This window comes from Solea solea, chromosome 6, assembly GCF_958295425.1.
Source record: "Solea solea chromosome 6, fSolSol10.1, whole genome shotgun sequence".
NCBI lineage: Eukaryota > Metazoa > Chordata > Actinopteri > Pleuronectiformes > Soleidae > Solea > Solea solea.
This window is the reverse complement of record NC_081139.1, coordinates 10,285,016-10,356,564: the sequence shown is the minus strand read 5'-3', so window position 1 is coordinate 10,356,564 and position 71,549 is coordinate 10,285,016. Positions and strand designations below refer to the sequence as shown.

The 71,549-nt window shown below is 40.3% G+C and overlaps 3 protein-coding genes across 16 annotated transcripts; all 3 read right to left on the bottom strand.

Moving 5' to 3' along the window:
- Positions 1-892: 892 nt before the first annotated feature.
- hp1bp3 (heterochromatin protein 1, binding protein 3) lies at positions 893-9,243 on the bottom strand. Of its 5 annotated transcripts, XM_058632114.1 has the most exons (14): positions 9,095-9,243; positions 8,544-8,611; positions 7,318-7,510; positions 6,643-6,705; positions 6,381-6,537; positions 6,136-6,279; positions 5,958-6,014; positions 5,349-5,488; positions 4,620-4,710; positions 3,586-3,742; positions 2,342-2,453; positions 2,154-2,253; positions 2,059-2,108; positions 893-1,929 (listed from the first exon to the last, which is right to left on the bottom strand). In XM_058632114.1, the coding sequence occupies exons 2-14, from the start codon at positions 8,605-8,607 to the stop codon at positions 1,413-1,415; spliced, it is 1,845 nt and encodes a 614-aa protein (XP_058488097.1). In that variant the 5' UTR covers positions 8,608-8,611; positions 9,095-9,243; the 3' UTR covers positions 893-1,412. The 5 variants fall into 5 exon arrangements, with proteins under 5 accessions (XP_058488097.1, XP_058488094.1, XP_058488095.1 ...); XM_058632111.1 differs by having other exon boundaries at positions 2,059-2,253; XM_058632112.1 differs by having other exon boundaries at positions 2,059-2,253; positions 5,349-5,476.
- A 1,618-nt stretch (positions 9,244-10,861) lies between these two features.
- Positions 10,862-53,781, bottom strand: eif4g3a (eukaryotic translation initiation factor 4 gamma, 3a). Of its 10 annotated transcripts, none has more exons than XM_058631053.1 (35): positions 53,182-53,781; positions 44,360-44,432; positions 41,667-41,834; positions 40,013-40,105; positions 39,050-39,082; positions 36,381-36,401; positions 34,322-34,501; positions 33,297-33,408; positions 32,949-33,109; positions 32,474-32,608; positions 30,873-31,140; positions 29,446-30,225; positions 28,528-28,616; positions 26,833-27,121; positions 26,588-26,712; positions 24,232-24,354; positions 23,581-23,736; positions 22,988-23,185; positions 21,348-21,494; positions 20,994-21,230; positions 20,120-20,224; positions 19,711-19,849; positions 19,270-19,391; positions 17,510-17,600; positions 16,308-16,425; positions 15,983-16,206; positions 15,666-15,778; positions 15,130-15,302; positions 14,201-14,326; positions 13,787-13,868; positions 13,566-13,664; positions 13,212-13,358; positions 12,988-13,069; positions 12,716-12,862; positions 10,862-11,885 (listed from the first exon to the last, which is right to left on the bottom strand). In XM_058631053.1, the coding sequence occupies exons 1-35, from the start codon at positions 53,343-53,345 to the stop codon at positions 11,704-11,706; spliced, it is 5,502 nt and encodes a 1,833-aa protein (XP_058487036.1). In that variant the 5' UTR covers positions 53,346-53,781; the 3' UTR covers positions 10,862-11,703. The 10 variants fall into 10 exon arrangements, with proteins under 10 accessions (XP_058487036.1, XP_058487038.1, XP_058487039.1 ...); XM_058631055.1 differs by having other exon boundaries at positions 30,873-31,137; XM_058631056.1 differs by having other exon boundaries at positions 32,474-32,599.
- Positions 53,782-54,312: 531 nt separating this feature from the next.
- Positions 54,313-69,784, bottom strand: ece1 (endothelin converting enzyme 1). The gene is made up of 18 exons (XM_058630790.1): positions 69,575-69,784; positions 67,555-67,693; positions 64,677-64,889; positions 64,420-64,544; positions 64,168-64,314; positions 63,637-63,702; positions 63,206-63,394; positions 62,729-62,871; positions 62,495-62,609; positions 59,727-59,837; positions 59,538-59,636; positions 57,805-57,882; positions 57,631-57,734; positions 57,213-57,323; positions 57,047-57,114; positions 56,763-56,953; positions 56,192-56,287; positions 54,313-55,228 (listed from the first exon to the last, which is right to left on the bottom strand). Exons 1-18 carry the CDS (start codon positions 69,701-69,703, stop codon positions 55,052-55,054), a joined length of 2,301 nt encoding a protein of 766 aa, XP_058486773.1. The 5' UTR covers positions 69,704-69,784; the 3' UTR covers positions 54,313-55,051.
- Positions 69,785-71,549: the final 1,765 nt, after the last annotated feature.

Below are 71,549 nucleotides of genomic sequence, written 5' to 3'. Positions count from 1 at the left end.
ATTTCAGCAGCTCTTTTAGCAGCAGACTGCTATGACTGCAGTGTAGAATGGATCTCTTCCACAGGTCATTTATCCACACTGGACACAAACAGCCAAAAATATATTATAGACTTTTGTTTGCCCTGTTACAGTTTATACATTCAAGCACTTATGTGTAATAGGTCTGTATAACTGCACTTTTTGTTAAAATGTGTTTTGAATGGTCACTTTTTCAAATACTTGCACATTCCTGTTCTATTTCTTTACCGTATTGATAATTCTATTATTTTTAGTGTTTATTTATTTTCTATTCTAGAATTGTTTGTACTTGTCACATGTCCACCTCAAAACCCTTCCGCTGCTGCAACGAGTACATTTCAATGAAGTCAAATCTAATCCAATTCATTCATATTAAATGTAATTTCAAGTATCCTGCCTCCTCACTCAATTCAACAATATAGTTAACAAAGCGTTTACAAATATAGCCATTTTATTAATGACTTGGAAAAAAGCTTAACAACACAAGGAATACATGCATGCAGGGTATGTACTGTATGAGCTATTATCCTCCTTTTTCTTATTCACAACACACATTTCTTACAGTTTGGTAGTGAATTACAGCTGTGAAGCAATAAAATCAATTTCTGTATAAGCTTGTTTTAACACACACACACACACACACACACGCACGCACAAAAGACTTACCCAATATGACTTGTTCTGAAATTAATACTATCCTATTGTTTTATTCTTTTTAACCATCAACCTGGCACCAGCAGGCTTGATCTTTTCTTGGGATATTTTTTTTTTGCTTCAAACAAATAAAAACACAATTTTAGAAGGTAAAATTAGAATACAATTCAAATTCTGGTGCAATGTTGCAAGGCCAAAAATGCATCCAGAACACAGGAAACAGCCTTAAAATGTGTTTTATAAAATATCAATATAAGCAACTGTTGTATTTGTTTCAACTTATATGATTGACTTAAAATTGACATTTTTCAACCCTCTAAAACACTCACATGTCACTTTATGTGATATTAGGAATGTGTGCTGCCAACACCTACAGAGTGGATGGGAATGAGATATTAAAAAAAAAAAAAACGGAAGTCACTACATGGCTCTAGTTACAGTATGTCGGATACTGCTATGGTTACCACAGCTGGCAGCTGCTCACAAGTCATTTTTGACAGCAACACTAACTGAGCTTCTACATAGGGGGATTAACAGGAAATTCAGAAACTCTCCATGTACAGTTAACTTAATGTTAAGATGACATAACATTCTTATTCTACAATAGAAATAAAAAACTACTGCCCCATTAAAAAAAATGGAGGAAACAAAAGGTATAAAGAGACAGAAAGAGAGAGAGAGAGCGCGCGCACTGGGCTGCATAAACAGAGCAGCTCAACTTGTGGAAGCTGTTCCTGGGCTCAGTTCTTCCCTCTCTTTGACTTCCGAGTGGACTGCTTGCTTCTCTTTGCTCCTCTTTTTACTACAGGCTTCTCTGGGGACGACTCTTCAGGCTCAGGATGCCTGGATCCACTTTTGGTCATCGGCTTTTTAGTTGCAGTTTCCTTGGGGGTTGACTCTTCAGGCTTGGATCGCTTGGACCTTGTTGTCTCCTTTGTGACTACAGCCTCTTCAGCTGATGACTCTGTGGACGCAGGTTGCTTGGCCGCCCGTTTGTTAAGCTTTTTAACGGCTGGTGTTTTGGGCCTTCTTGCAGGTGCTCCTCTTTTGACAGGTGTGGCTTTAGATGGCGGTGTGGATTCTTTCTTTGTGGCTGCTGGTTTCTTTCCCAACCTCTTGGCTGGGGACGCTGTAGCTTTCTTAGCCGGGGACTTCTTTGCAGGGGGACGTCCTCTAGCTTTCGATTGACTCGAGCTCCTGGATTTTTTGGCTGGCGGAGGACGGCGAGCCCGTGGTGGAGGCCTCTTTTGAGACTTCCTGAAAGCAAAGCAAAAAGACAACAGTTAGAAAACCAGCTGATACAAATGCATTTAAAACCAGAGACAAAAATCCTGTCCTTAAAACACTATGTACACTACTAGATTTCACAAGAAATTTTACACCAACCTCTTAGGGGGGGGAGGCTCATCTTCCTCTTCTGACGACTCCTCCTCCTCCTCCTCCTCCTCTTCCTCTTCTGACGACTCCTCCTCCTCCTCCTCTTCTTCATCAGAAGAGTCAAACGTCCGCTTCCGCTTCGTTGGAGGATGCGCGTTTTTATTCTGAAGGTCTTTGAACTTCTCTGGATACAGAACAGCAGGACTGAAGATAAAGAGAAAGTAAAAATAGAATAAATGTTATTGTGAATATGAAATGGCTATTTCGGAGAATACATCCGCTGCTATTATACCTTGGGTAGAAAGGGAACGAGAGCTGGTAGGTTCCCCTGAAGCCATGACCAGTGATCTGCTCCATCCATCCCAGTATTTTACACTTTTTCAAGGTCCTCCTCAGATTGGCCACTAAAGAGAAGAGTTCACATTCAAATTAGTGATCATTTAGGCCTCAAGAGCCTTTTTGCAGAGATGTTTAAACAATAAAAAAAACAAAACACACCACACTATTCGAAAGTTGTATCTAATTAACCTCAATCGATAATCTTGTTTTAATCATGAATAAAGCTGCAAACCGATTATCAAAATAGTTGCCGATTCATTTAGTAATCGATTAATTGTTTTAGCTCTACTATAAATATGTCATATGGCACAAAAAAAGGACTCATTTCTCGTCTCAAATGGTCTTTTGCGTTCCGTGACACAGTCAAAATTGATTATTTGATAAACATGGCCCATCCCTAACCTTTATCCTCTGCAGTGGTTACACTGTGTTACAGCAGACTCCATCATTGATGGTAAATAAAAAACATACATGGAAGCTTCTTGAATACTGTCGTAACATCATCCACTTCTCTGCAGTTTATTCTTTGTCATCAGTGGCCAAATGTGACCCTCCGTCCGGTTTGTTATTAAATGTGTGTGCATTTACAGGGCTTTCCTACTTCCTTCTTCTCTTTCAGTGGTGAGAACATGAGATCTGATGTTTCATTTAGAGAGGAAACACTGTCAAACTGTTGTCTCCCAGCCCCAATAGTTTTAACTGAAATTGTTTGTCTGGTTGAGTGAAAACACAGTATATACAAGGTTAGGTATTTAAGGTTTATAGATTGTATTGGAATTACATTTTCCCCCAATATCCGATTTAGTGCCGAAGTGTCGAAAAGAAAAGTCGGATCAGCACATACTACAAATAAGTATAACCCTGAGGATTGCAGGGGGCATGGGGCAGCCCTTGGGCAAGGAAACGGGTTTGTAACCAGAGAGTGGCTGGTTCAAATTCCAGGACAGGTTAAAGGCTGCAGTTCCCCTGGGTAATGCCCCCAATCGCTCCTTGGCGCAGATAAGTGCTGCCCACTGCTCCTGGCTCATGTGTTTTCACTACTGGTGTGTAAAAATTACTAGTTCAATGCATGTCAATGCATGTTCACTGTCACTAATTGTAAGATGTGTGTGCAAAAATAACTAATTGTAATATTGAGTAATATAGCATTCCTGCTACAGACAGTCATGCATCTGAGTCATGCAGATTGAGACTCACCTAAGTGGTATTCTTTCACGTCCTTGTTGGCATCTACGTAGTATCTGCGTAGAGTGGTGGTACTGCAGGTTTTGGGTTCATTCATGGCTGTGATGGCAGCTGTGATGGCATCGTCCATGGTGCTCTTTGGCGGGACCTGGTTCCAACTACGCTTCAACTGTGACAGTCAGATAAAACAAATTTTTTTTACTTGTAATAAAACTCTGCTGTAGGACAACTGATAAACTCAAGGCAAGTCAAGGCAAAAGGCCCAACATAATTTCTGGTATTATTTGCCAGAAACACCAGTCTTGTCAACCTGATTGGGATGGAGTGCGGCTGTCTTTTTATTGACAGTATTAGTCGTGGATGAAAACACAGACTCCAAGCATATGGATGTCCCTGGCACAGAGTTACAGTTATTTTGTGGACCCAATATCTCTCCACCAAAGCAGAGTGCAGAGTCTCCCTCATGTAGACTTTCATTTTTAAGATGCTGTGGCTGCTGCATATGGTAAGAAACCTTACATGTGCCCTCTACTGGTCTTTAAAGGGTACTACTTAAATAGGCACTTAGAGATGGCAGCATTTGAATTTCAAGCAGGTAATGACAGTCTGAACGTGAACTTTACATCCAATGTTTGAAATGATATAAAAAAATGTATAGTGTTTACTGCCACTTCGATTTCATGATTTACATGGAATATTACCTCACAACAATTTATATTATTGTGACAGTATAGTGAAACAACGACGATCAAGTTGGCAATGCTGGACAAAGCATTGCCCCCCCCCCCAAAAAAGGATTGTTGTGAGTTGGTTCGGTGTGGCTGCTTGTTATATTGCAAATTGACCTTACAAGTCATTATAGATAAGTGATAATGACGATGAAACTTATCTTATAACCCTTTACTTGTCAGGTAATGGATTACTTTTAACACACAAACAAGTTACATAAATACATCTTCATGTGTTTAAGACTGTAAGTGACAATTGTCATTTTTTACTGCATATCTCACACAGTTTAGAGGAAGAATTAAATGCAACAGTTTTACCTGGAAGGTCCCTTTGGCTCCCGTCCCAGTGATTTGCTCCAGTTGTCCCTTTTCTACTGCCTTCACTAAAGCATTCTTCAGAACATTTGGCCTGAGGAGGAACCAGTCAAGAATTCACTAACTTTGTCAGTAACCAGCTAACAACAAAACAAAAACATCGAACACTGAAGATCTATGGTTTAGGATGTGGAGCTACTGGTGAACCTGCAAAGTTGCTGTCTCAACAACTAAACCTTTATCACATTTTCGCAGTTTTTGACCCAAATGTTTTTGTTGCCATTTTTAATACATGCCTGTAGCTTAAAACTTAAAATACTAAAAGGATTAATTCATTTTCTTTCATTAAGGGGAATATCAAGGCCCAGTGTGTAACATTTTGGATGATTTATTGGCAAACATTTAACATAACGTCCATAAATAGGTTGATGTTAGTGTATAAATGTATTAATATAAAATGATTTTAGAATTGTACATGTATTTCAGACAAAGCCCTTGCTTTTCTGAAGCACTCGTTCTTGCAAATTATAACCTTTCTGGCAAGCGAATGCTTACGTAGTTCCCTGACTTGCTGAAGAAAGGGAGGGGGGTGAACAGAAGAGCCCTCTATTTCAAACTGCAGCCTCAACTTTATAGGTCACTAATTTCTTACACATTGGACCTTTTTAACTTTAGCAGGTTAAAGCTTCACAAACGGAACTTACACGAACAGTAATGTTAATGCAACTGTACCTCTTCTCAATGTTGAAGCTGGGGAAATGCTGCTCCAGATACTTCTTGATCAGAGTGTACGAGGCCTCTTTGGGCTCACAGAGCCGAGTGATGATGAGATGAAGAGCGTCTCCCAGGTTGTTTGCCTTCTGAACAGATTTCTAAAACATCATGCATTTGTAGGGATGACGATAACAAGCAAACACATCCAAGTCTTGCAAGGGCGAGGCAGAAAAGAGCTGCTTCACGCATGCACTGAAATCATGAAACTGTCTGAATGGGCTGTATATGATGATGTTCTGGATGTTATATAGTTTGGAAATTGTCTTAAGGATGAGAATAGATGAAACATTAAATTCTGTGTGATCACAACCTCTGCTGCATCAATTGAGCTGGAGATTTGCAAAATCACAAAGAGTTTAATTTTTAGTGCATCACCTTCTCACCAACCACTCACTCCTCTGAAAGGCTTGATGACTATACACCCACATTTTATAGTATAGAGGACTGTAACCTCAGTATATGGGACAAATTCCTATAAGTGGTCTCATGTGCCCAGATTTATTTCCGATTGAAAAATTCTAATAACATGTACTTGTAACTTCACGTTCTTCCTCTGCTGTGACATACCTTAGAAGGGGGCTGCTTTCCAATGGCAAAGGTTCCTGAAAGGCCTTTACCCCTGAGCTGTGAAGGAGAAAGAGACAACACCATGTTTAAGAGATGGCAGTGACAAAGTGTGCCACTATCTCCAGATATCAGATTATTCTCCAACAAATAAGAAAAAAAGAAAAGAAAAATACTTAACCTGTTTGATGGTGCCCTTCTCCAAGTGTTTCTTCATTGCTTTCTTTATGAGAAACTTCTTCCTATCAAGCTCCATGTCCGGGTATTTTTTCAAAATATATTTCATGACAGACTGGTACGAAAGCCCGGATTTGTCTTTACAAGACTGAAAAGAAAATGGGACCAGGAGTCAGGTGAAAAGGGAACAATAATAAAAGGCACACGACTGACTGTGCTGAGACATGGATTCACAAAGTTTGTACACACCGCAACAGCTTCAACGAGGATGTTATCCACTTTGTACTGAGTGCCTGCAAAGTTGGCTACAGGACGCTTTTTGCTGCCAGTGACACTAGCCCACACAGGAATCGTCCGCTTCACTTTCTTGACTTTGGATTTCCCATACTTGTAGCCATCCTTTAACCTGTTGCCAAAAGGAGCAAGAATCAAGTTCAGTGAAGGAGCTCGACTGTTTGGAAGCGATATTTCACTGTGATTGTTTTCACTCTTATCTTTATCACATCCTCACCTTAGTAGGAGAACATAGCAGTGTGTTGCACACTGTCCAGCCGCGCAGTCCTTGCATTTGTCACTTTGTCCATTTGTCACCGACAGGAGAGACAAAATTAAGTTTCAGAACATCCGACCACAATAATAATTTGATCCTGATTGAATTTCTATGCTAGGGACCGGTGCACAAAAAAGTGAATCTTTGCTTTGAAGAGGTCTGGGAAAAGAAAGGGAGGAGAAATTACCAAAACTACAAGCAAGATAAAGCTTTCCTGCTTTACCAGGGATGCCATATATATATTTTGGACAACTGGTCGAATAGAAATTGTTGACAGGATCCCGCGTCAAAATAAATAAAAATTAGACTTTCTACAAGTCGGAAAACATTATTCTCAAGTTTATTTTCAAACAAGTGGGGAAACCATATACTATCCGAGCGTTATTCTAAAATGTACATGAGATTGCATATCAACGTCCTTTCCTCCTGAACTCCTCCAAAGCTGCAGACTATGTAAAGAGGGGATGAAGTTGGCTGTGACAGGTCACATTGTTTTGAAATGCAACACTGCAACCATGAGCGGAGCAGTCTGCTGTTATCCAGAAGAGGTAAGGATAATATAAACAGATAAAAGTGCTATCAAAGTGAAATATCGCAGTGTTCCGAGATGCACACTAGTTCTCTGGTGAAACTCACTCTTTCTTCTCGGTCTCCTTGCTTTCTTTCTCTGCCTCAGCTTCTTCTTCTTCCTCTACATCAGCCTTCTCTCCATTCTCGGCTGGCTCCGTCTCACCCGTAGCCTCGCTCTCCTCCACATCTGCCACTGCAGCTGAAGATGCTGCCTGCTCCTCCTTAGCAGAGGGTGAGTCTTCTGGGGAGGCCTCAGGCTCTGGGAGGAGACAGTCAATAAGATGAATGTAGAAAACCAAATAAAACATATTCCCAGCATTTTACGAATGCCAATACATCTAAAATATCCCACTTTGTCCTTAGTTTTTTTTATTCAAGCACCCTCAACTGAAAAAAAGAGCACATTACTGTAACGCAAGCACATTATGCGAAAATGATGTGGGTGTTTGATACGGCTCGGTTTGGAATGGTAAAGCCCTTGGTCAGGCTTGCATTTCAACGGAGAACAGTAGTCTTACTTTAAGAACTGAATGGTTGGGCCTGGTTATTTTGGTACTATACCTAAAGGAAACATGTCAAACCGAACCGTTTTACTTGGTGAAACTTGGCTTAATTGAGTAATGTGCTAAACTGAACCACTTGGTGGACACAAGACTTAAATGGTGGTCCCAGGTACTGTCCCATCTGGACTATAGTGAGTGAGGCACAATTTTGGTGGAGGATAAAGCGGTAGAAGATTTTGAATCTGGAAAGACTCTATAATTACCAAGAAAAATGTTTAACTTAATTTCATAAAATTTGTAGTTCTACTTTCAGTTGCTCATTTTAAAAAGTGCACATAAAATGAGGTGTTTTTATTACAATATTAATTGTAATTCCTCCAGTTCAAAATGAACACTGACTTTTTAAATTGATTTATTTACAATATTTGTATAATATGTATATTAATGAGTTGACTACACACAGACACTGATGGATAATATTTAAAAAACAAAAACAAACACTTAACTTCTAATCAGACATGATGTTATGGACCTTTGGATGAGCATTTTCCATATAAATCTAAAGCATCTGGTTGAATAACTTGGGAAACTCCATACCAATGCTATATGTGATTGTGACACCACGTATCCGCTTTAATAGAACTTGTTTATAAGGGTTATGAGCGGACTGCACCTCCCTCTCCAGACTAAATAATAACAGTACATGTCTACAGGAGGTCGGGATGAGGTGAGAGACGGTGATGCGTTCAGGGGTTTGGAGCTCAGGTAATGGACGACCCCCGGCCTCACCTTTCTCTGCAGCCGAGGGGGCCTTCTCCTGGGTGGGAGTCGCTGCTGCTCGTCGTATCGGCATCACACTGGATTAGTCAGAACGGAGAAAAACAAATGTAACTGAGATGAGACAAACACACGAGGACAACACTGTGCCGAGGCCCGCACTGTGCAGTAATGCGTGTGCGCGCGGCGAAGAACGGCGAGACCACTAGACCCAATTTTCATTCATTGAGGCCCATTATGCTGAAAATGAAGGAAAAGCTGCGCTTATGTTTGAGAAACGCAGGCCATCTATACGACGCGAACTCGAGTCCGGCTCCACTGCGAGCGTCTGCCAACAAACAGCCATCATCTGCACTGGAGCCAAAAGATGAAGCGCGAGAAATGTTCGACAATTTCGCCATTTTGTCCGTCGGATTTAACACAGTGATGGCGTCGCACAGGAAGATAAAATTCATTTCAGTTGCGTGGAGTAAAAAGGCCACTGGGCTGTGGGATTTTCCAGCAACATATTAATGCAAGTGCACGTTTAGGTAATAATAAGTCGCAGAGTCGATGAAACTTACCTTTTAAGAGTCGAAAAAAGTGAAATACTTTCTGGTAAATTTCTGCACGATCCTTTATTTAGATTTCTGTTTACGAGCCCCGCCCCATTACGACCGTTGGTTACGTCGCAGCGTCACAGACACACATACGGCACGTCGATTCATGGCCGAACGGCTCCGAACCTTTTTGTTTTCTCATTATTCAAACCACGACGTGACACCAAACGACACAACTGGGACTCCGTTAGCATCATCGCTGTGATGTCACGTAGCGTTAGCAGGTAGTGGACGAGGTCCACCGTCTTTCCCAAAAATAAATAAATAAAAAAGCTGAAGACGATACTGTGGAGTTTTCCTTTTCCACATATTACAATATTTTCACATTTCCCTCGGATGTTTTCCAACGGTAAACGATATGACTAAGCAAACCAGCCCTTAGTTAAAACAAAACATGTCATGGTACGGTTAGTACAGCTAACCTATGGGAGTTGTAGTTTTTCAATAGAAACCTTTGTTTAAAATTGAGACCCGGGCCTGTGACAAGCAGTGTAAATATTTAAAAGTGTGTATTAGACGATTTCATTTTCAGAAATCCAGTGAATCTTCCTATCCATAATTATCAAGATAACTTTAACTGTAATCAGGATTTTTTTTTTTTTATCTGGAATTATGGGTTAGGTGCAAATATAAAGTTATCTTTAGTGACAAACCTCAAAAACATACATAGAAAAAGTGACACAGAGGAATTAAGTTGTTGACATCTGACATACCAATTGTATGAATATCATCATGAATTAAATGTTAAAACATATTGTCATGAACATAAACAACGAATGGAAGAGATGCTAGCTAAATTAGCTGTGGGTTTCTACCCCGATTACATAATCAAAGGTGAAGTTTTTCCACAGCCTGCACAAAAACCAATCACTAATCCAGAGCAGAATGATTGGGTGATTAACTGATTGACAGACAGTTGTGATTAAAGACCCTTTGTTATTTTTTCTTTGACCTTAAACTCAATGAGTTAGTTCTTTGACAGACAGCTTTAACAAGTTAATAGCTAATTAACGACATACATTCTTCAGTATTTTAAACTCAAACAATTATAATATTTCTGACCTATTGATTCCATTTGATGAACCAACTCCACAAAAATATAAACAGCTAAACATAGATTTTAAAAACAAAGTAAAACCACATGATCAAGTATGAAGAACCGAACATAGGCTGTATTGTTACAGTGGAGATTCCAAACAAATTATCCCATGAATAAAATTAAAAAAATACGAGCCACAGAGTAAACTGTATCCATTTTGATGGCCATTGGGCAGCTGCCTTATTGGTGATAGAACAAACTAGAGGGACTCTATAAAACTGTATGCTTAATCACCCCTAAAAGACAGTGTCAAAGACAAAGCAGGGATTATTTGTCAGTGCTCTGATGAAAGGATTGAGTGGATCCCACGTTGTGAATCCTGGACCAGGTGTAAACTGCTTCCTTGGTTGCTCCTCCTTGTCAGACCGAACAGCTCCTCTGAAGATGTTAAAATGTCACCATCCAAAACAAGAACACTGAAACACACCGTGCACACACCTTTCTATCGCTGCACGGAAACTCATTGAAAAAGCATTCTCTATGTTTGAACAGACCAAATGTCGTCACAGTAATGGTTTTGGCACAATATGAGCTGACTTCTGTAGGAAGTCTGAAACACACACTCTCCAAGCTGTTTTGTCTATTAACACATCCAAAAACCAAGCATCAAAAACACAAATCATGAACATCAGCATTTTTAAACACCTTTTTTGTCTTTAATGTATTTACAAGCACTGATTCTGCTCTGTAGGTCTGAAGTACAACAAGCATGTCTTGTTCAGCGAACCTGGCCATTTGCTTTTTAAAGTTGCATTTTTGCTTATTTCAGTTGAATGTATGTGGTTTGTTCATCTGCGATTGTTTTGACAGTTCTGTGACTGTCACTGACTTGCATTGGTTCTTGAATGCATACCTCTACCTCTCATGAGGTGTATGTACATATCAATGCAAAACAAGTCACGGCTTATTGGGTTTTAGGATACAACCCTTGACCTCAAACGTCATACACGAAAAACGTTGACAGTTCATCTGCATCCACTCTGCTTCTTAATGACCGCTTCCCCTTCATCCCAAAATGATTTTGTTTAACCCTGTTTTAAACCAAACAGTGTGGAGTCCAGGGAGGGTACTCATTTCACAATTATTATTTTGTTATTATAATTAATTATATTGTTATTTCTGTTCTGTTGTTGTGAGCATCTGCAAATGTTAAATAACTTTCATATTTGCAGTCCTTAAAAAAATAATAAATTAAAGAGTCCAGAACCATGGTATCTTTTAAGTCTCTTCTTATAAAGTAACAAAAGGAAAGTAAGTTAAACTTTAAAACAAAAATATTTTCTATGTATAATACAGGTATTTAGTGCTTCCGCCATTGAAATCCAAACTCAAAATGGCGGCATGTTTCAGAACCGTACCGCAGAAAAAAAATTCCAGCCGTAAACATGTCGTCCTGCCCACGCAACCATTTTGAACGTTTGTTCTGCTTTAAGGATGTAGTTCTACTACGTCATGTCCCTGGATGTCTCCCTTGTCAATTATCTTCCGACTCCTCCTCTGCCTCCCGCAGCCAAGTGAAGAAGGCTGTAACAGACTTGAGGGCCACGCCCTTACCCTGCTGCTCGGCGGGGTCTTTGCTCGTCTCCCACATGTAGAAAGCGTCCTCAGAAATGACGTCCTCATCATACAGACAGTCAAAGAACATCCGGAGAAGGTCTGAAGACACAGTGAAGAAACAGTGAAGACACAGGTGTTAATACCCAAAAAAAAAAGGGTTTCTTTTCGAAACCATATTTATCTGCGAGGTGAAAAATCACATATATAGGGGTCGATATCTTTAAATGGTTTTCTACTGTAAAAAAGGGGTTGTGGTTTTATATTACAACATTTTAGTAATGCAATAAAAAGGAACACATAGCAGCTTTCCTGTAAATATCAACAACGCTTACATTACTGTTCAGGCTTCTGTGGGGTTTACAAAATTAAAATTACATATGCTTTAATACTAGTATGATGACAGTTCTTTAAAGTACTTCTCCACAGTTTTTTGACAGTAATTCCTACATATCTGATAAATTTAATGGGATTAAATCAGTCTCAAGAAAGTAAAGAAAATGGATGGAAACTGACAAGATTAGCGGATCATTAGATTAGTCAATCAGTTATTGTTTTCAGTTATTTTGCAGAACAAAAGTGTGAAATACTATATTCTGTAGAAGGAGCTGCAGTGTAGTTTGTTTCAGGAAGATGATTGATTGATTGATTAAATGATTAAATAACCAAATCAATTAAATGTTAAAGAGTTCACTGTTCATTCATGGAAATTTCTACTTTTGTTCAACCAAATTGTATAAAATGTCCACAAAGTAAATGTAAACATCTACACTTGAATGATAACAACATTAAATTAATCTGCTGATGAAAGTCGTAAAACAGCTAAAATAGGCTAAACATTACAAGTTGGACTTGCAATCACAATTTGATTTTAAGAAATGAAGAAAAAGAAAACCATTTTCATGAGAGGTAAATACTGATGCAGAACTTACTCGGAGGCTGATCCAGGGCGACGATCAGCGCCTGAAGTGCATAAAGTGCTTGCAGCTGTCGCTCAGTGTCTGAGTTAAGGTACTTGAGTAATACAGGCAATCTCATCTGAATGATGGCCGTGTCCACTCGACAGTTGGTGTTATCATCTGTGTAGTAAAGCAGGAGGCAGAATAAATGCATGCCAGGTCTCCTGGCCTACAGTTCAGCCAAGTGTAAATGTTGAAACAAGTGGTGTGATTTTAGTAGGATAGAAGAGTGGTGATGTGTTTACCCTTCACTGCTGCCTTACACACAGCTGTCATCAAAGCCCTCAGGAAGGGAGACGAGCTCATCTGAGATTCATCTAGGTTTTCCTGAGGAATGCAACACAGTGGACGACAACATAGATCATTTATCAAAACCCATAAACGTCCTTCTGGGATTTTAGCCATTAGACTGATGAGTCAATTTGATGACGGATGGATGCATAAACGTGTCACTTTTTCGTCGACCTACCTCCACCCAGTCGAAGATCTGCTCGTCACTGGCCATGTCCTCCAGGAGGAGTCTCTCTAGCTGGCGTCTCAGCTCCTCTGGAGACAAAGTCTTTTTAGACATAACTGCCTCAGAGCTGGAGCTGTCTGACTGAAGAAACGGGAGTTTCTGTTTGAGTCAAGAGGAGGAGACATTTATTTTTATGAGGAAATAAAAAAAGGGAAATAAGAAAAGGCAGTTAGAAAATCATGGAAGAACAACTGAAATATCCATCTTTGTTTCAATAGTTTAATAACTTATATATGATAGTTGTGGTTGTTTTCCCATGATGAAATATCTTGACTCTTGATTTGAGGGAAGACCTTTATTACCAACCTGTTGTGAGATGAAGGCCTGGACATCCTCTTCCTCGGGTAGAACGTCAGCCCAACTGAGACCAGATTCCCTCCACAAAGAGGCCACAGCCTTGTGGCTCTGTGGAGACGAGACCAAACATCACACACTTTCTTGCAGTGAGATACAGTTTATAATCTGTGCATGCTTCATAATGGCAAAATGTAATAGATTATGCAGAACAAAGTTTAAAAACAGCTTACCATGTGTTTGCATAGTATGTGCAGTACTTCAGAAATTAAGATCCCAGCTCTTCCCACAGGAAGCAAAGGTTTGCTTAATTCACTGTGAACAAACACATGACAGAAATTAAAATGAGTTTTTTTTTTTTTTACCTTCATACACAAATACAAAACACTGAATGTTAAAACCAAATTATATTCTCTGAGTGTTATTGTTGTTCTCCTTTATAGGACAGATGAATAGTGTGGTGCTTAATTCAGGGGGTGAAATTTTAAATGAGCAGTTGTATTAGTTGTATAAGGGACTAAAGCTTATACTGTATGCACAAGTATATGCATGCACAAGGTGGCCTCTTTTCCTAGATTTTACTTGACTTTTCCATATATTGGCTCCTTAAGTGTGAATGAATGACTCATGTGTGGACGTCTCAGCACCTAAAGAGCTCTCTCATAGAGAAGCCCCCTTCCCTCAGCACAGGGCCAAGCAGCTCAGCCAGGTACAGCCAGATGTGGGGAATGTCGATGGCCATGTCGTCTGCTTGCTCCAGCGTTTCTGCAAACCTGAGAAAACACAGAGGTGCAATATGTTCAAGACAAAATACTTCATGCAGTATTTTTCCATTCAGAGCAAGAAAATGTTTGTTTGACAAAAACTCATCTGCAAAATCCTTGGTAATTTACTTGGTCATCTCAAGCTCAAGAGATGCTTGATGAATACATTTAGTATTTAGAATACATTAAGTATTTCAAGATGGGAGAGTGCAGTGAAAACTGACAAGGTAAAAATTCTACTTTGTGGGCAATTAAACTAAAAGAGAAAAACAACCCTTTGAAAGGATAATATGATTCAGACATTTTTTTTTTTTTTTTTAAACCTTACAAGTTGCATTTTCTCATTTACCATATGTATTTGTTCTCATAAATGTCTAGGTTTTAAAAATATGCAATTATAAATTTAAATGAAAACAAATGGCAATAGGATTTCAACAGTTTTCATGGAGCACTGAAAAATAGATTTATGGCACAAAAGAACTACATCATTTCATATCCAAAACAATGAGAGAATAGTGTTCACCCAGTATGTTGTGTTTTTCCACACAGAAATGTGAACGAATTATTGAGTTACTTCGGCTACAACCAGATATATATGTAATTTAAAATTTAAAATTTATGTAAACATGTTAGTCTGACTTCGATAAATTTGATTAGTATATTGTCAGTCGGACTAAAACACCGAGATAATGCGATTGGGAGTCGAGCTACTACTGCATGTGTAGCAGGCCGTGACAGAATCAACACTAACTATTTTTCCAATGCAATGTATCATTCAAACCATTCACTAAGCACAAAGTGAGGCAACTGACCCTTTGTAGAACTGCAGTTTGGGCAGGATTCCCTTCTGTACGAGCTGGAAGAAGAGCTGGCCCATGTGGTCACGTGTGATCTGACTGCGCTCCAGAGTTGACTCCACCCCGACACTTACAAAGATGTGCAGTTGAATACCCAAATCAAGTTCGTCCACACACTGGACAGCCTCCTGCAAGAAAACAAAGGAATAGGATCAAGACTGAGTCAACTGGGGTCGCATGTATGTAAGTGCTGACACTACATTATGATTATGTACAATATTTTCATTGTGACTACAGTGTAATGAGAGTAATTAACATCAGAGGAAACAGACTGTATATGAAATACATCTAAAAAACAAAAAGGTAAAACTATGAAATGTACAATATTTTCATTGTGACTACAGTGTAATGAGAGTAATTAACATCAGAGGAAACAGACTGTATATGAAATGCATCTAAAAAACAAAAAGGTAAAACTATGAAATTCATGTTTAAATCTGACAAAATCACTCAAAAACTTAAAAGGCTCCACATGTACTAATTCTGAGCACCTTGTAATCGTTAATGTGCAGGAACTCGTCGATGATGGACTTGGACTTCCTCTCAATCTCCTCTTCAGACAGGACTGGTTTGTCTGGGTTCTGGACCACAGGCTCAGGTTTCACTGACAAAGCAAAAAAAACAAAAGTCACAACAGTATCTGTCTGTGGTAAGAGCCACGTTCAGACATTTATTAAATTAATTATAGGATTCTCTATTCTGAATGTACATAACTGTGGAACAATGGCTCATATAATGGCTTTTCTCATTTACAGTAGTTAATGTATACATATTGCTTTGATGTACAGCATGTCCAGTGTTGTCTCACCAGGCTCTTTGACTCTGATGCGCTCTGGCTCAGTTTTTTCCTCTGTGACACTCGGCCTCCGGGGCTCAGCTCCCTCTCGCTCCCGGTCTCTGCGTGGCTCCTCTGGAGTTTGGCTCTCTAGCAGCTCTTTTGCACTGCTTCCCCTGATGAAGGGGTCAGGCCGCGACAGTGGTGGGGCAGAGATCAGCGGCTTGTCGTTGCGCTCTCTGCCTGTACTGCTACGGCTGAAGGAAGAGGGGGAAGGGCAAACATATAATAGGAGTCAGTGGAGACGCCAGAGCAAATGAACTCAGAGTCAGGAGAAACATCTCGTTTCGTCTTTTACCTTCCAAGACTCCTCCTGGCGTCAAAGTCTTGGTTCTGTGGAGGTGTGGTGGAGGCTTGAGATGAAGGCGTGGACTGCAGCGCAGAAAAACGATTGAGGCCAGCTGTGCGTGACAGTTCTGTTATAGAGATGAAAAAAGGTGTAAAACACATGAGTAACAAATGAGAGCAAGTCATGGGTAATGACTTTGGATTATTATATTATTATTATTATTACTTTTATTGTTATGAGCCACTTCATTTGACTCACTACAGAGCATTATTAAATATATAATAAAAAAAAGCTTGTCTTCAGGCCAAAACCAAAACATCTATGCTTGTGAAATAGACAAACAAGAATTTAGAAGGAGAGTTCAAACATTCAAACAATAACTGTTCAATAGAGGCAGACCAAATAATCAGCCAGAAATTTGCCATGGTTTTAATCATTGGCCATTTATTATTAATCAATCAGCCAGTTAATACAAATTGAACATTGACAATTTGATACTTTTTTGATGACCTGTTTCATGTATTTAGTATTCAGTTTATACATGATTCTATTCTATTATACTGTGTATAATTGCACTGCAGTGCAGGCATAAAATGTAGATTAGAGACACAGACACAGTTGTTCAATACCTGGTTACCAAAGTTAAGCAATCTTTTTGTATTATCTTTTAGGATTTATTATATTTCATCAGATGGATGAAAGCCATCGCCTGCCCTGCATTTTAAAAATCTGCATTGGCCATGAAAAAACTCAAATCTGTTGACCTACTTTTCTAACTTGTCAAATGATCTGATGCCCCCAGTTTTATACAGATATGTATTGTGTGGAGTGGAAGGCACGTAGGGCCTGAGCTTCCTTCAGCAGAGTTTGCATTGCAATACAATTTTTTCAGAGGTTTTTTGACTTTCGAGAATTTTTATTTTTTTCCTGCTCCTATACATATGGCTTTTTAAAAACATTTCAGCTGAATAAGACAATATATCACACTCTATTTCAAGCATAAAGACTCCATTCCTGTTCATTACACAGGTGATATTGTGTTAAGAGTTAGTTATTTTATCTTTAATCATCTACAGTCATCAATTCTCAACAAGTTATTTTAAAGATGTAAAAATGAGCGTTTGAGACAAAAGATACTTGGCTGTGTGATGGTGCAGTTTCTACTTAGTTCTGTGTTTTATCTTCAGCCTGGTGTACTGGTGCCATTTTACCTGACTCGCTGGCCTTGGCTCCTCCACTGCTGCCCTTCACCCATGTGACTTGAGCCCGTGGGCCCAACTGGATCTTCTCATCCATTTGAGGCTGCAGAAACAGGATAAACCAAGAAAAACTGAGTGGCTCAGGTAGTGAGTTCTCTGGCTCTCTCTCTGCTCTGACCACACTGAAACATGACCAAAATCAACCAGCAGGTGGAGCTCCAAAAAAACAGCTTTACTCTGCAGTACCTCATACATCATTTGCACTACATGTAAACCACAATAATGTAAATCAGATGAGATGCGTGCTGGTTTGTGTATATAGTTCAGTTGTGATGACTCCCTGGATTCATCGAAGTTCTGCGTAAACATTTATTCGCTGTATGCAGAAACTTTCTACCCAAAGAAACAGACAGCAGCTGTGAGGGGAACCTGGTGACTAACCCTGAAAAAACATTTAATGAACCTAAGACAAACGTGTCGCAACATGAACAACAACCTCAATAGTTTATCTTAATTACAATGCTGACAATGATGAACCAGGACTGAGCGTTAAAAACAACCTGCAGATTCATTCCAGTCCATTAGACAGTGAAAATACCCAACCTGTGACTCAAGTTTCTTTGCGGTCATTGCTGGAATCACAACAACCCTGCTGTATGTTCAACATCTGTTGCTTTCATTGAATTAACTCTTGCACATCACTGAACTGAATGGCTCTTAGGATATTATATTTTAGTGTAGTGTGTCTGTCTGCAGGAATTGTAAAAAACTACTGAACCCATTCTCTTGAAACTCAGCGGAGAGGTGGGTATAATCCAAGGAAGAATCTATTAACTTTGACAGTGAATCTAATGAAAGTGGTTATATAAATTGCTTCAAATATTTTGGGATGAATATTTCAAAAAGTAGTGCAGAAATCTTTAAAATCTTATCTATGAACAAATAAAATGTGCTGATTTGGATAATGATCCAGATTTTGGACTTGGCAGAGGTATGAGCTCTCAGAGCGAGAGCTTTCTAGTTTAAGGGTGAAACTGTGGGTGTGAGGAGGCAGCAAACTGTGCCCATGCTGAAAACATCCGTCCCTCCATCTGACTAACGGTTTTGGCTTCAGAGGATGTGGCAACACACACGTGCCTTGTCTTGGTAATGAGTCTTAACCCAGCTTTCAGATCATACATGATTTGCAACACAAATATCTGGCTGCTCATCCTTGCCATAATGTAAATTATGAGTAAATGAACTGTGCGTGACAAAAATGGCAGCCAGCAGTGTGCCGTCTCAAGCAGTGCTGGTATACTGCTCCCTGCAGGAGGTATACTGAAATGAGAGTAATGGCACTTTTCCACTATACAGCTGAAGCGCGGCTCGGCATGGCCTGACTCTACACAGTTTTGGTTGTTTTCCATTACAATAGTGCCGCTCAACGTGGGCATCATACCACGGCTGCATGAAAATGCCGTGACATTGTTTTATACAAGACACAAACATACAATCTAGTGATGAGCAAAGCAGACTCTTCCAGTGTTGACACTCTCTGCCAATCAGTGGCCGGCAGTCTGTCGATGTCACACTTAGTATCGGCTCAGCTCACTTCGAACCTCACCAGAGCAAGTAATAAAAAAGGTATCAGGTATTATCGCTAATGGAAAAGCAAAAACCCCCAAAAACTAGTGGTTGACCTGTGCTACAACTGTATAGTGGGAAAGCGCCATAAGTCACTGATTCAGAACCTAAAAAGACCCCCAAATGCTTTTTACGGCTTGTCTCACCTTGGAGATCTTTGGGATCTTGTTAGGGTCGATGGTCCTGCTGTTCTTTGTCATTGGCACAGTGTTCCAGGTCTCCTCTCTCTGGACGCGCTGATCTCTTTGCTCTCGTTGCTCTCTTGGATCTATGAAGACGCACGTCCACACAGAAACAGGGAAATGCTGATTCACAATGAAGTCAATCAAAGTAAAATGGAGTTAAATAATGTAACAGAGGGACATTTCCCACTTTCTCTATGGCATGCTGCTAAACAAGATGAAATATTATAGGTCAGCTAACAGATGGGGGGGGGGGGGGGCTTCCTGTCTGCTGTTGAGCACAATAGCATCTCTGCAGGCTATAGGGACAGGAAGTCTGCCCACATGGTAGCAGGCTTCCTGAGCCACTATAGCTGTGCCAATGTAACTCTAAGCCTTAAAGAGGATTTAGACTGCAGGTCTGACCTGGCCGCCTCTTGCTGTCCTTGGAAAGCAACTGCTGGTGCACTTTTCTCTGCTCTTCTTGCTCTTCAATCTTGGCTTCCTTGTGGATCTGCTCGATGGTTTTCGGGCCCTGGTCAGCTCTTCTGGACACCCAGTTGTGCTGAAAAAAAAACAACCACCCTCAAACCTGAATCAAACTGTGATGTTGACTCACTGAAGCTCGCATTACTTTTGTTGCCTTTATTAAAACACCATGAGTTATGAGCAGTGAGAGGGGATCATAACTTCACTCATCAAGCATCTAGAGATATTGTATGTAGCTCTGTTCCCCATCAGTGTGGCTGAAACGATGGTACATGTCTTCAGGAAAATACATTAAGAACAACAGTTACTTTAAAGAATTCAAAAAATATGCCGAAAAAACACTCACCAATCTTAGGTCTATAACATCCTGTAACATAAACCGTATCCGAGACGATGTCTTCCTCTCTTTGATGATTTTTTCCATCTGATGGAAATACTGATCCATTCGAGGCTAGCAAGACAAAAAGAGAGAAACGATCTGTTAAGAGACATCGAGGTTGTATACTTTGTGTTTCTGTTAAAGTTTCCCCACTTCATTTCATCAATATGACTTATTATCCAGTATATTACTTGCAGCAGTGGAGCTGTCCTGACCACACAAGATTCAACTGAAACATTTCGGAAGTCAGCAGCACAAAAATTGTATAAGCCCCAAAAGAAGGTATGCAATCACCAACATTAATCCTTCTAAATTCAAGAAATTACTACATATAACAGGATGAAACTTTATTCCCATTATCTAGTGTTTCATATACAGAAATCTTTTTTTAGTTTAGTTTTTTTAGAGTTGCCCTGCTCAGAGGTAGATGATGAGGGTGAAACCACACATCACAGTACAGCAGTTAAGGAGAGCAGAAAGGCCCTCTGGTCAGTTATGTCTCCCTGAGCATCTGAGGACTCTGGCTATGTGTGGTTAGACAGTGGGTAATTTACCCATCAGCTTCTGGTAACCAGTGGATTGAATTCTAATCAAAATTGTATTGCTGTGAATTAAAACCACCTTTTAAACTTATTTGACCATGTAAATCAGCATGTGCACTTTTATCATGATATCAGGTTAGCTATTTAGCTGTAAACATGTAAGTATGTATGCAAGCTACAAAACTACTCAATGCTTTATTTCGAAAAGATTGAAAACCAAGTTCTACATTTAGACTAAATTTAAATTTCAAAAAATGAGTGAACTACTTCTTTCAGCAGTGTGATTCTGAGTTTCTCACCTTGGCCTTCTCAAAATCGAGGTCCTTGCCAATGGTGGTAAGCAGCCTGCACAGACACTCTAAAGACTCCTGATCGTGGTTCTTCAGTAGCTTGACCACACAGTCATGCATGATGGCCTCAGTTAACATCTTGAGCTTGAAGAGTTCGCCAATGAACTTGATGTTGCCAATGGAGCGCCGCCGGGCCTTGTCTTTGGCTTCCTGCAGCTCTTCCTGAAGACGGTCACGCTCCGTTGTCTAACGGAACAAGGACACTCTCAATGAATATTACTTTCAAAACCACATAACACATACCATTTCACTCATGCATAATAAAATGTTTTGGAAAAGCAGGAAATCGGGTGTCTCACATACCGATGCAGCAGAGTCGAGTTCCTTCTGCTTCCTCTCAAACACCACATCATCCACCTTGTCTTTCTCAAACTCCTTCTGACAGCGGTTAAGCAGCAGCTTGCGAAAGTTCACCGTGTTGTTGGGTTTGTCTGTGGTGGGCACTCTGAGCTAAACAGCAGACAAAGTGGATACAGTAGAGTTGAACTCAAGCCTTAAAACACATTTGATATTGTACAATGAAATAGATGCGAGGACTTTTTTGACACAGTATTTTCCAAAAAAAAGTATTATGCATGCATTATGTTTAGTCCCTGTAAAGTGATCCCTGATGCAGCCGTGCTCTGCTGTTGTCTCTGCTGCACCATGCTGAAATTTAAACACGCTTTTCATTTTAGGTCGTGTTGAATTCCTAAGGGCTAACTACTAAAACAGCTACTAAATGACAAAGCAAAAGTTTATATCTATATCCATCTATATCTGACATTTTTATTGCTAACATTACCTTAAAAAGTTCAACTTTTACCCTTAATGACAACTGACATTTTAGTGGAAGTTCTAAGTGATGCTCTGTGCTTACAGTCCATTTACAAAGGTAGGCCCCTATCATGCCCACATGGAAATGGGGCTCTTACTTAGATCCGATAGCCCAATCGCAGGCAGTGTAGGAAAAATGTAACATGGAATTTGGAATGAAGAGAGGGAGAGTCAGTTGTGTGTGTTGTGTAGGACGAGAAGCTGGGGACTGGGCAGGGTTAGCGTAAGCTGAGACAAGGACGCCTCTAATGTGATATGTTCTATGCCTGTTGGAAGAAATAAATGCCCAGACTCCTCCCGATCGAGCAGAGTATGTTAATCAGCTGCTTGTAAAAGTAAGTTTCAGCCCAAAGCAGCAGCTACAGCTTCTGTCCTGGAGGAAATATCTCCATTGTGCTTTCCAACCACAGCCTTTAAGCTAAGCAGGAAAGCTAACACAAGCAAAAGTCTTGTAGCACTTGAGGCAGTGACTATTATCAGCATCAGTTCTGGTGAAACAACCAGACTGTTGAATGATTAACTTTATCCACTGTGACTCAGTCGAAGCAGATCTGTGTCTCAGTGTGAAGCTCCTGCTGCCTCTGCGCTTGTGCTTGTGTATGTGACAGACAGGCACTAGCCCCGCCCCCTGCACCAAAAGAACAGTGTTAGCAGCACTGCTAACGTCAGTGCTTAACGATACTCCAGTAATTCAAAATGTAGCACCAAGGCCCGCTTACTATGTGGTTTTGGTAATCATCCCTAGACACAAGTGAGTGATATTCATGCAGTCTGGAGTCTTATATCTATATATTATATAGATATATTAACTTTTTCCAGGTTTGGAAAATAATTTTTCTAATTTAATTTCATGACCGTGGGAACCCTGAATATAATATATTAAAATATCCTGAAAAGACATACAGATATTTTTTTGCATTGCAACTTATTTATTGTGCTAAAAATACCATTATCTCATATAAGCATCTGGTGAATGTTCCACAGTTGAAACAGGAGCATTAACCACACACTTCTCTTACTGAGAGCTCCTGGACAAATCCAATTCTTCAAACAATTGACCTTAAAAAACGAGACACTCTTATCCCAGAGCCTCTTCGCATCTTTAGTGAACTCAGGGATCAGCTTACCGTAGCGAGACAGCGACACATGTTTCCATAGGCCACAGAGAAGCTGGGTTCATCGATGGCCTTCTCAAAAACCAGGTCAATGACACCTTTGAGCCTCTCTTCTGTGTCGATGGTCAGGTCTGTCACCTGCTTCATCAGCTGGTTGAACTTCTGAGGCGTAAGCTTGTTCAGGATGCTGCGGACCTTCTTGAAGAGATCCTGAAGGGAAACGCAATCAATGGAAATTATGTAACATTATTAATGGGCTGCAACCTCCATATGAAAACAGGTTCTGTCAAGCAATAGCATCAGATCTGACTAATGGAGCGTTTATGTGTATATACAGCAGCAATGCAGGGGTGGGTAGGGACGAGAGGCATTTATCTTGTTTTTTTTGAGCAGTAGAATTCACTTGTGAAAATGTATGTAGTCTTTTCAGTCAAACCCCAACCTGTTTGCAGTCATCTCACTGGATTAGCACAATGTTAATGTCGCCTCGTCTGTCTTGACAATAGATTTTAAGAACCAATTTTATCATGTACATGATTTTAATATTCCCCAGCTCTGTTGTGCATTTCTCATGCATGTCTGTGACAGTGTACGTCAAGGCCTACCTTTGTCCGAAGCATCTCGGGATCATCTATGGGGCCCTCCCTCTTCAGGCCTGGTTTCCAGGCATTTTCTGATTTGTTCAGCTGAACATCATCGTGCACTGACAAGTTCATGATGATCTTTCTTGGTGGAGGCCGTCGAGCTCCAATGTTCATGAGCTAATCAAGCAGCGAACAGAAAAAAAGAAGTGTCAATAATCCTTACCACCATGAACAGCTTAGCCTTTTCTCATTAAAAACAGCCAACATAACGATGAGGGGAAGTGAGTCACTTTTCTAAGGAAAAGCTAAATTTGACAAACAAACAGTGTGTCTTATCTTTGCAACATTTATCTCACAACATATTGATTTTACTTGACAATAAACAAGATTTTTAGCCTGACAAAATAAAAATGATGTCTCGCTTTTCTGTGAGTTAACCATCAGCCAAAACCTGTGTTCCTCAAAAGATCATAAAACTCCCAATACAATTTTATGAGCGTAAACACAGAAAGTGTGTTTGAACCACTTCAAACTAACACCTACTAAAAAGCCGCTTGTTTTCTATTTTAAGAGCTCAAGAGACACAGAGGGTAGAACGTAGGGGATTGTGTGTGTGTGTTCAATTTCATGAATGATCTCACACTTGTGTGTATGTGTTAATGTGTGACTTACTGCAGCGCCTCGTCCTCCAGTCATCTGTCTGCCAAAATCTGCCAAAAAGGCAGGTGTGAAATCAGGTCCTCTGGAAATCACCCTTGAATCCACTACTCGAGATGGCAACTTGTTTTGGTTCATCTGTAAGACACAAAAGATAAAAAATCTATCATCACACACACAGACACAGTGGTGAACAGCAGGGGGAGCAGTGATCCCCAACAATACCAGCAATAGGGCAAAAAAGAGAGAGAGAGAGAGAGAGAGAGAGAGAGAGAAGAAATTGTGTGTGTGTGTGTGTGAAAAGGTGACCCTTTGTAAATGGCAGCTATACCACCACATTACCAGCTTGTGGGTTTATGTATTTTTATTGTATTTACTGGTGGTAAATTAAGCTTGCTGGGTTCTGTGGGCCGTTCAGCAACAGAAGTCAGAACCAGATGTGGAAGGCAGGGAGGAAGGGAAGGAGGGAAGGAACGCAGGAGAGGGTGAGATAGTTGTGGGGGAGGAGAGATGAACAAATCCAGCTCTTTGTCTTTCAGCTGTCCTTAACTTCCTCTCAATTCCATACCGAGTGAGATCTCACTGTCTCCCACAGAGAATACAAGAGTATGGGATCGTACCAATCAAATGTTTGCCCGTCTGGTTGTTCTTTTTGGAGAGATTGGGGGAGGGGGATTGGACTCTTAACACTGCCAAGTGTGACATAATAGCAATGTGATTTTAATCAAAACAGCATTTCAGTGGACCATATGCTCCACCCATACATATGTGGGGATCAGGGGAATGAACCTAACTCTCTGTGGTGCATCTTTGATTCAGTGCACACAATCAAACAAAGCAAAGCAAGTCTTAAAACACAGCCTGCTGCTTTTAGCCTGTAACAAAAAACTATGTTTTTTATGGCGCTGTTTGATATTCAACATTAGGGAAGCAACCAGCCATTGTTTTAATGATTTATCTATCCCGATTATTATTTAATAGTCAATTGCTCTGTTTGTAATCTTAAAAAAATGAATGCCAATCCCTTTACAATTTTCCAGAGCCTAACTTTTTTTTACACAAATAGCTCACTTAACAGTCCAAAATGTCTCTATATTTACTGTGATATAAATGGACTCGCATAAAGTTTCACATTTTTGCTTGATGGCTTATGTACTAATTGTTGCAACCTCAATAAAAGCAAAAATCTTCATAATAATTAGGGTATTAGGACAGTTTTTTAATCACATAAGTCAAAAGACAGTGTGGCCAAAATGAACAAAAGCAGACTGCAAAAATATTGATATTTCAGTTATGCTATCTGTCTGTCTGTCTGTCTGACCCACTCTGGCCAGCATGGAGAGGAGAGGGTATTTAGAGAAGTAATGCCTCCAGATGGGACGGAGGGAGAGAAAAAGCTGGTGGAGAGTCACTCATAGTTAATTTGTAATGGTGCCTTCTTTGCTGTCTTTTACCAACCCACCCTAACACATGCACCCTGCGGACTAGACCGTGGGTCCCACGCATTACTAACAGTTGAGGTTTTAACTAATGGTCAGAAAAACAAACAACTTTAACAGATTTGGAAGACAGAAGAGTGTTTGGTCACTCATACATTTACCCCATTTATTGAGAGAATTCTCATCAGATAAAATGAAAAATTTGACGTGGGGGGAAAAAATTCCCATGCCACTTTCCATTCTTAGACTGGGGCCATGTTGACATTCGTACAGCGTGTGAATGAATTGATTTATTCTATTCAGTTGCGTGCCAAAAGAAAAGCAAGATGTTTCTCGACGTATACAGATCAGTATACAGTGTGGCACGGCCTTAGAGCCACTAATAGAGAGAGGTCTCTAGGGGCAGTTTGTCATCTGGTAAGGAAACAAACTGTACAGATAGATAGATTTATCTACACTGATGGAGGTTTAATCATGGTCAATCCTTTTTGTCTAACGACCTATGAAAGATCTGTCTGTAATGCCATGCTTCCATCATGGTACCGTTCTGTTTGGTAGAGAACACTATGGTTTGGAATGGTAATGCCCTGGTCAGGCTTGCGTTTCAACTGAGAACAGTACACTAACATGTAAGCCGAGTTTGAGCTGTGTCCATTGACCGGGTCAGCGAGATATGTAGCGTGACATAGCAATACTGCTGTGGCGACCACAAACGCGACACTGCACAACAATGGAGGACATCCAGCAGCTTTTTTTACCTGCTCAGCTTGTGGCTGTTTGTCTCAATGACACATCAAGCTATGTATGAGAATAGATTGGGGGTCGCAATGGAGTGTTTGTTCGGTTGCCCAATCAGCTGACCGGCATGGGTGGATCCGGTGGAGCTACAGATCTCAGCTACGGTGTCTTGATGGAAACACGGCTCGACTTACCTTGTCCAGCACCACATCACTGATTGGCGGGAGTCCCTCAGGCTTCTGTACGCAGGCAGGCATGAACTGGAAACCCAACAGGAAGTCCCGGTTATACTGACGCTTTCCACTGGGGTCAGACAGGTCTGGACCACCAGGTAGGGTTTAAGAGAAAGGAAAGACAAAGAGTAAATAAACAGCTATCAAAACATACAAACAAAAAACATTGTGATTCTACATATAAAACTTAATAAGGTCTGTCTCACCTTCTATATCTTGCGCAGCCCCTGTGGAGTTTTCCTTGTCTCCAGGGGCGGCTCCACTGTCACTGCTTTCTGTCTCTGAGGTGTGGCCGGCTCCGTTCCTCATGGGCTCCATCTCAGTTTCCCCATTCTCCTCTGGGGTTACAGACTTTCTGTCAGCCTCCAGGCTGCTGGCAGAAGCTGCAGCAGGGGTGGAAGCGAAGACTGATGGCAGGGGCACTGGGCTGTTTCTCAGTGGAGCAGACTGCAGGGCCTGGTCTCCTGCAGGAGGATCCACTGACATCGGCTCATCCTGTAAGGATGTGAGGATATTCAGTTTTCAGGTTCCCTATATTTGTCAGCAAACATTTATCATGCATTGCAATAGGGTTGTGCAAAAGAGCTGCCTGAGAACGAAATAAAGAGTCAATCCCAATGAAAAACTACCAGCAACACTATTTATTATAAATCACACCGTCTATAATTATTGGTTATCAGGTGACAAGTGAGTCATCTGCAGTGTGTGAAATACATGGACACATAAGGAGGGTGTAAAACACAGGAAACTGAGGGATGGATGAATCGAAATGTCTGTGTAGGCATGGATGAGTGGAAGATGATGAAGGTCAGAATGGGACAGGATGAGCTGAGGATGTTGTAAAGGATCAGACGCTGCACAATGAACAGAAGAGGGAGAACAATAGGAGAACAATCGACTTGTTCAAGTGAAAGGCCCTAATTTATTCTTGGCTGACAAAACAATCAATTACAGCAAAGTGACAATTATTGTAAGTAGTTAAGCCATTTTCAGTGTATCATCAAATAGAATTAAATGTAATAAAAGAAAAATGCATCACAAATCAAAAGCTGATCTTGCAAGTCTTAGCTATTGTGGCTTGCAAATTTTATTATATTTCTACCATATCTAAAAATGTTTGAGAAACTGTGTGTTTCTGCATATAGTAGTCAAATGTTAGTGTAACGCCTAATATCGCAATTGACTGAAACCTACTAATTATTTTCTCTATTAACGTTTGTCTGTCTGTTTTGGACCAACAGTCCATAATTCATTTATATGACATATAAGTGACAAATACTCACATTAGAGAACCTGATCTCTTAATACTCTAATTATATCAACTGCCAAAAAAAAATTCTGATCCATTTTTTTAACAGTCAAACTCACTAACTTATTGTGGGTGCTCCCATGACGCACTATATTTTCATAGGTGGGTGTTGAGTGTGTTCTAAAAACACCCGTTAACCATCTCGGAAACAGGTAGTAGGTGCATTAAATTTATCCCTCAGTTACAAGCCCGGAACAAAACAATAAAGGAAAGGAAACAAGCACAGGACAAAGCTGATTTGATATCCAGTGGGCTGTGTAAGCAATGAAGATGATGGATAACTCCTGGATAGTAACAACACCCAAAGTCATTTATGTCTGCTTCCCTAAACACACGTGGAAACATTTTTCACTTGAACTAATGCCCACATTGTGCCTTTCCTCTCTGTCGACCTTTGTCCCACTTCCTTTGACATTTGTTAGCCATTTTTAAAAAGGCATGTAGTAACATGAGATATCAACCATTTGGAAAAGGTAAAAAACTGTACAAAAAGACTGTAAAAGCACACAATTATAGTTGAAATGATCTATACATTCCCTTTCGCCTTGCATTGTGAAGCGAAGGAGCCTCTATTTTAATTTTTTGCTTTTACCTTGTCCTCCTTTTGAGGTCCGTCTGCTGCCCCAATCTCTTCATTTGGTTTCCTCCAGGTCTTTGGTATTGCAGAAGCCATTTGATTTACTGTAGGACAACACAGACACAGAAACATCATATTAGCCACTGCCAGTCAGTAAACAGCAGAACCACAGTGAATTTTAGAAGTAAAATTGGTGTTATAAAAAGCAGTGATGGTAAGACAGACATAATCTAACCCTACAACTGGCAAATCACTTCTTGACTAATTGACTAATGTATTAAACCTCATTCATTTCTGACCACATAAATGAACATTATTTGCACTTAGTAGTTGAGAAAAGCAGAAAAAGAGGGATTAAATATAAAGGTAAGTTAATCACTAGTCTCTGTCACAGCATTGCTCTGAGGTTTCAAGGATAAAATGAATGACATCTATTCTATTTAAAAAAAGTTGTATATCTTACAATATTTGATCAATTCCACTTATTTGATCAATTCCAATTCTTCACTGATAAACTTTGTCTTAAAATTATTCTTGTTATTACTGAAAGCAAAGGGCGACGACGATGAAAAAATTAGGCTAAGAATTGAAACCCAAACAGATGAACAGTGTATGACATCACTGTCACATTATGTAAATATCATTAGTTAAGGCTGACAACATGTAGCACTACATGTTGTCAGTAATTACTATATACATGTCACTTACATTTTTTAACTTAGGTTCTAACTTTTAGTATTATTAATAATTTTCAGTTTGGTTTCAAGCACAGCCTAGATTCATCTCTGGCAAATACAATTATTAAAATAACAGGTCCATGAATCAATCTCATGTGAGGACTACCAGTAGCTCATTCTAAAGATAAATGTAACTTATTAGTCACAAACTGATTCTGTCTGTCTTACAGCTGCTGAAATGTAACAGATAGTGTACCTGTAGTGGGACTATTCCTGATGAGAGTCTGTTTTTGGGACTCTGTTTTGCTGTCAGTAATGCCACTATGTGCCTCAGTACCCACTCTGGGAGCAAGCTCTTTAGTGTCTAAGGGTTTGCTAGGCTCGTCGGCCTCTGTTGTGGCCTGCACTAGAGGCGGAAGTCCAGGGGGGAGCATAACTGGCAAAGCCGGGGCAGGGCTTGAGCTCAGGGTGACTGGCACCACAGCCACAGGTGCCATAGAGGCGAGCACAGCAGCAATGGGAACCTCTGGCCTCACATCAGAAGGCAGAGTTTCAGAGAAAGTGACCTCTCTGTAAGCAGGGGCAGAGGCCTGTGGCTGGAGAGCAGCAGAGGACATAACTGAAGACTCATGAGCTGCGGTGTCTAGCTCAGTCCTAGACTCTGCAAGGCCATTTAAAGCTTTGGCGGCTGACACAGGCGAAGCAGCCAAAGTTCTTGGGGCGTCACAAAGAAGCTTGTCTGTGTTGAGAGTCTGAGGTGTTGCCAAAGAGGGCTTCTGCTCCCCAACCGTAGACAAGTAAGAAGAGGCAGAAGCAGTGGACTCCCTGGCTGAGGAACGTTCACTTGTGTTGGCCACTGTAAGTGGGAGGTTAACATGGGTGGGTAGTGAGGCAGGGAAGGGAAGCTCTTGTTCACTAGCAGAAGTGGGCTCAGTTACAGGTGTGTTTGCCTCCACTCTCTCCACAGGGGCTTCAGGCTGCACAAGGCCAGGTGAGGAAGACTTCTGGATAACAGGCTCCAGTTTTGGTGCATCATCTGCAAGGGGGAAGAGAAGAGACAGACATGTCAATCATATAAAGTGTTTGATGGCCTTTGAAGACAAATGTATGTAGTGTCCTCCCTCTGTTTACTCTGTTAGACATTAGTAAATTCATCTGCAACAATAATGGCACAGCTGTTTTCTTTATTGGACATATTTTCACCCAAGTGTATTTATATTTTATTTATTATTTCTTTCTTGGCTTGTTCCAATACTTTGTGCGTTACAGTGCTTAAGAAGTTAATCTGAAGCCTGAAGTTTACAAACACACATAAACGACAGAACTGTCTCTAAAGCTTATTCTGAAAAGTGAGGGTAACATTTTCCAGCTAAATACATGGAGCCCTGCCAACATCACAATTCTGATTTGTAGGTAAAAGCATTCAGTGTGCAGTGTGTTGGAGTAAAAGTAAGTGATACATATATGACTGGGGATCAAAGTTTCCAGTGTTGGGTTACTTGGGTAAAAGCACTATGGAGGGGTTGTAAATATAAATTTAAATATACATTTCTAAAGAATGTTTTTTATAAATTATATCAACATAAAAACAATAGTTAAACTGCCTGGGTTAGTGTTTTTGAAAGCCCCCTCTCTTGTTATGATATGAGTCGTGGATGTTTTAAAAATGACAAATGGGCAGACCTGGCCCTGGTTTGCTGTCTGAAGCCGCTGTTGTCACCGACTGCTGTGGCGGTTGAGGAGGTTGGGGGTGTTGGGGCTGCGGTGGTTCCACTGTGTAGCCTCCAAGAATGGACTGCTGTGGTTGAGGAGGCTGAGGCTGAGGCTGAGGTTGGGGCTGAGGCTGAGGCTGAGGCTGAGGCTGAGGCTGAGGCTGGGACTGGGACTGAGGCTGAGACTGAGGCTGCGATGGCTGCTGCTGCTCTGGGGTCTGGCTGCTGCTCAGCTGCTGCTGCGATTTGAGGTAGAAAATGTGAGGATAATGAGGGTGTGGCCATAAAAACTAGCAACACAGAAAACCAGAAAGACGGGCAAAGAGATGAAGCAGTGCACATACAAATAAATCAATGAACAAGCAAGCCCAAATGCAGGATTAAGCAGAAATAAGGAGTCAAATGGGGTATGGTTGGGACAAAAAAGGGAGGGGAACAAGACGGAGTGAAGACCAATGACAGAAGAGTGACAAGAGTAGGGGAATGCCTTAGAACAATGCAGAATAAGGGGGTTTGATACGTAAAGAAACAAATCAAAGGGGGTACAAAAAGACAGAGAAAGAGGAAAGACAATGTTAACATCCACAGAAAACACATGGAAGAAAGAAGTCACAACATCCCACTTAATTCAGCAAAGTGTAACAATTGTAGCAAAAGTTAGTACAGTGGTTCAGCTTCACCACAATAACACAGAACACAGATGATTCCTCTTCTATTAAGCTCTTTACTAGTTAGTTAAATCCATTGCTTTTAAGACTTAAAGTGTAACTTAAACAAACATCAGCTTAATTCAAGCCAAACAAAATGGATTAATGCCAGATAAACTCTGTATTTAGTCATATTCCAAAGTTTAAAATATTTAATTTGTGATTGGGTCACCATATCATAAGCACACATTGACACTGTGTCATTATTGGTTTCAGTGTTTCATATTGCAAGCTTTAGGAATACAAGTTGTAGGTTTAGGAACCTGAGTGGATTTCTGTAGGACTAAAACAGAACACAGTGAATTCAATCTACTGTAAAAAAAAAAAAACAACAAAAAACAGTGAGTGAATAGAAACAGTGACAGGTAGGAAGTGGCTGGTAAGATAACAGCATATTTATTACTTCTTTAAGAAAAAAATATTTTTTGCTCCTGCAGGTCTGAACATACTGTATGTGGTGAGCAGAGCAGAGACTGACACTGCCACCAAGCAACACAAGATGTTCTTAGAGCGAAAGCTGCTTTCACAAACTGAAAGTCTGCAAGGGTCGCTCAGGGCATTTTCCGGGGATTCTCCTGCCAAGTGACCTAGTCTAATATGTGGATAATGTCAGGATGAGCACCAACTCTGGGGAATCCACTTTGAGTGAATGGCTCAGTGTTCTTCCTCCTGTATTCTCAAGCCAAACACCACCTCTTCACCTGAATCCTCCAGAGATTCTCTTGCTGCTGTGACAGCACCAAACCCACACTATCCCCACTGCTTTTGTTGTATGTGAACAGCAAACTCTGGAGATTGTTTGAAGTATCCAGACATTAACCAGAGTATATGACTGAAAACAGCCTGAGTGTGAAGGATTCCATACCTGTGGTGGGGTGGGGGTAGAAGAGGGGGGACCGACAGGAGGAGTTGAATTCCTGCTTCCTGAACCCCCTGCCATGATCTCCTCTGTGATATCCCTGCCACCCTGATTGGGGTCCCGGATACGGATCTGGGAGGACAATGACACAAAAAAAGAGACCTCACTAAAGCATCCAGGTCTTTGAACAATGGTACCTCAGCCACATATTTGTGCATATTTGTGCCATCAGCTGCATTAAAAACTGATAGCTATACAGGACAAATGTGAAAGAAATGTGGGCAGGTAGGCGTATTGATGGGACCTCAGTACAGCAGCTCCACTACCGGTTCACTGCTATACAGACTCTGGCAACCGACCAATGCTGCGTCTTGATCACAAACTAAACTGAACCTAAATGGAATTGAACTGAACTCAACTACATGAGCAGCAATGTCCAATTGCAACCACTACTAGCACTACTAACTACTAAGATACTCACTGTTTTCTTCTCGCGCTTGGCTGGTGGAGGTTGCTGTGGTGTAGGCACTATGATGGGGGGTGAGGGGGGGTACACAGTTTGTCCAGGGTAATAAGGTGGACCAGCTGTGGGAACGGGAGCAGGAACAGAGGGTGAGACAGGTGGGGGGTACCTGAGGGGATCTGAATGAATTTCCAAGAAAAGAAAAACAAAACACAAGAGAAGACATTTTAGTAAAAAAACAACAACACTGACAGGCTCCCTGTTCTGGGGGCACACACAAGACTGATAAGCAATGTGTATGTTATACAACTCTGAGGTTAAAATTCAGATTTTAATTGCGATGTTTGAGATGGATTAATTACTCACGATATGGAGAAGGGTATTCCCCTGGACCTGGACCAGTATAGAAGGTGCCAGATCCCGGGGGCTGAACAGAATACTGCTGAGGAGCTCCCACATAGGGTGCACTGTGGCGATACTGCAAGTAAGGAGGACAGGGGGAGATGCATTAACAAAACACATCATCAAAGTAAAAACATTTCTGTTATGATGCTATGATCATAAGACCACATTCTAACAGAGACACTGATGTACAGTGGGGCTGCACGATTCAGAAAACAATTTGTATCAAGATTTTCTTGCATACATTACATCTCTCATGACCTTTTTTACAGTAACTATTGGCTTTTCCAATTAGGGATTTTTTGTTTAACAGAAAATATGTTTTTGTTGTGTAGAATCTGTGGAGGAGTGCCTTGTTGCCTCTTTAGAGCATTGTGTAAAATTGTACAATGTGTGCAAACACCACATTTTTCTTTTCTACAAGAACAAAAGCCTGCTGTCACATCTTAACACACAAACCTCCTTCAGGCATTTGTCAAGAGGTTTCAGGTTACGGAGGTTTAACTAAGAGAGCTAGACGTGTTTGTTGAGCTGTTTAATGGGGAACCATCTGATGTTTCTAACACGCAATACAAAAGCATGTAGCTGAAAGGCAACACGGTCTAGACTAAGCACAACAACTTTCCTCTTCTGGAATTCATGTCGTAAGAATTATATGTGGTGGAAGAGGTGCACTGAAGTTTGCATTCACTCTTCAGTTAACCTACATTTGTGAGTGGACTGCTCCCTTTAAACTAAAGATAATGACTGTCCATAACCTTTAAAAAATAAAAAAAATAAAAATACCTCATCATGTCTACCATCTTGCTAAACAAAAGAGGTGTCAGCCATAATGGAGAGGCTAGTGTGATAAATGTGATCCATAATTTAGTACAGCACTCAAAAGGATGGTATAAAACTGAAATGGCCCCTGATAATAACAATGTTCGACACCCACAAATTACAGCTCAATTGTAATTTTAAGATGTAGTGTAGAGTGTTTGTTTTACCTGTGGGATGTAGTACTGTGCAGCCTGTGGGGAGGGGAAAGGCATGGGTGGCATGGTCATCATGATTGGTGGATTTGTGGGGTAGACGGCCGCTGTGGGAGTCTGCGAGCCAGGCCGTATGGAAGCCGCGTTTGTCTGCATGGTGGGCCTTGCAGTCTGCATCTGAGCCCTCTGGAAAAACTGAAAGGACATATGGGAAAAAAACAAACAAAAAAAAAAAAAAAACAGAAACAACACAAGGCATTTAATACTACCCCAGAGACAGCAGTCTCATTCTGCAAGCTGCCACGTTTTATCTAAAATACAAACAAGTTCCATTTTTCAGATGTCTTCAATCTCTGGCCTACACATTTCTCAGAGTGAAGGGCCTCTGATTTTTAATCAGTAGCCATAGAAACCACAAAATCTCTCATCAGTGCTGCAGATCATCACTTTTCAGCCACTGTGGTCAAGAATTTTCAGACAAAACACACCTAAATTACTTTTTTCAATCTCAATTAATTCCTCCATTTAACCAGCAGTAGTATGATTGAAATGAATGCCATCATCAAAGCTGGGAACACAAGCCATTTTAGAGACACTTTTGTCCTAAATATTTTCCATGCAATCACCTACTCAACTAAACAAAAGCCTTAAAACCATGACTTAATAATCTGTGTTGTGTTCTGTAAATGTTCAATGTAATAAAATATGGCAAATAGAAATTTTAATCTCTGTACTACATACATACTACTGATTTTGAACAAGATTATTGCATCCTATAAAAAGGTGCATAAAGTCACAATTAGCAATACAAGTAAAAAACCACCAATCACTTTGCATCATTGTTGTGTCTTTTTTGCTCTTAGTTAATTGTAAAGATTTTTATGTTCATTAACAGAGCCTCATTAAGTCTATCATCTCTTAACTTCCGACACCTGGTGCCACTTACTGACAACAAATACACATTATATTTGCCACTTACACAGACATTGACACTGTTGCTTTGATGTATTTTGCCTGTGGGTGATTTGTCTTTTATGTCTTTATGTCTTTTGAATAGTAGTGTTGGACACTTAAGGATTTATGAAGAGACACTCTGAGGTGATTGTGTGTTTACACTATACACTGGCCATACCAGACTCCACAGCTATTAAAAAAGCCCCAGGACTGCTGAATGGCTGCAAATACCTCTTTTTGTGCTCAAGCTGCTCAGCCAACCTTGCAGCTGTACTAAACATGTAACACGTAACATGAGTGTGTTCATCAAGCAGCAATACGGCCTTTTTTTGTGGATCACAGAGCACTGACAACATAGAAACTACAGCTGCTGTGATGACTGCAGCTAGCGTGAATACTGCAGAGCAAGATCTGTCAGCTTAAAGTTTGATGAGCTTCGTGTCTGGACAGAAAATACTTTAAAAAAAAAAAAAAAAAAAAAAAAAGGGGGGCTCAGACTAGGGATGCCTTTACATAATCAGTGAGCTCCGGCAAAGGACAGCAGTATAAACAATACTTTAAGACTGTCTAAAAATACCTAAGCGGGAAATCACTTTTAACAAAATAAATTATGTTCAACGGCTTTACTCTAAATAGCCCTGTGGAAGTCTGAGAAACGACCAGGAAACCGCTCATTACCGTAACACAGTCTCAATACAGTCATGAGTCAACAGAACAGTGTTTGACATCATCAAACAAAAAGTGTTCAGTGACAGAGGTTTAAAGTCTGCTTTGACATTATATATTACATAGTTCTAACAGGTTGCAGACACTTTTCACATGGACATACAAAAGGAAAAGAAACACTTCTGTATCTATTTTTAACTCACATGCTGTTCAAACTATGCAAGCTTGTTAAAAATGAACAATGAAATGGAGAAAATACTACAAAAAACGCCCAGTAATAATCCTTTACAGGATAAATAACAGGGCATATACATGTCATGATGATAAAGGAGCTCTCGAGTGAGCGCACGCTGTAGTGAAAATGAGGGGAATGTACAGGGTTAGTAGTCAGGAGGGACGATCCCCATCATGCCATGCAGATCTGAGAGACTTTAACCACATAGGTTAATTTTACCTGAATGGGCCTGAATCCTCCCTTGAGTATTGAAAGCAGGAAAGAGAAAAAAGCCAATGGGAGACTGAAGCCTCAATACAAAAAAAACAAGCATTCACCCACACACATGAAAGAAGGAACTTATCCAACCTAATGTTTTAATCTATATGACATGGTCACTGGTATGTAGGAACTCTGACCGAAATGTTTTTACAGTGTACAATGTGGAAGACACTCAGCATCAGGGTTGATTTATCGCTGATCAGTAAAGTCCTTTAAAATATTACCAGCATTGGCACCATGTGCACACATTAACATGACACACACACACACACACACAAGCCTCTCTCACATAAACAAGCATTTTACTTCAAGTTGCGTGACTTTCCTCAAACTCTGCAGCCTCAGCCTTCAGCACTTGCCAATTTAACGCCTTGTTTTGCTAAACTGCAGTTTCTCAGTCCCAGTGGGTCTTGACTATCACCTGCAGTGCTGACTTCGCAACAGACGTGATGTCTTCGGTAGAGACATCTTTCCGTTTTATGACAGTGATAAGTGTCACCTCACTACCCTAGTAGTTGGGTGTAATATTTATGACAAAGAAAATTCAGTAAATATCTTTTGTGGGAAGATGTTTTCACTGTACAGCAGAAAAGGGACCACAAGTGGACACATTGACGACTTAAACTGCAATTAATTTACATGAACATTTACTTGTTTCAGTGGTAATCATACTTTTAACAAGCTTTGACCTTTTACTTCACACTCAAACACACACAGAAGCTGTGTCTGAACACTTAAGTCAGTTACACTGATAAGTAGGGGAATAAAATGAAATAATGAAGATGGTTGTTTGAAGACCGACTTGCATTTTGGCCAAATTAATTTATTTTCTGATCCCTCTCAGTGCCCTTCCACTGTGTATTGAGTGTGTTTCAGCAAGACAATGGCTGTTTTCTCAACTAGTATGAAAAAGGCCACTGTTCATCTACATCTGGTTTCCAACTCCACTTCCGTGGTGGCACAAAAGATCCCAGTGCTGTTTTGTGACAGTCAGAGCATGCACTTGTGTGTGTGTGTGTGTATACACAGCAACGCCAATAAACACAACCTATACAGTTTAACACCATACTATTAATAGTGTGTTAAACATTTTCCCACATAGAAGGATCCAGAAGGTGAGTACATTCGACAACAGCTCACACAGGGCATATCTCAGGGACCTGGTGTGCTGTGAGCAACACATGCATCTCAAGAGTGACACATCGTGTCAGCACCTTCACAGGTCTAATATAGATATATCTTATACTGTATTATATATATATATATATATATTCATTATATATAATTAAGGCAGAACACAAACATTATAAATACTGCAATATCAGATACAAGCACATTAACATGCTTGTCATAATCTAATGACCTTGGCTCACCGAGTGTCAGTTGTCAGATATGATTCATACACAAGGGTCAAGAACAGAGGCAAACACTGAGGCCGGTCCACACAGTTGTGTGGACTTTGCTCGACTACAGTGTACCTGACGACCACTGGATACTATTCCTCATAACTCTGTCTTCTTATACTCAGAAAATTAAGCGTTGCATATTGATAAATTTAGATTATGGTTAATTTAGACCGTAAATGTCAGCCTGAACTAATTGCAGTGCCTTGACGCATTTACTAGGACAAATGAAACCATTGTATCATGATGGTGTTGTCAGTCACTGCCACATTTAGACAGCTTTAACTATGTATGCACAAAAACAGCAACGCCCCCTTTTCCATTTTCAGCAAAATACCCCATATCATCTAATTTTGGATGCAATGTCCTGCTCAGTATTAGCAAAAGTGTAGTCATAAGGAGAGTTTTTAAATCTTATTCAACCTTTATTTAACCTGTAAAAGGTCCCAATGAGATTAAGAGCCTCTTTTGGGAGGAAGACCTGGCCATGACAGGCAGCAGCACAAATAAAACACTAAGTTTCATAGTCTTCATAAAAGACAACACAAGGCAAACAGAAGTCTGCCTCTAGTTATATTATTCTTTTTAAAAGCACTTGAAATGATTGATTATTGCCATATTATAAATTTGACATTCATCCTCCAATATACCCACACATTTTCTTTTTTTATTACCAAGTTATTTCTTAGTGATTACAGTAGAAATAGCAATGGCATTTACAAAATATTACTTCCCCGTTACAAACTTTTCACAAAAGTAGTTTCTTATTAGTTGCACTTTTTGAAACTAGGGAAATACCTGCAGAGGGGTGAGTCAGGGTCCTATTTACACCAACATGTGCATACCTAGTTTACTTGAATTGTCATGTGATATGCACGCTTAGATGTGTTACTATGGAGATTCTATCTGAAAATGCCTTTTACGAATACAGATGTAGTCATGAGGATGTAATCAAGTCTAAATCGGGTGAATCAGCCTAATATTAAAAAAGACCAAAATCACTTCTTCGGGAGACAGCTCTTTGCACCTAAATGTATAAAATCTCAATTGTGTATCAGCCCACTCAAATTATTAAAACCTCTTTCACTATATACATTAGACTTCATAGCTTTCAAAGCTGAGACTTAAAAGGAACAGCCCTTTGTGGGCAGGTACCAGCACACTGCTTTGGTGATGATGATGCAAGAGGGGAGAGCATGAAGGGTGAACAGAGGGGTAAGTTACCTGATGATGGGTTGGTCGAGGGCCCGTAGCAAACTGGTAGGGGAGTGAGAAGAGGTCCAGCAAAGAGAGTGAAGCAGTGATGGCAAAGCGGGGGAGAGCACAAGAGAGACACAGAGATCAGATGAGTGATGGAGGCAAATGCTAGAAAAACCACAGAGCAACAAAGCTTTAAAGACATGTGGCACATGGCGTAGCACGCAGATGTGGAAGTTGGTATTTGCTAATCATTTTTGCTTCAAGTACCAGATGGATGTAGGCAAAGATGATATAATAACATTATTTAGTGGCGCTAAGTCCAAGTGTTGTGTTGATTTAGGAGATTCTTCAAAAACGATGATGATACATAATTATTTACAAGTATTATGACTAAGCAAGCAATAAACTAAGCAAGCAATAACAGGACTGACAAATCACTAAAATGGCAAACAAGATGTTTAAACGTTAAATAACAACACCAGCCACGACTTTTTTTCTCCTGAAAAGGTTAAAAAAAGAACCACCGTCTGAACATTTTGGAGTATTAAAACTATTGATGCTATTTCAGAGCAGTTACAGCATCTTAAAAGTATAATGCTAAAATAAAGCATTTATTTACAGAACTTTTGTATTTGGCTTGGACCGGAATAAATTAAGGCAGGTGTGGGATGGTTTAATAGCTGCTTTGACTTAACCAAAATATTGCAAATTTAAAAATGTGTGGATGGGGATCAATAAAAATAAAACTTCAGAACGGCTAAAATCCATCATAGACATAGTTATTGGTCCAATAACGTTACCAGCACCAAACTACTATACACAATTTCCAAATTTAGCACAGGGGCCTATTTGTTACCAGGTTTCGGTACCCATACCTAGACAATGATCATTAAATGAACATTATAGTTATGACAAATAGCTCTGCCATGAGCAGCACGGGATAAGCTTGAGCAGCTTTGCATGGCAAAATGACAGGAGGACACTCACCGGGCGACTCTGTGGCTGTGCATTTATTTGCTGCGTCTGCGTAGTATACACTAGAGGGGCGGAGACAGCATTTTGACCAGGGTTGTAAGGAGACTGTCAAGAAAAAGAAAAGAAAGATGGACAGAGTGTTATGCTGTACACTAAATTTCCACACACAACACAAAATTACTTTGCATTTTGCTCGGAGGATATGTATTCAACTGTGGTTTATGCACCACAAAAAGATAATTGGTAGCCTGGAGGACAACAAATCCCCCATCCCTTTCTTTATCTGGTGAGCAGAGCTGTGTTAATACAGATATTCTCTCTCCTCTAGTATGGTGGTGATAATTTAAGTTTGCGCTGGCTGACAAAGACTATTTATAGAGGGCCGATGAGAGACTAAAGCTGCTTCAGAGTGAGGCAGTTGGCCCATTAGGCTATAACAGTAAAGAGGAACAGCTAAATTCCTTGCAAGTATAGTCACATATATCCAGCAAAGCTGAGTCATGGACTCAAAGTGCTTGTAAGAGAGCAGCAGTGTCTCTCTCTTAATGATTAATCGGAGTTTCTGGGTAAATTTTGTTTGGGGGTTTTCCCAAATAACACTTATATCCAGAGAATGTAATGCAGTCATAATCAAAGATAGGTGACTCGCCTGTGAATCGTGCCATAATTGCCAACAAGGATTTATTTCTGTTCCGTTAGGCAGCTGGTCAACTGAATTTTGTCAATGTCCTTTGCATTTGGATGCCATTATGGTTACAGGCAGAAATGGGAGTAACCCCAACCTCTACTATCTCAAAACCTAATTATTTATCTTGTCTAATACAATTAATTTATCTTGTTTGATCCCAACCAATCAAAGCTTCTACCCTTAAGTCTGATAATATTTGATCCTCTATATTGACTGTAGGTGTGAATGTGAGAGTGAACAGTAGTTAATCACTGTATGTTGGCTCTGTGATGGTCTCACGACCTGTCCAGGGAATAACCCGCCTTTTGCCCTGTGTCAACTGGGATTAGCTCCAGTGGCCCCACAACCCCCATGTGGAGGATAAAGTGGTAGACAAAGGATGAATGAATGAGTAAATTAATTATTTGCATAACCTAACCTTTTTCTAAACGTTTTGTGATCCATTAAAAGACCATAACTTCCTTGCTACTACACCTTTTATTTTGACACTGACACCATGTTGTTTTCAACAGTGACACAACCCTGTGCTGCTGCACAAAGCTGCCAGCAAACCAGAGCTCATTCACTGATGAAATATTTGTACTTGTAAACAGAACTGGACACCATCTTGTGATTGTATCGTACTGGCCAAGATGCCCATCAGCACATTTAAACTGCGACATAATTAAACAAGTGTTCAGCAGTGCACAGGGACCCATTTTATATCACGTAATATCACATTTTAATATCATATAATCATCTAACTTAATTTCATTAACATATGCATTTGTGGAGAAGAACTCAAAATATATTGGCTTGAAAATGTTACAAAAAATTATAGAAAATAATAAAGCCTTCAAAAACTCTGATGTTTAAACAACTTAAAACATGCAAAAGAACATTTAAGAACAGAAAGCACAGAGACAAGCACCGACACGAACTGAGAGGTCAAACATAAATATGCAGACGGAATGACAGTGGACACAGTGACAAACTCACCCCTCCGCCTGTCTCCCAGCCCTTTGGGTAGCGATATTGGGAAGCTGTGGCTACGGATACCTGAGAGAGCGCCGGGGAGTGGGCATGACCGGGCGGGGTACCCGCCAAATTAGGGTGTCCCTTTGTGATGTCATGAGCAGTGTAAGGTGGGCCAGCATGCCTGGGTACCTGTATCACAAAATCAATGTTAGAGAGGTACAACATTAGATAGGATGTCAGACTGAGAGAGGAACAGCAGTGGCAGAATTCCACAGGCCATTAGTCCTTTCCTCTGCTGAGGAATGTAAACTGAGCATCAGTATTAGACCCTGCAAGTGCTGCAGTTGGCTATAGACTGGCCTTGTCTGCAGCCTGCTGTGCCAAATTATATTGTGCAATGATGTCTGAGCCTCATATAGAAAAATGGGTCAAATCGATTACATTACATTACCACTCATTTCCTCATTTCTGATTGTCATCATGCACCTGGTACAAACAGGTCATGTTAGTAAGCGTTGTTGATAGAGGCAAATTGAGGATTCAGTGAAGGCACCAGCCAAGTGAGATGAGACGTCACTCAGCTCTAAGGATATATCCACACCAACTACACACTACAATTTAACCACTGCTTCTTCAGTGCACAATTTATGTGAAAAAAAACTATAAAGAGCACTAACAAAAACCCCACTAATTTATACATGCTTGGGCCAACAGTAAGACAAAAAGTAAGTCAGAGACTATTTGCATTAACAACTGGTAGTACAGTCCTGACTGACAAAGCTCAATCAAGAGGTGAATCAGTCTAGACTAAAAAGACAACCCAGATTTCAATCAAGGGCCAGCAGAGTTTCCAAAGGCTCCAAATATCTTTAGAGGTTTAAAAACATCTACATTATATAGTGTTAATGACAGGTGTGGGCATAGCCTTATCTTGTGAGAGTGTAGCAGAATAGACTACTGCAGCTGTGGGCTGATACCACTGCAGGTGCTGCTGCAGACCTGTCACACCAAAGAATGAGGATGAATACTGCAGGAAGAAAATAGGATGCACTGGGACAACCTCGATAAGCTCTCCAGAGCCCCCACGCCCTTCAGAAAATGGCCATTAGCACTTTACAGGCTCACTAAGAAGGTCTGAAAACAAACAGTTTCAGACAGTATTCTATACAGTCTCTATAGTAAACTAGCCGATCTGCAGTTCTCCATCGTCTCTGTGTGGCCCACTTTCCTCAGTTGACCTGGGATAAGGCAAATAATCTAGCTGCTGTTGCCAGGGGAGGAGCCTACTCTGCTACAGGCAAGTGATTCTGAGGACATACAGGGTGATGGGATGGGGGAGGGGAGGCAAGCAGCTGTATAGAGGCTGCACATGAAGGCAAGGGAGGGAAAAAAAAAATGTAATGTGTAACCCAAGCATCCACTTCACAAAAAGACTGTTTCATGCAATGGACATGATTTATTTCCTCCACGGTCATCATTACTAGAGCATCAACACCTAAAATGAACTTTTAAAACAACAAAATCACAGGAGTCCACAGAATAATGGCCCTTCTTCAAGTATACACTAACCCTATTGTACAATGTTTGCACTGAACACTGACCTAATGTTACCTCCCACAGAAATATTGCCACTGATTAGTGTTGACACTACCAATGTGTTCACATTCTATTGGCTTTTCTCACATATAATGCAACTGAAGTGTAATCCATACACTTATCTTTTTTCGATAGCAGATATTCATTTAGCGAACATGCAACAATGAACATAGCATGTGCTTTAATGGTGGGTTCACATTAAAATCAGTGTCTTACATAGTCTACCAAGCCCTTGAACAAATACTGCCCTGCAGTTCAATACAGTATATCGCTTATCAGAGGTGCCCAGGAGTGCAGCAGAGCAATCATCAGTGAAAATGAAACTGTAAATATCACACAGTTCCGCCAACATGTGGATGTAAATTTGAATAGTTTTTTTCTGTGTCTTGTTTTTTTTTTCTTCATGCTCTAATGTGGATGCCTGTAGCAGGTTAGTATAACCCACGAATAATAGAAATATTATAACAAAAGTCTGATTAGGGAAATGTTAATTAGTTCCTAAAGGAGTCTGAATGGCAGAATGCAGCAGTGACCAGTTTCCACAACAAAGCCTCAGATCACAGCACATCAGATCACATCACACGTTACGATGACTGTAAAAGCTACTCAACCAGTTATTTAAACTTGTTCTGCTGTTCAAATATGAAAACTCTGACATAATGTTGAAAATATAAAATATTAAAATAATAAAGGGAAGGGTGAGAAGTTTTATAGGCACCATTATCCTGCATGGTAAATTTACAACTTTCATTTCATTTCATTTCATTTCATTAGGTGCACATGCTAAAACAACATATTAAGTGTAACATTTTGTTGTTTTTTTAATTTTGTTTTATGTTTGACTTGGTTCTAGTCAATTCAAATGTGCCTGTATTATTGTCAATAGTCACTAAGGTGATGCAAATTTATTATTTAATGTAAATGTGTTTACAAATAACAATAATGCATATGACAAAAAGAAAAAACAGTTGGCCAAGTGTCCCTCTCTACTTATTTCGATTACAGCTTTATTCAATGTTTATGCTTAGTCCATTTATCCATACAGTGCAGTATCTATGCAGGTGCATATGAACAGTATTGTGGCGTGTTTGTGAATGGGAATGAGTGCAGTGACTCACGCTGTAGACTGCAGTGACTCCAGTCTGTGTTGAGAAGATTCGGTCATCCAGTGATGGCTGAACCCGTGTGAGTCTGGAAAAGGTGCATTAAGGAAAACACAAAAGACAGACTAGAAACCTAAAACAAGTTCACTTCTTAATGAATGAGGACAGGGTTCAGATTCACAATTTGCACATTCACAAAACAGGACATTGTTTAATCTAAGTATTGCTGACTGGACCATGTGGGCAAAACTTGGCCAAGCAAATCTGAAAGTTTCCAGCTTGGCAAATGCTGATGCAACTCTGCTGAAAATGCTTGATTTCTATATAACACATGAGCCGATTCAGATCCAAAAGGCTTTCCTCAAAGGCCGATAGCACAGCTAGTTGGATTTCAAAGATCCCCCAACCACCCCTCCCAAAATGCCCCATCTTTGAGAGTACACTATGTACCTTCACTGTTTCGCAAGAGTTAAAGGGAAAACCTGAAACGGATTTCTGGACTATCAGGAAAGGGACACAGAGCTGAGATTATACAACCGCTTACACCTAAAATGGGTATAACAAAGAAACATCTTAATAATAATAAACATTTTTTTGTTATGCTAAAGAGTATAATAGTAATAAATCACATAAAGATGTTCTGCCGTGACACTGACTAAACCTATAGCACTAGGCTTACAACAGGAGATAACGTTGTAGTTATTGTAGGCCATTCAAACATAATAATAAGATTCACTTGGCAGACATAAATCAGATGTTAGAGGAAACCAAATAATGAATGTGACATAGACAAGGGAAGCCCTGTGGTTAGTAACCTGCTCGAGCAGTTGTCTGCGACAGACGGACTCACACACAGCTAGACACATGGTTTAAGGGAAACTGAATGTCTGGCTTTCTTCCTTTCTTCCAAATCAGGACTCCCTTTCCCTCCCAAGTCCTCATCTTTTACCCTGCTCTTGCCAGCAGGGACCGTCATCTCTCTTGGCCCCCTGCCAGAATCTCTACTTGAAACCGAAAACACAAGGAGAAAGGGGGGAGAAGAAGAGAAAAAAAAAGGATCTTTTTTTTTTTAATAAAAAAAAGGGACCGCAATTCAAATAGCAGATGCACAGCAGGAAGCATTATCTGTTTCAACACCAAGGTATTTGGAAAAACACACCTATCCCCACACAAAGTATATGTGCTATACATACAGAAATTAAGAGGAATTAGTGTCTAACATGGAAGTTTATGTGAGGCAAAGACCAAAAACAAAGCACTATGGTCAACAACACAGTATTTTAACCTTTATGGTCTAAAAAGTCACATTGTAATACTTCCAAGCCACATAGCACAAAGCAGACAATCATTAAAGGTAATATAATAATAAACTAAATAGTCACTGGTCACTTTATTGCGTACACCTGTTCAATTGCAAATATCTTCTCCGCCAATCACACAGCAGCAATGCATTGCATCCACACATGTAGTCATAGTCAAGACAAGCTGCAACAAACAGCTGATCTAGGGTTTACAAAGGTCTGAAAAGGGGACAAATATTCAGTAAGCACTAGTTCTCTGTGCAAAATGCCTTGTTGATGCCAGAGGTCAGAAGAAAATGGTCAGACTGGATCAAAATGATAACAGTAACATATAAGCAGCCACAGTGGTATGCAGAAGACTCTCCGAATGCACAACACATTGAACTTTTAAGTAGATGGGCTACAACAGCAGAAGACCACATCTGGTTCCACTCCTGTGACTGTGTTAGAAGTGAGTATATATCTTGCCTGGAAAGTGAATAACAGAGAACAAGACGGGAGAGGGTGCTATGAACATGATCTGTCTGGTCTGCATGACCACGAGTTGGCAGGGGCAACTCTGTCGAGGACTGTAAACAGAGTGTGTGGAATAAGCCACTGACAGGTGCAACCAGGATTTCCCCTACTGGAGCAACAGCGACAATCCATTTAAAGGACAGGGGTTGTCGGCAACAGTGGGAAGGACAGAAAAAGGGAAATGCAACAATGACCAGGTAAGATGAGAGAAAAAGAGATTCTGGATGATCTTCATTGGACCTTGCAACTTCAGCCAGTTCATAAAAACAACTCAAAATGCCAGTAAGCAGATTTATTTAACCTCAGAACACAACATACATACTGACATTTAAATGAACATACCAAGAAAACTGAACACCTGTTTAGCCTCTACAAAATCAAAAGTGGCTTACCGCACAAATCAGACATTAGTCATTAGTTTGAACGCCAATCATTTTCTCCTTGAGGATAGAGGGGAGGCACAATGTCAACTGAAAGACTTATAAGAGGGCTCGTGCTTCAGCGAGTGTGTGTCAGTGTGGCTTAAAATGTGTCTGCACCATCCAACCAGACTAAATAATACCTGGAATGTTTTAGGAGAGAAAAGCTGATCCCGCTTTATCATTAGCTTACTGTAAACTACTAAAACACTGAGTGTGTGAGAGAAAGAGAAAGAGAAAAATGGGGGAACAGTGGCCATAAAAGTACCAGGTAAGGATCAGGAGGATGGCACCACTCAAGTAATTGTAATCTGCGAATGCAGAATAAATTAATGATTTACATCTGTGGAGGTCGAGCGATATGGGTCTTGTCTGAAGTCAATCTTTAGAAATCAGGCAATGGATGATTATTGACGTCTATTTCTATTGACCATATATTTAGGCAATTTTTTTTTTAATAAAATGTAACTGTTTAAAGATAACAATTACAAAAAACACAGTACTCAGCTATTGTTTTCTGATGAATGGTCTCTCCAACATATAAGTGCAATTATATATAGTATTTTCAATAAATCTAATGTATAAACTAAATAATAACTACATCAAACCGGTCTTCAAACTAAAAAGGATGCATTATATATGATAATTGGCTTAATAATTAATAATAATCTGCCAAAGCCAATTACTTTAAAAAAGGCAAATATGAGCCCATGAAATTGGCCCAACTGAGTCTACCTCTACTAAAAACTCTATCTGTATCACCCAAATCAGATAGTTAGGGTTATTGCTGCAGTACAAAAACCTAAACCATGACATGGCAAGTTCCTTCATGTTTCATTTGAGAGGGGCAGATTTCCGAGAAATCTCAGAGCAAACGTTTCAGAGTTTAAGGACAGGAAGTGAGTGGAGACGGCCCAGATGGTGCAGAAACAAAAACTTCTTAGGGCCTTACTCACTCAGTCACTCACTCACTTACTTACTCTCCTGTTCCTGTCCTAGGCGATTTAGCTCTTGCAAACCAAATCTTTGCAAAACTGGTTGTGGAAGCCTGTGCGCTTCTCTATCCTCTATGAATATCTTTTGTTTTAGACCTTGTGTCGCCCAGTGACATTCCGGCACTGCACACAGGAAGTGATTTGTTTTGTGTCAGATGGAGGCAACAGCATGTTTTCAGTGTGTGACTGAAAACACTGAAAAGTGCCCATGAACAACTTGAAGAGTAAACCGAATTGCTCAAAGAACTCAGTTGTTCAGCAGTTTGACGGGATAAGTTCTTCTTGCCCCATCCGACCCCTGCACTACCACTGTACACATACAAACTCTCCCTCAGACCTGACTGGTCAAGTGACAGACGGAGAAAAAGACAGGAGAGGGTGCTATGAACATGATCTGTCTGGTCTGCATGACAGGTTGGCAGGGGCAACTATGTCACTGGCAGGTGAAACCAGGATTTAACCTGGTGGAGCAACAGCGACAAATCCATCTGAAGAAGTCATCAACAGTGGCACAGAATGGAACGTGGAGCAGCAAAACACTGTTCAACGGGGGACCCTTTTCACTGCTTCACCACACATGCTAGGCGCTTAGCTGAAGAAGTTACTGTGGTAGTAACTGCAGCAATAAGCAATTTACTCCACCGACTTAGCAGAAAACACATATTAGAGTACCAATAATGTATGCACTTACACACATACACTCAATTGCACCACTCCCCCTCTCTTGCTCGCTCAATACGAGCAGACACACACAGACACTCAACTCTTCTCCCTCCCTGGAGCACTCATTCATGCTCATGCAAAAAAAAAAAAAAAAAAAAAAACACAGCTGTATACCATGAAACCACTGACATTTTGGAAAATCAGTGTGAACATTGGTTTATGATTTACATGTGTAGAGTCTGCTGGTGAAAATGTACTAGAGGTCAAAACTGTTGGGTTTTCTTAGAGAGAGGGACTTAGAACATAATGTCAACTCATGTGCTCCATTAGTAGCCATAATACTCCACATTTTGTTGTCTTCTGAGTTGGTTTGATGAGGGGTATGACGACTTTCGTTGTTACACCGTGTCTATCAGACACACGAGGCAATTATATTATTAGTAAACACACTGGACAAAAAAAAAGAAGAATTTACTGTGCTGCTGTGAAAGCAAAAACAGCCAGCATGCATAAACTGTCACTAGGTCACTGGGTTATGATTAAAGCAGCTGTACTGAACTTGGCCAGCAGTGCCATAAGCATGAAAAAGAAATGTAGGTAGAGTATTTACTCTGCAGAAGACTGCAATGTGATGCCAGAGGCGAGTGTGGCTGTAGGATTACTTGGGAAACCAAGAAAGGGAAGCAACTGAAGGCAGAGCCAAGGATTAAAAGGTGGAAGTTGAAAAAGAAGGATGTTGTGCAGAGTTCAGGAAAGAGTTGCGGCAGGCTCTTAGAGGAGTGAGGAGTGAGGAGTTACCAGCTGACTGTGCAAGTGCAGCAAATGTGGTAAGGGATACAGCCAAGAAGGTGTTTGGTTTATCCTCTGGACATAGGGAAAAAATATTTGGAATCTTGGTCGAAAGTATCCCAAACAAGAAGGTGGCAAAGTAAAAGTGGTATAGCCAGGGAGATGAGAGTCTATGTGTGCAGCAAATAGAGTGGAGTGGTGGCAAAGGCTTATAGGGAGGTATGCGAGAGGCTGGACTGGAGATAAGTGGAATGAAGGTTAGTAGGAGCAAGACAGCACACCTGTGTGTGAATGTATGATGAAGATGCAAGACGTAGAGATAGAGAAAGTGGATGAGTTTAAATACCTGGGGTCAACCATCGAAAACAATGGACAGTTCACAAGAGAGCTGAAGAAGAGATTGCAGGCAGGGTGAAGTGGGTGGAGACAAGTGTCAAGGGTGATGTGTGACAGATGGGTAGCAGCAAAAGTAAAAGGAAAGGTCTACAAGATGGTAGTCAGAGCTGCAATGATATATGGTTTGAAGAAAGTGGCACTGTCTAAAAGGCAGGAGATGAAGATGCTGAGATTTTTGTTTGTTGAGACCAGGATGGACAGGATTCGAAATGAGCATATTCAAGGGACAGGTGAGGTTGAACAGCTTGGAAATAAAGTAAGAACGTCAAGGTAGAGATGGTTTGGTCATGTGCAGAGGAGGAACAGTGATTATACTGAACAAAGGATGTTGAAGATGGAGCTGCCGGGCAGGAGGAAAAGAGGAAGACCACAGAGAAGTATCATGGATTTTGTGATGGAAGACATGAGGTCAAATAAGACACAATGGATAGGACAAGATCGAGGCAGATGATTCACTGTTGCAACCGCTAAAGGGAGAAGCTAATAGATGAACCGAAAAGGTTCCGAACAGTGCTAATCAAGATAACTGTATTGCGATAATTGTTTTAACTGACTTACTGCCCAGCCCTTTAAATGCAGATATTTCAAGACCAAAAACAAATGAATGCATCCATGTGTGAATATCACTTCATATAAAAACACTGGCAGAGGGAGACAGTGTAAAGGATGTCTTTTTCATCAGGCCACTCCCACTCTGGAAAGATCAGTCCTGCATGCTGTCTCCAAACAACTCAGCAGTTTGGAGCTCACATCCCACTATGCTTATACTCAAGAGAGCATCTTTTCATACAGGTTGCATACACCTGTCCTGAAATGTAGAATTTCAGAGCTTTGTTACTTACTAGTTGAGTACATACATGATGTCACTAATGCACCTTTTAACAAGCTCTCACTGAGACTGCATTCCTGGCTTGTAGGTTAAATTGACATGATCTGCTTTTAACAGGAAATTTGTCATTCTTTTGTCGTAACAAAACACAAATAACGAGGTCAAAGAAGAAAAAACGTGCAAAACTCATCTAACTAAGTTAGATAAAAGTGCTGCTGTAGGTTTGGAGCAGGGAGAAATGGGACAAACCCTCAGTTTTGTCAGCTGGGACAGCAGTTGGAAGAGGGGAGCCTTGGGGGATGGAAGGAGAAAAAAAAGGGAGGGCTAAAGCAAGCTGGGTGTCCTGGGCCTTTGTTGGCAGATGGTGGGAAGCGCCACCTTGGCCTCTCGCTCTGAATGTTAAGCAGCACTGCCATTGTCTGTCAAGTGCAGCAACAGACACATGCGCTGGGTGTTTCTCTGGCAACCAGGAACAGAAACAAACTGCACCCCTTTCATGCTCTGCACACATGCATGTCCACCCTGTCTCCAAGCCCCCTGTGAATCTTACGACTACATAAACACAAACACACCAACAACCTCAAAATGGGAATTCCCCTACACCTGAGGCCTAAGCCAGATGGAGAGTCACAAGCTCTCACATTCTTGACCTCTGACTTCCAGGGAGAGTGAAGTCCGACGGTGAATTGTCTATGCGGGCATTAAAATGCAATGTTGTGTGACATCTTAATGTTGCTGAGGTCACCAACACTAAATCAAAGGACCATACGGGTGATGCGAGGACAATTCCAGGCCAAAGAAGACCAGTTTTCAATACAGATTTACTTAATAGGTATTTATACAGTTTATTCTTAATAAATCGCAATTTATTATACTTAAGGACAGACCATTTTTGATGTAATCCACTAAAAAGGCTCAGTTAAGTAAAAACACCAAAATGACTGCACAACTCAAACAGCACCTTTTCAACAAATTGTAAAAATAAAAAATACTAATATATAACATTTGATGTAGGGTCACTGTGCTGGACTGAATTAATGGTACATTTTAAATGCGTACAACTGCCATGGCAAAGTTGCTATCTGATGACTGTGTAAATAATTTGTTGTGAATAAATAAATTTCACCTTCATCAATGGGAGTTATAAATAAGTATATTCAATGTCTAGACTTTTACCAAACTGATCCTTTCAGCTCAATAAACCCCTCTGGACAAGGCAACCACCAAGTACGGCGGGAACAACTGAAGTGTCTTTATGAAGTTGTATTTCACACACTGAGTAGTTAGGTTGTAAACTGACAAATCGTATGGGTTCTAAGGATGATCAGTCAAAAAATGGGATAAACGTTAAACAAATTCTTTAGAGTCTAACAGATAGTGCTATGATGTCAGACTGGTGACAACTGCAGTTTCCTGCCAGAAAGTTCTACATTCAGCTTTGACAATTATTCACTAGAACAGTTAAACATATCAAAAAGCCAAATGAAATAATTACAACCTAGAGGTGTGATGTCCAATACTTTACTTTTGTTTAGTATTATTCTATGTATTTTGCATCTCTGTGTCTATAACAAGACATTCCTCCAGTAAATAGAGAGGGTGCAATTATGCACTCAACTGACAGGCAAGGGAACTTTGAAAGTAGGTTAAGCAAATTCAACAGTAATTTCAAAAGCCTCAGTCAAGGGACAAATAATGACACCATTATCCCCCATATTGTTTGATTTATTCGTCCCACTCACAGAAAACCCTAATCACAACACACGATAAACAACAGGGAGGATTCATGCTTCCATCTGCCATCAGCAGATACTTACTGCTGCTTGGCGATGTCAGGAACACAGGGTAGCTGTGAACATGGGTGGCAGGAAATCAGGTTGAGATATCACACCCCAAAGCTAAGCCACGACAGAGGCTGTCAGACACATCCCTGTGCCACTGACAGACAGGGGACATCAAGCTAATCCTCTCTCTCACACTACTGCCACCCTGCTGTAAATAAAACAGGAGCAAGGTGACCTAACCAGTGACATCATCCCATCAAAAGTAGGGTAGAGTAAATACTGGTTTATCTCTGCCTGAACTCAAAGGTAAATGCCTATTTTGGGGCAGTGATAAACTGAAACCAATAACAAGTTTGTCAGCTGATAGTTCCTCCCTGTTTGGTATATAACTATGCTATATACCCTGCTGTAAAGGCTTTGATGATACGAACCAGCTATTTTCTTATTGCTAATCTATGCATACCATCTGGGCCAGGGAGAGCTCACCGGCCCAGTGACAGACAGGCCTACAGGTGCACAAAAACATCCCTCCAACATCTTATGTTAAGCGAAATGGTGACGGATGTGCAAGCTAGGCCTTCTACAAGTTAGCATTTTCCTCATTATTAAAATATAGGTAATCACACAGACTGTCCTGACATGGATGAAACACTGCAGCTCAGCAACGCTGAACTCGCTGTCTTGTGCACTTGTTAGCCCCAGAGGCCACTTTGAATTCATCGAGTTGCTAAAGTGAACCTTCCTAGCAAAAGCGGTAACTGAACAAAGCCGGCTACCGGTGTAGAAAGCCTAATTGCTTACCGGTGATGGGAAATTAGCTTTTGGGTCACTGACAAACAGTACCATAACGATTAAATGACACTCGTGTTTATTCAAAGAGGTATTACGGGAAAAAGCAGCGTCAAACAACAAAAACCAGTGACATTTCAGCTAACTGTGACAGCCGGCTTCATAAGCTAATGTTAGCATACTAGCTAGCTGATTGTCCCCTCCCCTCCCAGCTGCCTCCAAACGAAACCATCATCCCCGCATCCGTCCATACACTATAATCCGTCGATAAATACTAATAAAATAATATGCTTCTCACATGCAGTGAATCGTTTTATATCACTAGTGTTTGCCATGTTACCCAAGTCAAAGGATACTGAGGTTGCGGCACAGCGCCGGGCTGTGGAGCTGTTGGGGCTCCCGGCGGTAGAGACACGGAGGTCAGGGGAGCCCGCAGTTGGCTCGACGGAGAGGGGCCACTTCCAGGTCCGCTAACTGCGACAGCGGCTTGTTTGAGGACCACTTTCGGTGGCAAACTCATTGCAAAAAAATCAACAAATAAAAACAACACCTTAATAAATACTGGTACAAACAGTGCCTAGCTTGCATACATATAGCAAGCGAAGCGATATCTTGAAGCAGGCCCCAAATCCCTTTTAACGAAGTGGGATAACGAAGCTCGAATAGCAACACAAACGTCTTTTTTTCATGGAAAGTCGCTGCTCGGATCAGCGGTGCTATTCATGGGGACGGTGGGAGGTTTAGCCTCCCTCGTCCGTCCGGAACCTCCGCGGATCCGGTTGGGTTCGTTTCGTTCAAAATAAATAACCGCCACGGTCTTCAGCCTTCCTCGGCGATCTACCTTTTCTTCTCGACAAGTATGTTTTCCATCATTTTTTTCCTTACAGAGATGAGAGACTTCGCCAACATGGCGTTGCGGCCGCTTCCAGTAGTCCGGGCAGGACAGATGATTCGGCAATTCTCGGCAAGTTACGGAATTGCTCGGGTGATCAGCGAACGTTCAGTCAATTTGACTCAAATAAATGTCCAATGCATGGTTCACGTCTATAAATGACTTTAGTCAATATTTTTATTTAACTTGTGCTATAAAAATGATTACATTTAAATTATATTGTGTCGTTATTTTACACGACAACTTCACTGAATTAATATAAGATTTTATTAATAATCATGAACAAATTCTCAGGCTGAATGTATACAATACACAAAACATTAATATGTTATTATTCTAGGGATATTCGTTTAAAAGTCACCAAAAACTTCCTCACATTTACCATCAAAGTTACGGGTTTGTTTTCTGCATCAGCAGATAACATTGACTTGTGTGGGTATATCGCCACCTATTGTTCGTGTGACCGCTATGCAGCGGCAAGAGTAGAAAGATTACATTTTCTGCAGTAAATAGATTATCACAGCTCTGGTATTAATCTAGTTCACCTTAATGTGTCAGAAAATGAAAACAAATCAACAAACTGGAGACAAGACCGTTATTTTAAGATTGGTTTTATTATGCAAAATAATGTCTTACTCATAAAAAGAGTTGTGTCCAAGTTTTGAATTATAATGATACAAATGCAACTTTGATAGAATTGCACACACACTGTGAATGAAATATTGCATTTAAGATGTTGTTTTGTTAAAATATATATATACCAATTCTTAAAAAACTGTCCACATGTGAACCAGAATTTCCATTTCACTTCCATTTAAAATTCACTTCCTTTACTCCATTTCACTTCAATATAAAACAATGTGACCATAAATAAAGTTCAGTAAACATAAAACAGAGCAGATCCAAGCACAGTGAAGAGTTACATGAGAAAAAAACATCACCTTGCTCATTCATCACTATTGTGACAAATAGCTGTTTGACGTGGTTCCCTCATTATTTTGTAACTATCTATAAGGTTTCCAGTGTTCTAAAAGCGTATTCATAGCTTTATCTAATTTCAGAGTTTGGGAAAAGCCATTTTGCCCACCCAACAGTTCTTGAAGAGAAGCTCTGGAGATTCAATGCTCCATGTAGAGCAGGCATATTTTGTCTTGGTAAGGAGCCTGACTAACATTAAGTGGCAAAAGACGTCACAAGTTTCAGAAGTTTCTCAGTGGCTCTCAACTATCTCCTGTCCGGAGAGACCTTTTCAGTATGTAGCTATTGAATATCTATTTTCCCCCTGCCCCAATGTCAATTTAATTTGCTGCTAAACATCAGCAAAAAATGAGGTATCACCAAAGCTCACACTTGTGCTTCGGGTTCATGGGAGCGTCCACTTTGCAGCCAAAGTGCTTTGAGAATTCCTGTGAATTGGAGACTGGGCCGATGACTCGAAATCTTGATGGACTGTGAGGATCTGTGATTATGCCCTCGTGTGAACTCTCCGGTGTCCTGACAGAACACCATACCTGCAAAAGTAAGCAAACAACTTACACCATGTAAGTAGTTTCAATATACTAGACTTAACCTGATCTTTTTTCATTGCTTGTAATTTCATATCTCTATGTGTTTAAATGGGTAACTCATTTAAAGTTGACCATCTGTCTAATACAAAGCACATTGATCCTCTTCCATAACTTAAATCCCCCCCTGCAATGAAAAATAAGCTTCTTGTCTTTTGACAGTGATATTTGAACTTCACCATGATGAATGATGTGTACAGCATGACACGGAAAGGTTATTCAGTAAATAAATATATTCACTTGCAAATGTTTAAGGTCATGTGTGTAATATTTAGGAGGGTCTATCGGCAGAAATAATATACTACCTATAAGTATGTCTGTATTAGTGTATAATAGTTTCAAAATAAAAATTGTTTTGGTTTTCATAGCCTTAGAATAGGCACTGCCACCATGTTACTACGGCCCGCCCAAATGGACAAAAGAGCCAAAGCATCCATCTCATATTTTAAGATGAATGACAACCTTTCTGGTCTGCAAAGGCCAACGTTCCATGATGCATGTGGGGAAAGGAAGTAGTGAGCAGTCTCACCATTAGATTTCACTCATTCTTACACAATGGACCTTTAAATCCCAAAGACAAAGTGTGTACAAATGACTGAATTAAATTTTGTTGCTTGTTTGGAGCAATCATAGTCCAGTGTGCAACTTGTAGAGTAAGTAAGAGTAAGTCTGGAAATAAACAACATTTCTATTTTGACTTTTTTTTAAGTGAGGTAAGTGGGTAAGTAACAGGTGCAATTTTTTTTTTTTTTTGCATTGAAGACACTATCATGTTAAAAGCTGGAGGGGACACAAAGACCAGGAAAAACAGGAGCGGAATAAGAATACTGACAATTAATACAATAGATGTTTAAAAAATGAATAAATAAATAAATAAATACAAATAAATATACTGTGACTGATACAAACCTGGGCAAATCCTACAAAAAACAGCTGGTGGTTTGTCAATCCCATGGCAGGTAGTGTGGCCTCCTCACCATTCTTCTTGATCCAGTTCTCATAAGCCTTTCCAAGAAAACAAATGATCATGTTACACACTTTCACTCAGAAAACAGACACTAGAAAACATAAAACCCACTTTAGGTCCTATATAGTTTTACATTCAATGTTTCGAGTTGTTGCTCATCTGCTTCATAGACTGTGACCTTTGATTACATGGAAAGAATGTGTCCATGTGAAGAAGAAACCAGAAGCTGACAAGGTCACTCATAAGCACCTGTTGCCATTTCCAGGCTTCACTGCGAAGCGGACAACCTGTTTTTCCAACACAAATAAATTGACACAACAAACAGCAGCCTCAGCAAATAAAGTAGAGCAGGGGATTCATCTGAGACCTGCGTGAAAGTTTTATGACCTCGTAAACATGCAATCTGACAGCGCTGTCTTGGGTAAAACAGAGGTAATGTTTTCTATTATGATCCCAATGCTTTAGTGCACCAGCAATTACTGTGACAGTAAGAAACTTTCCCTGCCATCAGACCTTGTAGGCAGCTTTCAGTCCACCATTGTCAGCAATATTCTCTCCCAGGGTTTGTCTCCCATTCAGAGGCTCCTTGTTTATCGTGTAATTTCCATACTGCTCCACCATGCACTGAGTCTGCTTTTTGAAGGCCTCCACAGAAGAGTTCTTCCACCAGGGACGCAGGATTCCATCCTTGTCAAATTCCCTCCCTGTTTGAATGAATCATTTAAAAAATGTAGATGTAATTTAATTTCAGTTATCATCCTTTGAAATGTACATTTGTATGAAAATGTAAAATGTACCTTGGTCATCAAAAGCATGTGTCAGCTCATGGCCCATGACTACACCTATTCCACCAAAGTTTAGAGCTCTGGAAAACATTAAAAAAAAAAAGTAAATCATAATAAAACTCCTTTTTTTAATATTCTGATAAAATAAATCTAGCAAACTTGAATGAAGGAGACCTACCTGGACGTAGACTGACTGTAGAATGGAGCCTGAAGGATTCCTGCTGGCAGAACTATCTCATTCTTGGTTGGGTTGTAATATGCATTCACAGTTTGTGGGGTCATGCTCCACCTGAAAAAACAAACGAGAACAAATAAACAGAGTTGCATGACACGAACACCAAATCCAGAATATCAATTCCATCTGGTCTGCTGTGCCAGGCTGACTACACATCAGCTAGGAAGGCATGGGGCCCTGGTCTGACCCCTCCCCCGCAGCGTAATGAGAGACAAGGATCAGTACAGCAGAGACAAATTAGTTGCCTGCGAACATTTGTGGATGGAAGCATTGTTGCTGCTGAGTCAGTATAAAGGGACTGTGTTCCTGTCTGAGCATGCAAACTTCTTTCTGGCAGAAGATGCAATGCAAAGCAACTCACTGGTTTCTGTTGGGGGTTTTCCTCAGCTGGTCTGCTGTCACTCTGGCTGAGAAGTTGTAGTACTGCATGACGTTCTGGAAGTAGAGCTCTGACACCACCTCAAACTGAAAGAGAGAAGAGGAGAGTTCAGTGTTTTTAAGGGCAGCGTGCGAGTGCAGCTCCATGTTTACCTACATCATTGAAGACTTTGTCCAGCTTTGTGGCGTTCATGATGAAGTCCGGATATCCAACCATGTTGTAAATTGCGTCTGCCTGTTGGAAAGTGACAAACGGGAAAAACTGTAAAAAAACCATTTTTACACCAGGTGGCAGTGCTGTTTGCCTCAGCCACATCTAAGCTAAACATTATCCCATTTCAGAGGTACAAATTCAATTTATTAGTATGATATGACGTATAAACCAATATTGCCAAAAAGTCAACACTGATGGACGATCAAAAATAAATGTACAATAATATGTGTCTGATTGAGCTGAACAATTTGGGAAAAATATTTGTATTGTGACTGTGATTCATGTTTTCAGAGGTCCAATGTGTAACGTGTAGGAGGTAGAAGACTAAGTGTTTGTATAAGTGTAAAATTGCTTTAAAATAAAAAAAAGTATTTGAACCATAGAATAGAAAAGAATGCTTTCTTTTCTATTCTATGGTTCAAATACCTTTGACAGCTTAAATAATAAAATAATTACTCTTTCTGAAAACATTATGGGTATTGCAAATCTGTGTTTTCTCAAACAGCAATTTTGATTAAAAAAAACCATCAATTGTTCAGCCCCAGTGTCTGTTAAGGGTTAAGGGTAAAAGGGCATAGATCACACCCCACAGTGACTTCCTGGGCTGTGTCTGCAGGAAGGGCCTGTGTGGACAGTGAATATCTATGGGCAGCCAAGGGAGTCTTGGGGGTTGAGTTCAGCCCCACCAGCAGGTTGGACTTCTGTGTTTCCCACAGCTACTTTGGAAAAGTCTACGGGGGTCAGGGGTGTGGTTGAGAGATTGTCTGTGTGAGCTAGGGGTCGGGATGTGGGCTTAACTGGCACAGAAGAGAGTAGGAGGGATTAGCAGTTCTCAGGAATTCTTTCTGTTGCCTGAGGCTCTTCTCTCTGCTCTCTCTGCCCTCCTCCATTTAGGCCATTTAGGCCCCCAAACTGGTTATTTTCCACCTGGTGGCTGTAAGTGGTCTGTCTGGGTCAATCAGTGCTCATTGGTTGCCTTCTTTCAATTGCAGGAGATATGTGCTCAGTTGCTGGCTGCCGAGTTATGAAAGCTGGGTGAGTATCAGCTCTCTGGACTTGACTGCTGGGTGGCATCTTCTGTTAATATTTACAGAAAGGTCTGGATACAAGCACTCAGGAATGTCTTGCAGGATCTTTGTGGTTCTTCCTGGCCATTACATGTTCACACTTGGAGGGATTCACTTCATTCACATTCACTGCTGTGTGTATATGGACAATGATGATGCCAAACATCAAAATGTCACTGTTAACTTTACTTTAGCTCAAATTTTTGAAAACATGCTTCAAGATGTAGTTTTTCCATTAGGTAGGAAAAACGTATTGGAAAAGGTCTATGGAATGGAAGGGTAACCAACCACTTTTTTTTCGTTTTACTCATTGTGTGCATTTTGAAGCAGGTCCACAGTGTCACTAGGTCAGCTGGCCTTAGTTTGTTGCTTTCCTTGTGAAATAACTTGGTTTACAGACATTGTTAGGCCAGTATCCTCTACCTTACGGCACCTATTTGTCAAAGATTACGGTTTGCTTAATTTCTCTTGATCAAAAGTTGAGGTAGGTCATATGGCCTAATTTTTCAATCGCAGCTGCTTTCACATTGTCCCTGTAAATGTGTCCATAAAACAAGCAGTACGTAAACTTCCTCGGGAAACAAACGCACACCAGAATCTTTCACCCACCTTCTCTGTTGCTGCTCTTTTTGTTTCTGAGTCCATCCAGCTCACGTGCTTCAGGCTCTCCTGAAACGCCCATTTAATTTCTGTGACCATATTCTCAACCTGGAGCACAGGAGAGACACACGTGAGTCAGAATCATTTCACATAGCAGGGGAAGCGATTGTGCTGTGAGGGACTTTATAAGCAATTTACTTTTGCTTTGCTGTCTTCAGCGAACGTGGCTTTGACAAACAGGGCTCCGAGAGCAAAGCCCAGGGCGCTGTCTGTGTCGCTGACACACAGCTTCCAGCGCGGAGTGCAGCTCTGCAAATAACACAAACAAGACATTTGCGCATCCTCGTATTCTCTTACACAATTGGATATCATCAATTGGAATGTTGCTTCATGGACGTGACCGTACTTGTTACAGTGAGATGTGGACTACATGTGTGAGAAGAGAAAACAGTCTCAACAGTTGACAATGTTTTTACAGCTAAGTATTTATTCCAAAGGGGAAACTGTGGTGTTAGAGCAACAACAACTTACTGTAGCTCACATATATACACACACATGAAAATCTCTCTGCATATATTGTATAGATATTGGGCCATAGAGGGTAAGAATATACAAATGGTGGACGAATGGATGGATTTCTCCCTATATGTGAAGTGAAAATGGCAGCATGCACTTGATTGGCTGTATTTGAAGTATACATTTCAGATAAATGAATAACAAATCTTATCAGCAGAGTTGTATTTCTTTTTGTTATCACTGGCTTTTGTGATTAAAAAAAAAAAAAAAGAAAATACATAAAATATTAACTTTAACTTTCCAGTTTATGTCCATGCAGGTTGAACAGTGAGAAAGACAATGGAAACAAATACAAAATAGAGAAAATACATGTGAGCTTGAGAAATCCACAACCTCTGTGGCCTTTGCTTGCGAAGGAAAGCTGAACTGTTATCCCTCTGCGGGCTGACTGACACAGTGTTTCCTCAGAGGGGAATGAGTAGTGTTTTTTTGGAGATAAAATGGCAACAATAGGACAAACCACATGTGAACTCTTGGGCCAACCGCTACAAAATAACAGAATGATGGAAAAGGAGTATGTTCAGAGGGGAAAAAGAGATACATACTAATCTAAAGTAGCTGTTAAACATACTTATGAGCTATTATTGAAACACTCTGAGACTCAAAGACCAAACAAGAGAAGAAAAGCACTTTGAGTCGCTATTAATGTGGATATACAGTATATATGTATATATATATACATACATATATATATATATATATATATATATACATATATATATATATATGCACACACACATATATATATATATATATATTTTTTTTTTTTAAGAGTCATTTTTGATTGTGATTGTCATTGTTTTAAACCAAAACAAATGTGTCAAAATGTCCTTATGTGGCAAAGCCATTATCAGGTGAAAGGAAGGACAAGTACAAATTGAGCTGCATGTATACTTAGATAAAAAGACCAAGGTCGGGGTGAGGAAATGAAGAGGATTCTGACAAAGCAAAGTTGTAAAATCCACTTGTGCACATAGACACAGATGGAAAATGAGACGTTGCTCACAGAAAACATATACACAAAAAGACACACAGAAGGTTTTGGGGTTGTTATTACAGCTTGACCTTAGTGGAAAACAAGGCAGAGGAAACAGGATCTTGCCCAGATAAGAGCTGTAGTCACTGGAGGAGTCAGAAATCGTTTTTGTTTTTTTTCCCCTCAGTGAGAAGCAAATCTTTTTTTTTTTTTACTTAATGAACATCTTCAATGGTCTAAAGGTCACTTTAAATTGTCCTTCAGTCTCACAGATCCCCGCCTCCGATTCAATGGAGCTGAATGATATTTCAATACACACTGCTACGATGAATGACTACATTCTCAATTCCTCAGTCATCTCTCAGTCCAAACACAAAACAATTGTTTCTACCACTTAATCCAAAACAGTGAGGTCAGTGGATGTAAGAAGAAACCAGGTCATTTTTCTGAGAAAGACATGCCGCTATTAAAAAAAGAAAGTGTAAACTTTGGATGCCTGGAATGTCACAGGTCAAAAACACTTAGTCCATGCAAATATTTACATTTTTAGCTGGGCCACGTTTAATCACAACGAGAGGACAAAGTCTGAAATCACAGTTTGTCCTCACTGTGGAACAAGTGTCTGTCTTTTCAGTTCAACTTTTGAACTTTTGTTATTGATTTTTTTTCCCCTTTAGTTGCAGTTGAGATTTGGTTACTTTTCAAAGTAGTGGCTGACACAAATCGATTCCCTGCGTTCTTTGAAGCTCTTAGGGCTTAGTCATGCACATAAATATCACCCTGTCTGAAACCTGGTTACACATATGGTCCAAGAAAAAGTCATGCTTCTCTGGCAGAAATGTATCTGTTTTAAGCAATCTCTCTTTAAAACCTCGAATGCCAATGTAAATGAGGTTAACATGAGGAAACCAGGTTTAATGAGTCGGGTTGTGAGAGAACACTAATATAAAGCACTGACTCAAAGTGTACCTTTCTCAATGAGGAAAAAGGAATTGGTGCATTCGTTGCCACATTTCCTCTTTCTCTCTCTCTGTGCTGACTAAAAATGAATCTTCTGCACTCATAAAAACAAGAGTTCAAGTGAAAAGCTGTTTAAACTCAGCTGTTTGGCTTTGGGCCATTTCCTCTGCCTTCCTCTAAAATCCCACATACACCCGGGTCAAGAGGACGTTTCCCACTGATTTGCTTAGTGACAATTCAAGTACACATTTAACTGTCGATCTGGGTCTAAAACAAATCCGGAAAGCATCTCGACATCCTGTCACTGAGTTTACGAACATGCAAAAATACATCATCTAGGTGAGAATCTGCCAGGCATTTAGTGAATTGCTTTGTGTTTGAATCCACCTGTGTCATGTTGGATTATAGTGATGATTATATGAAAACGAAAAATCTAAAAACTTTCATCACTTACCTTTTTGATTCCATACATGACCTCCAAGAAGCGCTGCTCTGCATCCTGGAACCTTTGGTCCAAAACAGACACCATCTTCCTCACCACTTTCATTATCATGTAGTTGTTGAGAAGGCTGCAACAGACATATGGCATGAGATCTATTCATTTTTCAAATGTGTCGCTCTCTTCCATGTTACAAACACTTAACACAGCAAAATCCAGCCTCTGATTGTAAAACTATTAGTGTCTGACCTTTTATTTGTTTTAGTTATGAGCTCAGAGACTTTGCGGAGGTATTCCTTGGCATAAACAACCACTGGCTCCGAGTCATTGAGCGGCACAGGAGCAAACAATTCTGTGAGGTACGGCATCCAGTTCACTGCAGGAGCCAGAGTCTGAGGCAAAGACAAAACACACACATGGAGAAATGCTGAGGAAAAAACGTCTTACCACAAACATATAAGAGTTTTCTAATACTCTTTCTAATCCTGTCCTGTGTGCAGAACAGGGGAGGATCTATCAAGAGAAATATTCATAAACATGACTTTAGTCATGTCTTATCATTTGAAAATAACTGGTGTGTTACTGTAACCTGAGAATGAGACAAGTGGGTTAGATGCTACCACTAGATGCCACTAAATTCTACACACTCGTCCTTTAACAGTCAAGATTCGAAGAAAATTGATTTGTTAATCTTAAGCAGATGCAAGCAGAGCAGGAAACACTCACTGCCAGGTCCTTGGCCTCCATCTTATTGTAGATGAGCTCTTCATCCCGCCTCTCGTCTTGAGGGACTGTGATGTTGGCCAGACTGGTTTCAAAGTCCATGATCTCCTCCATCAGTGTCTGAGAGGTTTCCTTTGAGCCACCAAGAAGAACCCCCAGCTCCGTTAGGAAGCTGAGGTATGCCGTCAGATACTGCAACACCATGGAGAAGGAGTGGACAGTGAGGGGGAGCAGTTGTGAAAACAAGCAGTTTGTGAGGTATAATAAATCTAAATTAGGAAGAGTAATCCAATCTAGGCAAATATGAGAAACTATGCAGAGCTTTTGTTCAGCCTGAAGCAAAAATATTTATTTTCTCCTCTCAGATCTGAAATAGCCAGAGTATAACTTCTGTTAAAGCTGCTGTAAAGCTGTAAATAATTTGCTCATATTACCTTTTCATTTGCCGTCTTGTTGAGGTAGTAATCCCGTGAAGGTAGTCCCAGGCTGGACTGATCCAACTGGAGTCGAGAGAAATACATGATTACTTTTAGTTGAGCCTTTATTTTAGTACTCACAAACAGCCATGTGACTGCAGCCTGCGAGCTTGAAGCAGAAGCTCATCCCAAATAAAGCCTTTATTTACCATTTGTTCATTTTCAGGAAATCAACAAAGGAATCAATCTCAGACTAATGTGTTAAAAACCAGACTTTCCCCAGGGCACCAACAAGATAAACTCTATCCCTGGGTATGAAACAGGTGCCACAGAATTTTTACTCATGAAAAAACAATCAATAATTAAAATCCTTTTGAATTACCCGTGTGTTTTGTGCAGGCCACAATTATACAAATGACTTTACTGCTCTCAGTGAAGAAGAATCAGGGTTATAGCCAAACTGTCAGGCCATTCATCAATTAGGACTTTTATGAAGTCTATTAAAGCCCGTAAAAAGGTCTATATAAACATATCTCTAACAACTCCCACCTGGATGATGTTACTGTTGGAGTTTTTGGAGTCAGTGCTGACAAACACAGTGAAGAAAGGTGAGGTGTGATAGTTCGTCGACACTGTTCGCAAAACTTCCTGGAAATTGTTCTTGTCCCAGGGTCCAGTGAGAGCCCATCCTCCTATCTAAGACAGACAGGGTTTAGAATACCTTCCAAGGAAATTCATTTGTCAAGTAAAAGTTGATCAATGTGTCTTTCTAGCATCCGACTGCTTTGGGAATAAGCATACCTGGCGGATCAGCTCCTGGAGTGGTTTGGCTCCCAATTCCTCAATCTTGGTTTCGTTCATGCAGGCCTGATAATATCGCTGAGCCTTTTCCTCCGCCTTACTCAAACCTTTCCTGGTCGTGTTTTCTAACAGGAGAGATTGAACGCAAGTCAATATGGAGAAACACGCCATTTTGCCAAATGATGGAGAAAATGACACGTTTCCCTACAACAATGGCAGCTGAGGACAATTAACCCATGTCGGACATTGATGCTCACCTAATAATTGCTTCATTGCATTCATGTTGTGCTCCCAGAGGCGAGTGAAAGGCCCCCAGCGGGATTTTCCATCAGGAATGGGGTTCTTCTTCACCCATCCCCCACAGGCAAAGCTATAAAAGTCATTACAGGGGTCTACTGATCGGTCCAAGGCTCCCATTACTGCACTAGCCACAGTAATGCATGGCTCTGTTAGGCACAAGCCGGGATGAGCTGCAGGAGAGTGGACAGAAAAGTTTTAGAAAGAGAGCAATTTTAAAGATACTTTCATTGAACACATTTCTGCATGAATTAGAGCTGCAACGATTATTCAGTTAATTAATTATTAATTGATTACTCAATCAGTTTGAGTGTTTTTCTTGTTTTTATAATAAAAACAACCTCTCCGATTGTTCTGCTTCTTAAAAGTTATTCTTTGTCTGGTTTCTTTGCTTCATGTAACGAAGAAGTCAATAAAACTAAATCTTTTTGTTAAAAATAAAATAAAACAAAGGTTTTGGAACACTTGTTGACATTCTATGGAACAAACAACTAATCAATTATTTGAGAAAATAATCGACACATTAAGCAATTATGAAAATATTCAGTAACTGTAGCCCTCATAAAGAAATATCTAAAAACACTAATATAAGGTTTAATTTAAGGTTTTGTATTTCTGGACTATCATTTTCATTCTGGAGCAGAAGGCCAATCCCAGCTGACATGTGGTGAAAGGCAGGAAACAACCTGGACAGCTTCCCAGTCCATTACAGGGCCAAAATACAGAGATGAACAACCAGACTCACAATTTAGAGTGTCCTAATCCCCAATCTACATGTCTTTGGACTGTGGGAGGAACCTGGAGGGAACCCTTGCACACATGTGGAGAACATGCTAATGCTGTATTACCAGATGAGAGCAAGAAGCTTGGATGACTTCATCAGGACTAGAGCTTAGGTCAATCAGTTAATTTGCTGGTTAATAGAGGAACGATAACTGCTCCCTGAAAAAAAAATTTTTTTTCCCCTGAGAACTGATGTTTTGTATGGTCTTAAAAAAAAAAGCCTGAGAGGAAATGACTACAGGTTTTTGTCTGGTCTGTGTAACTTTTTAGAGTCTAAACACAGGAAGCTTCGGTGTTTAAAGAAGTGTAAGTGCTCGTTGTCACAGTCACAAAGAGACTCCATGGAACAGCTCACCTTACTTGCATGACTCATTTTTTAGACTCTCGCCATCATCTGCCCATAAAAGGGTATAAGACAAGGACAGAGACACAGATGGAGGCAAAGTTATGAGCAGTACGGAGGTTATTCCCCTGAGGAGATGTCATCCTTGTCCCTTTTAATTGTTCAAAGTGTGATGTGACATGCGGCTCTGAATGGGAGGAAGCAGCATTACTTTTCCCGTGGCGAACTTGAGGAAGCGGAGCGGTTGATTGTGAATCCTCAAGCCCTTTTTCCATAATGAACAAGCTCAAGGGAGAAATTAAATGTGTTTTCAGACGCCTTAGATGAAGGTGTGGCCTTGGTATTCAAAAAAAACATTAACTGCCTCCAGTGTATTAAACACCACAGCAATGTTCTAAAAGCCTCTTATCTCTTTCTCCAGTTTAAAGTACATTATATTACATATTTTGACATATTTGGATGCTTAAAACTGGTGACAGTCCCCCAAAACAACAAGCAATTACAAGAAATATGTCACACATTTTTTAAAATTATTATATATTTAATCGTTTGTTCTACATTTTCTCCATATATATTAATACTCTTTAATTATGGAACAGATATCGCACTTCTTTCTGCCTTGTGTTTTTCTTCAACCTTTTGGAGGATTACGCACAAAGGCAAATCCGTGAAGTGTATTTTGATATGTACACAAATTAAGTTTGACTGATTTCTATTCAAACATTTAAAAATAATTCAGTCTACAAAAAAGCTGGGGTATGTCTTGACACGACATGAAATGTTTCATTATTACATCACATAATGTTAGACTAAAGAAATTAAAACCTAATTGGAACTGCATCCATCCAACACTGTGGGAAAAGGTGCTTTATACCCGAGTTGGATTAAATCAACAGCAATCTCAGACTACATGCTCAATATGAAGTCAGAGCCACCAGTCACTTCTCTCAGCACCAAGACAGGAAACAGGGGCAAACACCCAGCCCGTGCTTTCAAGAAGAAAACATCTAAAAGGTCATGGACTGACTCTGTTTGTTAAATTCACCCAAACTACAGAGTCTGTAAAAGCAGTTAACTTGCCAGATTATAATCCAGCACATGCAAAGGGTAGATTTTAAACATTTTTTTTTAGTGCCTGAAACGTTTTTTGTATTTTTATGGCATCAATCACAAGTTTAAGGTCTTCAATACAACAAGCATGTTGATTTGGTAAATTATGGTCCCATTAAGAGTAAAATGGACAATAAATCAGGATATGCTTTAGGGCATGGGTTATGGTGTGATTGACAATGACCTCCTCGTCCTTCCTCACAGTAAGATTCTTCCTCCTGTCTTTCATCCAAATATGGTTTTCTTTTGGTTCCAAAAAAAGCTAAAATGGCACAAAACTAAAGGCTTCAAAACAGCAGTTGACAAACTAGTGGGTGGCATCACTGTGGGTTGCAAATTGCCACTGGTTTCATATTAACTTTACACAACCTGTATGGGACAGGATTCACTCCCTGTATCTAACTCTCATTAAGAAAGCAAAATCACCTAAAGTACCTCTTTAAACCCTTCTCCTTTTGTGTTTACTTAGATGATTTTATTATACATTCACAGTACTTAACATAAAAAAAAGCTTTTAATTAATTTGGAAAGAGGTTCGAACCTGCTCCGCCATTTCACATGTGTTTTCCGGTGTAAATATGAAGTGTGAAACAGAAACTCACTCTGTTTATAGAAGACACCAGTTGTGATGAGTGATATGAGCAGGCCCAGAGACACAACACACACCAAGAACAGCACCCTCTTCTCTCTTTGTGTCCTGTCTGGACAACATGTGGGACCTCGGCTGTGCAACAAAGTCACCTGCAATGAACAGACGGAAGGAAATGCATTTCAGTTCTTAATTTAATCCCCCAAATTAAACATGACATATTTTAAAGGGTTACGCAAACAGGCCTCAACTGACTCTGGAAAATATTACAGAGGCAAACAGCTTCTTAGGGATCTGATGACAGATTTCATTTCAAAGCACCGTGTCTTTTTCAGCTCTCCCACACAGAAAGCATTTCTCTATTGTTCCCTCTCTTCTAGTTTAACACACAGTCATAAAGAGTTCCAGCCTCCTGCTCCAGATTGGGAATAAGACACAATAATCCTACTTGTAACATATCTGATGAGTTTGTGGCTGACCTGTAAAAGGTTGAGGAAGTTAACCAAGGTCACCACTTACTACAAGACAAATCCTGCAAAAATGTCCCATTGTGGTAAGGGGATACACATTTTTTATTTTTTTTTTACAACACCACTCCCTGACCTGTTTAAGTTGCTATTGTTATTAATGCATTTCCTACAGAGATGATTCCAAGGGGACCACTGACAAATCTTTCACTTTTCACTGCAGCCAATCTGTGTGAACACCTGCTGCAAATAAATGCCAGATTCTGGACCTCGTATAAGTCTTGTGGTGTTTAAATTAAGAATACGGAAGTGTGTTCATATAAGATAGATTTAGATATAAGATTTATCACAAATAGCTTAGATGAACGCACGCTCCATGTGTACTTAAGAGAATCCAGCTGCCAAGTCTTATTCTGTTTTTTCCATCTATACTACAGCAAAGTCAAGAAAACACAAAGGCAGAATAATTTATCAAGTCTTGACCTCAAGCTCTGTGTCCGGGCTCCTCTGGTATGTATGTGCTCAAGTAAAAATATTGAAAATACGAACGCAGTGAATGATCTTAGCTCCTTGTTCCAGAGGAACCTCCTTAGATTTAGTTTAAATGTAATTTAATCCTTTAGTGGAGATTTGAAAACATACTCAGAGTACACCGTTCAGTTGTTACGATTTATAAAACCACGAGTAACAAAGCAATCATCAACATAAGTGCTAAAAACTAATTTAAGATGTGAGGGATTTAATAGTAGTGTGACAGTTTATGTGACGTGTGAGAGTTTGTTCTGAGCTTCAACTTCAGCACACACATCAAGCGCCACTAACTTGTTAAGATTACTAAACACTTTAAGTAATGCTGGTTTTAGTTTAGTAAATTTTGTTTTAATAGGTAATGTCAGCATGCCTATTATGGTTTTACTATTATTTCAATATTAGACTCTGATTTGCTTGAATGAAAGCTCTTAATCACCATATTTTCTTGTGTAATTGATTAATTTAACAACCAAACACCGAACAAACAAAAACTGTTGTGTCATAGACACTGTAGATACAACTATGCACATTGCAGGGACAAACATTGCATAAAGATAGTTCATAAGCTGAAACAATGCGTTGGAGCCATATTAACTGTGACAAATTAAATCATTAAAATGCCTTCTCCCAGCGAGAATGACTTGATCGCGGCGTGTTCTGCATTAACCATGCAGGAAAACATTCGGCTGCTGTCTGCTCGTCATAACTCAGTGTAACGTGCAGCATCTGTTTGGCACATGCACCTCTGTAACATATTATGAAAGCTATTTGAAACTCTGCTGTCATTGAGCAGCAGGAGAGTGAAGTGAGGGCTGTACATCATATCGGCAGCAACAGACTGCAGCCTTTTAAACCTAAAAAACACCGCTGCATCATGAGTTCACGCCTCAGCTAAAACTTTTCAAGGAAGATTTTTTTAATATTGGTACAATCAAAGCGTCGCACACGAGTGCTTTTACATTTTAACCTTGTCGCAGCGTGATGAGACAGCACTGACATTTGTTTATTTTTAGTACAACACATCAGTGGGTTTACCTGCATGGGCGATGATGGGTAGATGTCATCACCAGTGGAGTCCACCAGCTCTTCCTCGTCCAGCGTGGCTCTTTTATACGACGACATCTGAAAAGTCAGATGGAGAAAAGACTCCCTCAGTGCTTCCATCCTTCAGACCTCTCTCCTCACCCACTGACAACGGGTGTGTGAAAGTGTCTTTTGTGTGTGTGTGTGTGTGTGTGTGTGTGTGTGTGATGCCTATTCTTCAGCAGTCTCTGAGGCTTCAGAGCAGGATTTCCCTCCAACATCCATGAGGAGGAATCTGGTTAGTCTAGTTGGAGCTCTTCCACACACACACAAAAAAGTGTCAGTCCTCTCCTTTGAAGAACATGCCTCTGCTGCCCCCTCAACATCAACACCACCTCTGGAAGCTCCCGTGGCTTATGACAGCGACCACTAGGCGAGTGAGGGGGCAATGTCACCACACCATTCTCCAAATTCTCCTCAAAAACCTCAGCGCGGCTCCTCTCTTCCTCTTTGCGCGCTCTGCCCCTCTTACAGGCAAACTCTTAGTGGACTTCCGCCTCAGCCGGGTCTATGCAAACACGGAACTATGGAAAACGGAACTAGTGAAAAACAGGAAGCAGCACTGACTAGACAGAGTAAGATTACTGAGACTGAGTGTGTGGGAGTGATTGTGTGTGTGAGTGTGTGTGTGTGTGTGTGCACGCATTCCCCCATTGTGGTTTCAGATTTTTTTGGGGGGAGGGAACCTTACGGTTGTAGTTCACACCCAGTGTCTGTTCTATAGGTCATGATATATTTGTAGGAGGAGCCTGACAAAATACCCACCTCCTCCCACAACATGCTTGTGTAGTGGTTGCCTATGGTAACTGTTACCTGATAGGCATGACAGTCAATTCTTGTCCCGTTTAACCCCGGCCGTGCACTCGGGCTACTAAAAACAAATCATCCAAACACTGCACTTCAAAAACGTATTAAATAAAAACAGTTTGTTAATTCATAAATATCTAAAACTTGTGTGGTAAAAACAATTTGCAACTAAATAAGTTACAAAAAATAACAAACACATGACAACTATAGATCAAAATAAAGACCATTTATGATGAATGATACATGAAAAGCCAAAAACATAGGATCTACCGTACTGTACTGATTTTTTTTAAAAAAAGAAAAAAAAGAGCTGCAATGATAAATCAATAGAAAGAAAATTGATTTTCCAATGATATTCATAAAATAAACCAGGGCTGCAATAATGCAATAATAATAATGCAGGATGAAAATAAACTTTGTTTATAGAAAAATATTGTGGGACACATTCTCTGAAGGCCCTACAGCTAAACATAAGGCGCATGGGGCAACTCCTCACAAACTCGACACAGAAACCGGGATCCGAACCAGTGACATTGCTGCGAAGCAACAATACGCGACACTGCACTACCATTGGCCAAAGCTCTACATTAATGTGATTAAATGTGATTTTCACAGTGTATTGCGACACTGAAATGTGGGGAATACTGTAATTAACCTCAGCTGCCTGTCAGCCTGACAGAAATACAGCTCACTGCAGTGCCATGGCAGCATTTCAAGCCATGCTCAGGAATTACTGCGAATGTTACCGTCCCAAACTGACTGGCATTTGATTGAGAGTCGCAAGGGAGAAACTGTGTGCCTACAAGTCACTGGAGTCACTATGAGTACATTATGTGAGCTACAGAAAGTCCAAAATCACGACACAGACTCAGAGTTTTGGGTTTTGCGATCATGGATCCAGGCTTATCTGAGCCTGTGACACTCGGGGAACTGCCACCACAGGAAATGCAAGTCAAATGTGAGGACATACTGGATTAAACAGACCAAAAAACACGCTAAAAGACTCATTACAGTCAAACGATGCCATGTTCTGAGCCTACTAGACTTTTTATTTAGGGCCCGACCTATTAGAATTTCTGGAAATTATTTTTCATTCGCCACGAAACAGCAAGTGCCCTAT

What these genes read in the sequence shown, in the direction of transcription:
- hp1bp3 (XM_058632111.1), bottom strand. Translation starts at nt 8,607, where the DNA reads ATGCCGATACGACGAGCAGCAGCGACTCCCACCCAGGAGAAGGCCCCC. An exon ending in AGAAGGGCACCATCAAACAG is followed by an intron (nt 6,015 to 6,135) that starts GTTAAGTATTTT and finishes TCTCCTTCACAG; the next exon opens with CTCAGGGGTAAAGGCCTTTC. An exon ending in CGTGAAAGAATACCACTTAG is followed by an intron (nt 2,454 to 3,585) that starts GTGAGTCTCAAT and finishes TCTTCTCTTTAG; the next exon opens with TGGCCAATCTGAGGAGGACC.
- eif4g3a (XM_058631053.1), bottom strand. Translation starts at nt 53,345, where the DNA reads ATGAGTTTGCCACCGAAAGTGGTCCTCAAACAAGCCGCTGTCGCAGTT. An exon ending in CATCAGAGTCAAAGAGCCTG is followed by an intron (nt 15,779 to 15,982) that starts GTGAGACAACAC and finishes TTGCTTTGTCAG; the next exon opens with TGAAACCTGAGCCTGTGGTC. An exon ending in AGATCTTCGACTGGGTGGAG is followed by an intron (nt 13,070 to 13,211) that starts GTAGGTCGACGA and finishes TGCATTCCTCAG; the next exon opens with GAAAACCTAGATGAATCTCA.
- ece1 (XM_058630790.1), bottom strand. Translation starts at nt 69,703, where the DNA reads ATGGAAGCACTGAGGGAGTCTTTTCTCCATCTGACTTTTCAGATGTCG. An exon ending in ACAAGACGGCAAATGAAAAG is followed by an intron (nt 63,395 to 63,636) that starts GTAATATGAGCA and finishes ATGGTGTTGCAG; the next exon opens with TATCTGACGGCATACCTCAG. An exon ending in TACAGTCAGTCTACGTCCAG is followed by an intron (nt 57,115 to 57,212) that starts GTAGGTCTCCTT and finishes AATGTTTTCCAG; the next exon opens with AGCTCTAAACTTTGGTGGAA.